This window comes from Lagenorhynchus albirostris, chromosome 13, assembly GCF_949774975.1.
Source record: "Lagenorhynchus albirostris chromosome 13, mLagAlb1.1, whole genome shotgun sequence".
NCBI classification, from domain to species: Eukaryota; Metazoa; Chordata; class Mammalia; order Artiodactyla; family Delphinidae; genus Lagenorhynchus; species Lagenorhynchus albirostris.
In genome coordinates, this window is record NC_083107.1 from 20,708,188 (window position 1) to 20,780,276 (window position 72,089).

At 38.4% G+C, this 72,089-nt stretch overlaps 2 protein-coding genes across 4 annotated transcripts; one reads left to right on the forward strand and one right to left on the reverse strand.

Moving 5' to 3' along the window:
- The first annotated feature begins 31,108 nt into the window (after window positions 1–31,108).
- On the forward strand, window positions 31,109–33,335 carry LOC132531487 (lithostathine-like). 2 transcript variants are annotated; one of them, XM_060169303.1, is made up of 5 exons: window positions 31,109–31,184; window positions 31,760–31,878; window positions 32,090–32,227; window positions 32,868–32,994; window positions 33,262–33,335. In XM_060169303.1, exons 1-5 carry the CDS (start codon window positions 31,109–31,111, stop codon window positions 33,327–33,329), a joined length of 528 nt encoding a protein of 175 aa, XP_060025286.1. In that variant the 3' UTR covers window positions 33,330–33,335. The 2 variants fall into 2 exon arrangements, with proteins under 2 accessions (XP_060025286.1, XP_060025287.1); XM_060169304.1 differs by lacking the exon at window positions 32,090–32,227.
- Window positions 33,336–38,917: 5,582 nt separating this feature from the next.
- On the reverse strand, window positions 38,918–41,144 carry LOC132531488 (lithostathine-like). 2 transcript variants are annotated; one of them, XM_060169305.1, is made up of 5 exons: window positions 41,069–41,144; window positions 40,375–40,493; window positions 40,026–40,163; window positions 39,259–39,385; window positions 38,918–38,991 (listed from the first exon to the last, which is right to left on the reverse strand). In XM_060169305.1, the coding sequence occupies exons 1-5, from the start codon at window positions 41,142–41,144 to the stop codon at window positions 38,924–38,926; spliced, it is 528 nt and encodes a 175-aa protein (XP_060025288.1). In that variant the 3' UTR covers window positions 38,918–38,923. The 2 variants fall into 2 exon arrangements, with proteins under 2 accessions (XP_060025288.1, XP_060025289.1); XM_060169306.1 differs by lacking the exon at window positions 40,026–40,163.
- Window positions 41,145–72,089: the final 30,945 nt, after the last annotated feature.

Genomic DNA, 72,089 nt, shown 5'->3' on the forward strand with positions numbered 1-72,089 from the left:
TAAGGAATCTTCAGATTCAACTTTTAATAGCCTTTTAGGGCCAGTAAGTCACACTAAAGATTTGCCATCAGGTTTGCCTGTAATACCTATAGATTTTGGCCAGTTCCTCTCCTCTTGAGATCCCCAAAATATCCTGAGGTTCCAGGTAAGGCTGCTGGGAATACTGTGAACAGGGTGTGAGGCTGTTTCTCTAAGGGGATATACTGGCTCCATAAAGTCAACCTTAGTTCCTTCAAGGTGTCTGGTCATATCTGTCGACGCGTGTCTCTCTCAAATATGACATTCCAGTCAAAGCCTTGGTAATACAATCAATGTTTCTTATTGTGTCCTGTTACAAAGGGAACAGATTCTTATTGAACTTATGCAAATAACTATATTGCCAAGAAAATAAGAATGCTCAATGAGAGCTTCTGAATTCTAGAAGGATTAAGTAGGGTGAAAAAGAGAACTGTTTCACTCCTGCATACAACAGTATAATGTACTAACTACTGTAAATCTTTTTTTAAATACATTTATATTTATTTACTTATTTATTTATTTATTGTTGACTGTGTTGGGTCTTCGTTGCTGTGTGTGGGCTTTCTCTAGTTGCGGAGAGTGGGGGCTACTCTTCCTTGCCATGCATGGACTTCTCATTGCCGTGGCTTCTCTTGTGGCAGAGCTTGGGCTTTAAGCACAAGGGCTTCAGTAGTTGTGGCATGTGGGCTCAGTAGTTGTGGCTCACGGGCTCTAGAGCGCAGGCTCAGTAGTTGTGGCACACGGACTTAGTTGCTCTGCGGCTTGTGGGATCTTCCTGGACCAAGGGCTCAAACCCATGTCCCCTGCATGGGCAGGCAAATTCTTAACCACTGTGCCACCAGGGAAGTCCTAACCTACTGTAAATCTTTAAAAAAGTTTCCTTGTATCTGGGAAACAAAAGATTAAAAAGTAAGTAGTATATTAGACAAAAAGTCATATAAAATTATAATCACATTCATCAGTTCATTCAATCCCATGTGATTAACTCTTGTTCTTTATTAGTCCACTTTTCCATTAGGCCTGTTGACCTTGCCTGATAATTGAGGGTGACAGAGACAGTGATAATCCCCAGAAGTTTGCAAGTTTGTTGTTAAGGCTCATAGAATTTGCCCAGTGAATTGAGTGCCTTGATCACTGGAGACTGTGGAAGGTAGGCCCCAAGGGGAAAACACATTTCCTTTTTAACAGTTTCTTTACTATTGTGGGTGCATTAGCTTTGAAGCAAAGGAAGGATTCAATCCATCCAGAAAACATAATACAATACCAAGAACATCTTGATGGCCCATATTAAGTTGTAGTTGAATGAACTAACAGTTGCAGGTATTCGAAGGGTCCGGAGAAAGGAGGTCTGAAGCCACTGAGGACAGAAATATTTTTTCCCAGGGTTATGAACCCAACAGGTAAGACATTTCAGGTAGACTGTTCTCACAATTTTATAGAAATTTTCCTGCCAATGTCTATTTATGACTTAAGTAATTGTAACTGCACTATGGTGGATGAAGAAGTACAAGAAAAAGTAAACAAAAAAATAAAAAATGAGGTTTGCTAGAAAGCCAGGAAGAGCCAAGTGGTTGTCTAGGTTTCCTATAGCCCTGGCTGTCTGATTAATTTACAGCTATTGTTTATCCATCTTACTGTCTTTGATTCAGGAGCAGACTTTTGCCATGTTACGAGCACATTAGGATGGCAAAAGTCTGGCAATAAGGGGTAATTTTTTTTTTTTCTTTCTCAGGAGGAGAATGGACTTCATCCACATTTGCCACAAAATTTACAGATTCTGCTGCTGCTGCTTTTTCATGAAAGTCAGTTAGGGCATTTCTCTGACACTAGGATACAGGAATTTTACATAATTTCTGAGTAGAGCTATAATACATATCTATACAGACACGACATAAAGAAGGCTTAATGTTACTTCTTATTTGACAATGCGTTCCATGTAATTTTACATATCAAATGTACTTAATTAGTTTGATATCTCTCTTTTCATAAAGAGAGAATGAACAAATTTTTTAGATATTTCAGTGACCCTCTAAAATATTTCATATCTCAGAGTTAGTTCTAAGTCACAAATACTTCATTTAGAATTAGATTTTTGAGAATTTTGTAAAAAATATAAAAAAATTAAAAATAGTCCAATAGGTGACTGTGAAACAAATCATAGTCATCTATTTAACCAAAATAAAAATTAAAGACCTCATAGGCAAATATAGAATATAATTCTAAGCAAAATTTAGCTCTTTTCATATTGAGAGGACTTACATGAGTAATCAAAGACCTGATAAAGATAACATATAACATAAGTGATTATTTTGACAAGACATAAGATTTTTTTTCTAGGTAAATATTTTAAGATAAAAAAAAAAACTTTCAGAATCTCTTATTATCAAGAGCAGACCAAAAACAAAACCAAAACGAAACAAAGCTCTGTCTTTTCAACAAAGAGAGAAAAGTAAATTCCAATTTTATATCAGCTTAATTTTGATATTAAAACTAATGTACTTAATTAAATTCATTCCAATCTTATCCAGTCCTGACCACACATAAAATTTCTTTCCAAATATTCGTTTATTTACAAATATTTTACAATTTTCTATATCCATGTTAGTTTGTTCCTGGTTTCCTTTCCCATTTAGAAATAACTAGCTTTGGGACAAATTCATTTACTTTTTTCTAAACAAAAAAATCTCTATATTTTAAACCTTTTCTTATCACCAAATGCATTCTTTCCCAATTATTATATCTGGTAGCTTTAAGCACATATATTGATTAGAATACTTAATTATTTGAAATCTTATTTTGTTCAGTGAAAATACAGAAGCAAGCAATTGTAAACTGCATTAACATTTTGTGGCTTGACTTAGACATATATAATATTTAGAAACATAAGCTACTTCAAAGTACAAACTTTCAATAAAGCACAAAATTTATTTACTAATAGATCCAAACATAGTTAGTTTCTCTGTACTAAGAGGTCAAACGCAGGTAGAAACTTCGACCTATTTAGCAATTAAAGTTTTAGTAATTTATCTCATTAGGAAAGGACATTCAATGAATTCCCAATATTTAATTTAACTTAGGAAAACTCTAAGAATGTAAATTACCAAAGAGATTTAGGAAACTACTCAAGTAGACATTTCTTTTTTTTTTCTATTTTTCTTTTTTAAATTTAAGTACAGTTGATTTACAATACTGTCTTAATTTCAGGTATACAGCAAAGTGATTCAGTTATGCGTATATGTGTCCTTTTTCAGGTTCTTTTCCATTATAGGTTACTGCAAGATATAGAACATAGTTCCCTGTGCTATAATGTTGTTTCTCTATTTCATATATAGTAGTGTGTATCTGTTAATCCCGAACTCCTAATTTATACCCCCTCCCAGCCCTTCCCTTTGCTAACCATAAGATTGTTTTCTATATCTGTGAGTCTGTTTCTGTTTTGTAAGTAAGTTCATTTGTATCATTATTTAGATTCTACAAATAAGTGGTATTCTGTGACATTTGTCTTTCTCTGTCTGAATTACTTCACTTAGTATGATAATCTCTAGGTCCATCCATATTGCTGAAAATGGCATCATTTCATTCTTTTTTATGGTGGACTAATATTCCATTGTATATATTACCACATCTTCTTTATCCAGTCATCTGTCAATGGACATTTAGGTTGCCTCCATGTCTTGGCTATCATGAATAGTGCTGCTATGAACATTGGGGTGCATGTATCTATTCAAATTAGAGTTTTCCTCTTTTCCAGATACATGCTGGGGTGTGGGATTGCTGGATCATATGATAACCCAATTTTTACATTTTTAAGGAACCTCCATACTGTTCCACATAGTGGCTGTACCTATTTACATTCCCACCCACAGTGTAGGAGGTTTCCCTTTTTCCCACACCCTTTCTAGCATTTATTAATTGTAGACTTTTTGATGATGGCTGTTCTGACAGGTGTGAGGTGTCATTGTAGCTTTGATTTGCATTTCTCTGATTGTTAGTGATGTTGAGCATCTTTTCATGTGCCTATTGGTTATATGTATGATATTCTTTGGAGAAATGTCTATGTAGGTCTTCTTCCCATTTTTTGATTGGGCAATTTCTTTTTCTGATATTGAGTTGTATGAGCTGTTTTTATAGTTTGCAAATTAAGCCCTTGTCAGGCACATCATTTGCAAATGTTTTCTCCCAGATCGTAAGTTGTATTTTTATTTAGTTTATGGTTTCCTTTGCTGTGAAAAAACTTATAAGTTTGATTAGATCCCATTTGTTGACTTTTGTTTTTATTTCTTTTGCCTTGGGAGACTGACCTAACAAAACATTGCTATGATTTACATCAGAGAATGTTTTGCCTATGTTCTCTTCTAACAGTTTTACAATGCCATGTCTTATATTAAGTCTTTAAGCCATTTTGAGTTTTTGTATGTAGTTTGAGGGAGTGTTCTAACTTCCAGCTTTCTCACTTCCACTTCCTGAAGAGACTCTCTTTTCTCCATTGTTTATTCTTGCCCCCTTTGTCAAAGATTAATTTACCGTAGGTTTGTGGGGTTTTTTCTGGGTTTGTTATACTGTTCCTTTGATCTATATGTCTATTTTTGTGCCAATACCACACTGTTTTGACTATAGCTATAGTGTTGTAGTATTGTCTGAAGCTTGGGACAGTTATGCCTCCAGCTTTAGTCTTTTTCCTCAGGATTGATTTGGCAATTCTGTGCCTTTTGTGGCTCCATATAAATTTTAGGTTTATTTGTTCTAGTTCTGTGGAAAAGGTCATGGGTAATTTTATAGGTATCCCATTAAATCTGTAGATCATTTTAGATAGCATGGCAATTTTAACAACATTAATTCTTCCAATCCAAAAGCATGAGATATCTTTCCATTTTTTGAATCATCTTCAATTTCCTCCATCAATGTTTTATAGCTCTAAGCATGTAAGTCTTTCTCTTCCTTGGTCAGGTTTATTCCTAAATATTTTTTGATACGTTTTAAAAGAGATTTTTTTTTTCTTTCTCTTCCTGGTATTTCACTGTGAGTGTAAAGAAATGAAACAGATTTCTGTATGTTAATCTTGTATCCTGCTACCTTTCTGAAGTTGTTTTTCAGTTCTAATTGTTTTGTGTGGAGTCTTTAGGGTTCTCTCTGTAAAGTATAATGTCATCTGCATAAAATGACAATTTTACCTCTTCCCTTTCAATTTGAATAACTTTTATTTCTTTTTCATGTCCGATTGCTGTGGCTAGTACTCCCAATACTATGTTGAATAGAAGTAGTGAGAACAGGCATTCTTGTATTGTTCCAGATTTTAGCAGGAAGGCTTTCAGCTTTTCACCAATGAATATTATGTTGGCTGTGTGTTTATCATAGATAGCTTTTTTTTTTTGGTGGTACGCAGGCCTCTCACTGTTGTGGCCTCTCCCATTGCGGAGCACAGCCTCTGGACATGCAAGCTCAGTGGCCATGGCTCACAGGCCTAGCTGCTCCGTGACATGTGGGATCTTCCCAGACCAGGGCACAAACCCGTGTCCCCTGCATCGGCAGGCGGACTCTAAACCACTGTGCCACCAGGGAAGCCCTATCATAGATAGTTTTTATTATGTTGAGATATGTTTCCTCTATACTCACTCTGGTGAAAGTTTGTATCATGAATGGATGTTGAATTTTATCAAATGCCTTTTCTGCATCTATCGAGATAATCATGTGTTTTTTGTCTATTCTTTTGTTGATGTGGTGTATATCAATGTTTGATTTGCCTATGTTGAAACAACCTTGTGACCCTGAGATGAATCCAATCTGATTATGGTTTACGATCCTTTTTATGTGTTTTTGGATTTGATTTGCAATATATTGTTGAGGATTTTTGCATCTATATTCATCAAAGATATTGCCCTATAATTTCCTTTATTGATAGTGTCTTTGTCTGGTTTTGGTATCAGGGTGATTGTGGCTTCATAGAATGACTTTGGGAGTGCTTCCTCCTCTTCAATCTTTTGGAAGAATTTGAGAAGGATCGGTGTAAGTTCTTCATTGTATGTTTGGTAGAGTTCCACAGTGAAATCATCTGGTACTGGACTTTTTTTTGCAGGGATTTTTTTTTTTCCATTAGAGATTATATTTCACTTCTAGTCATTGGTCTGTTCAACTTATTTATTTCTTCTTGATTCAGTTTTGGCGGGCTGTATGTTTCCCAAACTGTCCATTTCTTCTGATTGCCTTCCAGATCGACATTTCTAAGACAGTTATTTTTTAAAAGTTTACCTAAAAACTCTTATCTCTTACATCTATTTAATCTATTTGTTCTTAATAATTACACTTAACTTACTCATAAACATTTCTTGAGATATTAAAGAGATCAGTGATTATCTTGTTTTTTTGTTTGTTTTTCTGACAAACTTTGCACCAGAGACAAAATTAACCCCTCTGATAAGCAAACAAGGTAGAACAAAAGTTGTTTACTGACATTATATTTAATGCTAATTCTGAAGACATACCTGTATTTATTGAACCAAGAAGCTTAAAATTTGTTTTTATATACTAAAGATTGTCTTAGATCTTGTGACTTGAACAATATTTGGTTTAGTTTTTATTACATTTTTAAGATTTTTTATATAGGTGCTTGATTATTAAAGCCAATAATTAGAGCTCTTTGTCAAATTAATTTTGGCAATCCCACCCGAAGGTAACATACACTATAGAAATATAGACAGACACAACCAGAGATCTCATAATTTTCATTTTAAAACTTTAGTCATGAATTAGAGTAAAAATTCACTATTTATAAATCAAAGACTATTCACTCACATGGCTGAAGATTTTTATTATATGTGGACAAGACTTTTAAGATCTGTATTTGTCCTTGACAAGCAATTTTAAGAAGACTGTAATTTAATAAACTTTGGGCAAGAGAGACTTTTTGGCAGTTTGTGTTTTAAAGGCCTGTATTTGTCCTTGACAAGCAATTTTAAGAAGACTGTAATTTAATAAACTTTGGGCAAGAGAGACTTTTTGGCAGTTTGTGTTTTAAAGGCCTGTTTTCCTCTTTTTTTTTTTTTCTTTTCTTTTTCTAGTTAGTTTAGTGTTCTACACATTGAGTTAATCCAGGCCCAGTCTCAGGCTATGCAGGTTGTGTTTACATTTCAGATACATGGTAAGATTTATAACTTTAGGGAACACAGAAAATAATGGAATTTTTCTCCTGGGAATTTTAAGATATATTTGCATATGATCATAAGTCTTAAGGTAATTACTATTAACCTTTTCTTAAATACTGGGCAATATTTCTCCAGTATCGTGATGTTTTACAATATCTACAAACATTTTGAGAGGAATAGCTGAGGCTTGAGACTGGTAAAGATACGTGGGCCTTGACTTGTTTCAAGACTTGTAATCCTGGTGTGAAAAAGATTTGCAAGAAAATGACACTTGTTTCTGTGAGCACTTGAATATTGGTCTCCAGCAGATTTCTCTCTTGCTTATTTGTAGGAGGGCCTCGGGAATTGCTGAGGTGAAGGGGCGATTTTTAAGAAAGGGAATTTATGTTGAAGTTTTGTCGAATTTCTTTTATTTAATAAAGGATTCTTTAAGCCTAGTCATTAATGTTATTTTTCATAAGTACCAATATGACACCTGTTATGATGAGAGCTCTGAAAAATTTGTTTCCTTTTAAATATAGCCAATTTAAAGGATCCATACTCTGGTCATTGATGAGTAGGATCATATATTAATTTCAAATAGTGACTCAGATCAATAAGCATTTTATTATGGCTTAACCAAAGAAGCAGGAGAAGTCTCACAAGTTAGTGTATAGCCCTCCCAAGATCTAGAGAGTTCACTTCTAGTATTAGTCTAACAAGCAATGAAGGTTGAGATGATAAAGGCCCCATAAGGACTGAGAACACTTATGACAAACTTCCCTAATTGCTGGTACAGCCAGACAAATGGAGTACTGCTTATGACTTCATGATTTCATGTCTTGGAAACCCAGCCAATTCCTTTGGCCACCAGATGCATCCCAGTAAATGAACGTTCCTGAAGGCAGAGACCAGCGAGAATGTTTTCACTGGACAGAAAGTTAAGCTCTCAGGATATAAAAGAAAGAATGAAAAACTTCACCTGTTCATAAAGGACCCACAATAAAGTTTGTCTAAATGATGCCAGTTTGGTAAGAACCATTAACTCACCTTTCTGTGAGATTGGCTCCAAGGGCCGACTTAGAGGACCTATGCCTGTGTTCTGCCTTACGGTTCTTGCTCCTTATGGCAAACAACACAAGGGACAGAGACAAAGAAAAACTGTGACCATCTCTGGGAGGTTAAGGGTTCCCAAGAGCTGCTCATCCAAGGAACTAGCTCCAGTAATATCTTCTCCTGCTTATCTAAATTCGACAGAGATAAAATGGGCTCTTAACACTTTCCCTTCCAGCAGACTTGGCAGGCAGAGACCCAGGAGGCTGACATGGAAAGGAAGAACTCTTACCTTCTGCAGGCCTTCGTCAGATGTCCCAGGACCTCTCATCTGCAGAAGACTTAGGGAGGGAAACAGGGAACAGCCAGCCTCCTGCCTGTCTCACCAACTGTCTGGGAGGATGAAATTTCCTCTCAACTACTTTTGAGTTCTGTGGCTGGACTCAAAATAAAATTGACACAAGACAGATTAGCAGGAGAAAATGAAAGAAATTTTAATTCACGTACATGGAGGTCTCATAGAAATGGAAACTAAGAAGTAAACAAAGCAGACAGTTTTTATACTTTGAGAGAAAGGAGAAATGAATTTGTGAGGAATTGACAGAATAAAGAAACTTAGGCTTTGGGTACCTAATTAGTGAAGAATAGAGTTTGGGTCTGGAGTAGTAAATTAAGAAGTAACAAGGTTCATTTATATATGCTTATCAATCTGAATTCCCTGTCTTTGCCATAAGGTGTCCGTCTACCTCCAGATGCAAGGAGGGCACCTGTCACATGAAATGTATTTCCTGCTTTCAGGGAGAAAGAAAGGAAGGTCAGAGTGTCCCTCTTCCTTGGCCACTTCTTAAGTAACTTTAATTCAAAATAATCAGTATGTCACTGAGGCACATTTTAGGGTGTCCTACTCTGGGCCGCAATAGCACCAAGTATACTGGACACCACCCATCTGCATCTTTTGATAACTCTGGAGAATATGATCGAATCCCTTATTTATTGAAAAATAGAAGTATCTTTCCTTGGTTACTAACTCTGAAGAAAGCATAGCTATTTTTATTAAATGTAGAAAGAAATTATACTAATTAAACAAACACATATGAACCTACCATTCAGAAAAAAATTATTATCATTTCCATTCTTTGTTTACAATCTTCAGTCTCTATAAAAAGAAAAAAAACTCATTATAAATTCTCCAGGCAAATACTATGATAAGTTTCTCTATATTATCTCATTACTTTTTAAACTACATGGGAATCAATCAATACATAACATATAGTATTAATCTATGTCCTTTAGAAGCATATATACATTTTATCAAGGAGTTTGTATTGTTCCTGCAACTGGCATTTTATTTTTCATTCAAAATTATGTTAAGATTTAGATTACTTGATTGAACTGTTGTTTAATATTCCATTATATTTTATTTATCCATTTTTCTCGATACACACATTCCTCTTTCTGTGGACATTTGGTTCAATTTCGTTCTTCCTAAATTTTCATTCTGTATTCACTTGTGTTCTTTAGATTCCAAATGGATATTCCTCAGTTATGCTTATAAGTATTCAGTTTCACCACCACATCTCAGAGGCAATTGACCTCAAACCAACAACTTCAGTGACCCTAGAAAGACAGCCTCCTCTCCAGTTATTTTGATCTTCCTTAATTATCAGCTCCCTACAGTTCCCACCTGCTTGGATATTTTGAGTGATGGCAGCTACTTATGCTCAAACATATTAAACATTTTGAAATGTTTGGCTCCTGAAGTGGGTCTTGAGAGCTTACTGTGCCTGAAGAGAAATGGAAGAACCTCCTAAAGCCACCAGAAGTTGTGCTTAGTCATTTGGGTTTGGCCATCTCCTTACCACCCCTACCCATTTCTGACATCAAAGACAGGACTCCATATTTACAGAGAGTAGAAGGAAACCTACTAATTTACTATTGGAAGAAGGGGGGTAGATTAAGGAGGGAGACAACTTTGAATGAAATGTTAGCATCATCTTGGTCGAGGGCGCCACGTCCTGTGCCATAAGCAATGCATTGAATCACAAGCAACCAATCTTTGATAGAATTACCTTACCAAGATTCAGCTATTTTCTTTTTGTATAAACAACACGAATTGTGTGATTTATACTGAGGAATGCTGTTGGTGGTAAAGGCTTCTAAAATTCCCTCTGCAAATTCAGCCACCAACTTGAGAGTCATTTATTCTCACACTTTTCAAAGATATGTTGCCATCTATTAGAATGAAAACTGTGTTTCCTTCATGGGGGTCTCCTCCTGTGTGTGAAGAGGTCTTTGTAGAGGAATGCATGTGTTCATAGGTGCAGAAACACTGTGAGGCCATGCCTCAAACATGTTGGATGCAAACATCTGCAGTTTAATAGAGAGAAGTCTGAAACGGTGAGGTAAGCAGATGGTGAATTTTGTATCTGGAGTCCTTACAATTTTGTAATCTCCTAGACCTGGTCCAATACCCTGGAAGGAATGGACACACACTGAGGACTTTCTATGACTCTTCTACCTTGTTATATATACGGTATAGTATCCTATGGCAGCTTTAACAAATTTCCAAAAACCTGGCAATTTAAGGTGAGAGAAATTTATTCTGGAACCGTCTAGGGGCCAGAAATCTGACATTCATATCACTGGGACAAAATCAAGATGTTGGCAGAGCTGAGCTCTCTCCAGATGCTCTAGTGGAGCCGACTCTTGCATATTGTGTACACAATGGGATAGTAATATTACTTGCTTCATAAGGTTGGAAGGATGAAAAAATAAGTTAATATAAGTAGAACTATATAAAATTTCTGTAAGGTGAGCAACACCTAATATGTAGGTAATACCAATATTATTTGGATAAGGACAGTGTCCAATCTGAAGTAATATCCAAATGAATATGCTTTTCATTTACTGTCAAGTGTGTCCAAAGCCTAAAGCAATCCATGGGACATTCAGTTCCAAGGATAAGTGCCTCATAGCAAAACACAACTGTTGAGGCAGAACTTAAAAATTATGCCAGTTGTGCTCTGTCCACAGGAGAGGCCTCAGGATACTTTTTGTGAATAACTACCTGAATGGGTTTCTTTAGTCACATTTTCCCAAGAAATGTAATCACACACTGGGGAAGGAAGGAAGGAAAAATAAAAAGGAGGGGAGTAGACAAAATAACAATATTATAAGTTCTATGCATTCATTCATTTAACCAACTCTGGTCCTGAACGACAGAATTTAAGGGAGGACTTGGGCGAATATTTATTTAGGATTTGGGGACCTTCTGGAGGAGAGAGTCTCAAGACCCAGAAAGGTCTTGCCTGAGAGTGAATTGAAAATAGTTTGTTTGAAAGACCATCTGAAGGGCAGGCTCTGATGGTGGGTCACTCAGTAACCAGAGTAAGAGTTGATCCTTGGTGTCTCTGCTTTCCTAAAAGATGGGTTGCAGTAACACCTTTGGAAATCAGTGCTTTGAATCCTCTGGGTTCAGGTGAATTTTCTTGGGAAGCTTTCCTTTGCCTAAGCCACCCGCCAATTTCTTCCAGGCCTGCTCCCTCATGCCCGGACTCCTTTTGCCAGAGATAAGATTTTTTACTCTTATTCCAAGACAGGAAGGTTAAGCTGAAGCCTGTGATAGTGGGGGGCAGTAAAGTGATGGAACGAGAACAATGTCATGAAAACTCTGGAACCTTTATAGAACCATGAAGGGGCAAAGCAGCCAATGGCTTTTCTTCAGTAGAGGAACCAGTTTTCTAACCTGAGAGAATCTGCAGGTTTCCACAGATCTTAGAAACTTGGCAGCTGGATGTGGATACATTTAGATCTGGGAGAGAAAAGTCAGCCTGTGTTGAATTTGAAACACTTCCAATGGTTGCTTCTTCCCTGTCATAAGACAGCTTATTTGGAGCCTGATGGTGTGGGGAGCCGTCAGCCTGAAGCTGGCAAGAGTTAGCTACCAACTGTTTTCACTTCACACCAAGATCCGGAGAGTGGCTAGGATCTACTGAAAAGATTTCACACTTCTCTTTCTTGGTGAGCATTCCTCAGTTTCTCCTCAAGGGACAGCTGGCACTGCTGGGATGGAAAAACAGATTGTCTATGTGATGTGCAGAGCTCAGATGATGTTGGTGGGTGGGGGTGGAGGAGCGTCCCGGGTGCCAGGAGTCTAAGTGGTGACATGCCACATTTAGTAGGCTGCCAGCATGTGCATATTTTGTTTAATCAGCGGTTTTGTAAGTCACAGCATACGCTTTGTCACTTCTTGTTGTTTTATTGGTAAGCTACTATGTTTTTAGTGAAATCTTACGTCTTCTCTGAGTGAGATTTGCTTATCAGCAGCAGCTCAGCACCCATGTCATGCCCAGACTTTCCTGTACACGCCTCCCACCCCCTTGCTCCAGCACCTTGTCTCCTGCCATCCTGCAAATACAGATTCCTCTTTGAGCTTCCCTATGGGAATGGAGTAGGGGAATGGGCCAGAGAAACTCAGGGACCAAGAGTGAAAAACATTTGTCCAGAATCAGGGATGCAGCCTGTTAAATTCTGGTAAGAAAGGCAGTGGAAGCCAGAAGCTCACAATGGAGTGGGTAACAAAGACTTAGCAAAATCTGGGGGCAGAATCTAGACAGAGATAGAGAAGAGACCAAGGATGTCACCAGCAAGAATAGCACCTGAGGCTGAATTGAAAAGTTTCTGAGTAGGGGTCCTTGTCTGTGCTCCTAGGTTGTCGGGTCCCCAGAAGTATTTGACCACCAAATGAGGTGACACTGCCCAGTTCACCAAAATTAGCTGTCATCCCACTTGACTCTTTGGAACCCAAGTTTTTATGAAGCTCCCTACTTGGCTTATTCTGGGAATTCCCAAGAGGATGCCCGCATGTGCCCCAGGAGGGGTCTCCTGGATCTTCAAAAATATTCCAACCAATGTAAAACTTTATGAAAGTCAGAGCTATAAGTAAGGGTTTCGTGCTTTTTTCTCTTCTGAAAAATTTAGTCTAAGATGATACTGTGGCTTTCTCAAAGGGAGGAACATAAATGAAGAGGCAGAAGCTTGTCCTTTTTCTAACCTTCACTACAATCAAGATACTTAACTGTGTCACAAGTCTCTCTCTTGATATCCCTAAAAAAACTCTCCTTCTCTTCTCCCTCATCCTTAAACCTTTGCTATCACTAATCTGTTCTCTATCACTATAATTGGGTTATTTCATGAATGATTTATAAATAGAATCAACTAGTATGTACCTTTTGATATTGGATTTTTCACTTGCATTATTTCCTAGAGGTTTTCCAAATTCCTGTCTTTATCAATGTTTGCTCCCTTTTCTTGCTGAATAGTGCTTGTGGTGTGGACAAAAGGTAGTTTGTTAAACCATTCACATACTAAAGGGCATTTGGGTGGTATCCAGTTTTGTGCTATTACAAATAAACCTGCAATAAACTTTTCTTTACAAGTTTCTATGTGAAAATATATTTTTTTAAATTTCTCTTAGATATTTGTTTAGCAGTGCTCAGAGTGGAATCTACAGCATTAAATAGCTACATTAGAGAAGAAGATAGATCTCAAATCAACAATCAAGGTTGTTACCAAAAATCTAAACTAAACACAATAGCCGGAGAATAAAGGAGATAATCCAGATAAGAGCAAAATTCAGTAATTAACGTTCTGATAGAAATGCAGCTTAAAAGATTTTATAAACTCCTACACCTCTCAAGAGAGGAATACACATTCTTTTCAAGTGCACATACACATGTACCAATATCAACCATATTCTGAACCATAAAACAAATCTCGATAAATTTAAGTATTCGAATCATACAAAATATGTTTTCGCACCTTAGCTGCAAGCAGAACAGTAATTGAAGCCATCCAACCCAAAGATAACTCTTTAAGATGGTCCATAAGATTGACAAAACCTCTGCCCTAACTGAAGAAAAAGAGTGATATCCCAATGGCTAATACCAATAATGGGAACAGAGACATCACTACAAATCCAAGAGACCTTGAAAGGCACTGGAAATGTTATAGGTAACTTCACATCAACAAATATGGCAATTCACATGAAATAGACAAGTTCCTTGAAAGACACAAACCTAAAAGCTCATTCAAGCCTTCCCATAAAGAAAACTTTGCAAAGAAATTACTTTACTAGTGAATGCTACCAGATATCTCAGGAAGAATTAATGCCAATTCTATGTAAATTCTTTCAATAAATAGAAGATAAAAGAACATTTTCCAGCACATTTTATAAACTCAGAATTATCCTGAAATGAACACCAGAAAAAATACATGAAAAACTAAGCAAAAATACTCATCATGAACAGAACTATAAAATGTCCTACAAAATTTTTAATATATTGAATAAAGAAATATATTAAAGAATAAACCATGACCAAGGATTATTTACCTCGGAAATCTGGGTTGTTTTATCACTCAAAAGCATCAGTATAATTCACCATACTAATAGAATATAAAAGAAAATTACGTCTGGATATTATCATTTTAAAGGAGCAAATACTCCAACTGTAATCCAGAATTACAAGGTTCTCTCTAGAATTCCTCCTTATCTTATTTGTAATTACATTCTCCCACAGAGAGAAAACTGGTTCTGATTACCTACAGTATATTTACTTATGTATTTACCCAACTCCAGTATTTATATAGAATATTTTCAGATTGTTATTCTAGATCTTTGTGAGAAACAAACTTACCTACTAGAGTACAGTGTGTGCAGTTCTTTTTTGTCATTAGTGTGTATAAGTATCTGGCCAAAATATTATTTTCCAAAGTCACTTAAACCAGCTCATTTTCCCTACCCTCCTACTATGGTTATTTTGTTTATTGTAAAGGAAGTTAGGTCCATTCGCTTTCATCTGCATTCTATCTTGGGTTCCTTACAATTTTATCAAAACATCATGTTGTATATCTTAAATGTATAACATTGTTATTTGTCAAATATATGTCAATAAAACTAAGGGAAAAAACAACGGAAAAGAGGTCATTCAATGGGTAGTCTTTTGAGAAATAGTGTGAGAAACAATTTGATGTCCACACACAAAATAAATTAAGTCTGACCAAAACTCACATCTTATTCAAAAATGAACTCAAAATGGATTTCAGACCTAAACACAAAGTATAAAATTATAATAATTGAAAAAGAAAATATAGGAGATAATCTTGTAAGTTAAGCAAAGATTGAAAAAATAATACAAACTACATAAGGACAGAAATAGATAAGTTGTACTTGATAAAATGAAAAGCTTTTGCTCTTCATGAGACCCTGTTTAGAATATGAAAGCCAAGCTACCAGCTGGGAGAAACTATTTCAAAAACATATATCCACAAAGTAATTTTATCTAGAATATATAAAGAACTCTTACGACTTGATAATAAGACAAACAACCCAGTACAAAATGGGCAAAAGATTTAAACAATTATTTACGCGAAAAGATATGTAGATGAAAAATTAGCACATGAAAACTTTCTCAACATCATTCATTATTAAGATAGGCAGATTAAATCACAATGAGAAGTAATTATGTGCTTATAAGAATGGCTAAAATTAGAAAGCCTGACCATACTGAGAATGCTAAATATCTGGAACTCTCAAACACTGCTGGTGGTGATGTAGATAATATTATGACTTCAGAAAATGTGTGGCAGGTTTTAAAACATTAGCCATATGCCTGTTGTGCAGCACAGGTATTCCACTCCTAGCTATATACCCAGGATAGATGAAAGCATTTGTCTCTACATAAATTTGTACACTAACATTCACAGCAGCTCTATTTATAATACACAAAACTGAAAATCACCCAACTATCAATAGAAGACTAAATTATGCCATACCCACACAATAGAATTTACTCAACAATGAAAATAAATGAAGTGTTGAAACAAACAATAATATGAGTGAATCTTGAAATAAAATTGCTTAGTATACGAAACCAGGGAGGAAAGCATGCCATGTATTATTCTACTTATATACAATTGAAGAAAATGCAAGTTAAACTTATCTATAGTGCCTGAAAACAGATCAGTGGTTACCGTGGATTGGGGGGATTGGAGAAGTTAAGGGTGAGAAGTAGGGGTGGGAGAGGAAACCTTCATGGTGATGGCTGTATTTATTATAGAGGTTATTTTGATGGTGTCATTGGGTGTATCTGTAAGTCAAGACATCAATATTTAAATGCACTTTAAATATGTACCCTTGACTGCACTTCAGATATACCTTGAAATAGCTGAAAAGTAAAAACAAACAAAACATAAAAGTTATTCATTGGATCAAAGTTTCACTGGGAGGCTGGAGCACCAGGTCCGGACAGCAAGAAAGGAACCAGGAAAGTCTGGCGGCTAAATGCAAAATCATGTAGTTAGAGCAAGTTGATGGTGAAGCTCCCTGTGAGCCACAACCATTGAACCCTCACTACCAGCACTACAGGGACCCCAGCTCCATACACACTGGGAATGATCTCTAATTGCTTCTTCCTCTTTGTGCCACCACCTGGCTGGGCGTCTCATTGTCATGCCTCCATCACAATGGAGGATATCCTAGCCTCCAGACAACTGGAAGGTGGAGGATATCTGTCACCTTTGCTTCTGTACTGGGAGTTTTGACCCTGCCTCTCGCCATGACCCACACCAAGGGGTGTCCCTCGACACAAAGGACGCACTCTCATTCTGAGTAGCCAAGAGGGGAAAAAGACAAATTTCTCCCTGAGCATTCACATCAGTCATCGTTTCTGAAGGATTAGGAGCCCTCGAATCCCAGATGTCTCTCTGATTCACTCCTGTGTATACAGCATTCTGCATCATGCAAGCCTTCCTCTCTACTTGCTTAGGGACACAGCTCAGCTACCCAGTTCTGACCCTTGTGTTATTACAACCCTGCATTTTCATTTGCAAGATGTGTTTCCTCTGTCCCCTGTGATGTGCAACTGTGGCAGACATTTAATCTTAGAGGATGCTGGAGTAGATTAAACTTTATTTTTTCTCCTGATGCCTTTGTCTAACCCACTCTCTATTTAGAAGCAGCTTGCTCCTGCTTCTAATTTTCCCCAGCACTAAACTGTGTGCTCAGCCAGCTCACACCCTAGTGGTAGTTTGTTTAATACTCCCGTAGTTACCTAAAAGCCTATTCTTTCGAACAGTGGGTTTTTGTTTGTTTGCTTTCTTTTCTTTTGTTTGTTGTTTTTGATGTTGTTGTTGTAGAGTCTCTAGTTTATTATGAAAGGGTTCTTCCAGTATGCACACAGGAACCAAACTTACCAGTTTATCCTTCCCACTCTGACTCTTAAAGCCATACCAGCAACAACAGAGTTCCTTCATGTTGCCTAGAAGAACCGCAAAACTTTTGGGGTAAAACGTTATCTTTGCACCCTGTGTTTATGACTTTATACATACTCTGGGGCAGTGTGATAAAGCTCTCAACACAGCAGTCTATCCAGGTAAGGTCATCAACCAAATGCATTTTCCCAGGGCTAAGAGAGAATCTCACTACACATGAGGGTACTGAGACCCAAACTCCAAAAGCCAGAGCTAGGGTCCAGGGCACTGGTTCTGCTACGGCACCAGCGGGACACATCAGAAGGACTGGGAGGCTTTCAACACTACACCTATAGGACCTCACTCGGAGTCAGAGGGTTTGAGGACACCTGGGCAGTCAGACGGCTCTGCCCCGTGATCACGTGCAGAAGAATGAGTGCTCAGAGAGCAGGGACACAGGAGGTCGTTGTCATTCCTTGTCTTCCTTTTTTCCCAGTTATATATAACCAGATATATACGAAAACACACAGTTCGCTTTTATTTATAATCAAATGGGTTCTATACTTTCAAGTGCCTAATTCCCACTTTAAAACTTCGTACTGGATGCTGGTGGCAAGCCGAGATATTAGTTTTCTCTGCATTAAATCCCACACTGGGCTTCAGGAGATAGATTATAAGAGAAAATAAGTCACTATCATCCCCCTTTGCCATGAGACCAGTAGCTCTGGTCTGCCAAGTATTGATAAAATAAGAGAAGGCAGCAAATCCATGGGGCAAAATCTTATGGGAGAGATGCCTGGCTGAAATACCAGCGCACACCCAGAGGACGACTGGCGATCTTCAAAATTTTGGCTGCTATTTACAATAAGAAATATATGTTATATTTCAACATTTTTCATTCGTATGAATGCTGAAAATCAAAATTAAAATGTCACTAAACACTATTTACTTGCTTTATGTAATATACTGTGGAGTCTTCTATTCTATTCTCCTTGTGTTTACAAAGAATATGTTAGTTATTACCCACTAACTTGATTTAATAATTTCAGACACCAGTAAGTTGCAAGCCATGATTTGAAAAGCGGTGCTTTCAATGATTAATAAAACTGAATTAACGTAGTGATCTATTAACAGGTATTTCTCCCAAGTAGGAATACACAAACATGCCCACAAAAACCTATGACCAAATGCCTGATGAGCTGCAAAACCTTTTACTTTCCTTCATTTTGTTGCATTTGCACACAGAGTCAGAGAACAGCCCTGCAGTAAAGAAACTTGCTTAACTTTGCATAACAGTGTTTCCTGAACTTAACCATGGAACAAGCATTTCCAAAATATTTGCAGACAGCAAAGTGAAACAAATCTAGGACTAGCTCTTGAAAGAGTGTTTGAAGGAATGAGATTCGGGGAAATTTTGCCTTAAACGTGAAGTAGAAATCCATAAATAAATGCAAGTGCCAAACATGCTCATAATTGTAGCACAGACCTATGCAGCTGGGGTGCAATGGTTCCCCCAAGGTGCACTCTAAAAACTACTTGGGAAGGGTAGAAAAATATGGTTTGGTGGTGTCACCGGGTAGACGTGCGTTGTAACAAAATAGCTTCAACGGAGGAGGTCAAAGGAAGACCCGGACCAGCAATCTCAGTCCCACCTTAGTAAGCAAAGAATCGCCAACTACCACTTTAAGCTTAAGCACATAGCAAAGTTTATTTAAGCATAGGTACACTGTAAAAGAGGGAGTGAGAGAAAGAGAGAGAGAGCGCGAGAGCGGGCTGTTTCTGCGAATTGAAAGCAGCATTCTTGTACAGGTTTAAGGGTGCTTTTAGGGAGCATTCTGCAGGGAGGCGGGGGTGAGTGACAGGGGATCATTATTTGATTGAAGGTCTTGATCCATGTAACAGGTTTACCGTTGTGCATGCTCTCAGCCTTAAATTGCTAAGAAATGCCCACGGGGTGTGGGGTAGGGCAAAACCACATGGAGATTTTATTATAATGATGGTATAATGAGTTTGGGTTTACTATAGGTCATACACCTGTCTGGTCTGGGCAGGCGCAGCCCAGAGAAGTTCCCTTCTGTTACAGTGCCCCTCTAAATGAGGATAAGCTGACCACCACACGACCCTAGTTTTGTCTGTTCTGGGCAGGGTCAGGGGAGAGTCACCGGATGGTTGGGTGCGACTCGATGACTTCTTGTCTTTCTTGCCGCTGCTACCTCCTTGCTGCTAATGACTGACTGACTACCTAACATTGGTAGGAGATTTGGAGGTGGAGAGAGAAGAACACTGTTAAAAGTAAAATGGGTGAATCACTAAGGTACATTCAGGGATATTAGGATACTAGAGTCACTTGGTTTACAGGTCTCTTATCCAGATGTTCTCTGTGTCTGCGATTGCTATCAAATTCTTTTGTCTCCTGAACACTAGATGGAAAGTAAAATCAATGACAGAGGCACCACCAGAGACACAGGAACCTGTGGGGGTGTACTGATCCAACTGGAGAAAAGGTTTTGTTCTCTTCTTTGGATCCCAGTGACTGGCATCTATCAGAACAGGTTAAATCCTGATCAGGACAAGTTAAATACATCATTCTTGACGCAGAGGAGGGCTGAATACATACCATAAGAGTAGTGAATACAACAGCCAGCTGGACAACTCCTGCAAGTCTGGAGGCAGTCCAAGGTCAGAAGCAGATGTGGTGTGTGGGGCAACATCCAAGGAAGGAATCTAGGTCTGAAAACAAGACAAGGTCAAAACAAGAGGCTGAGACAATGAAGTCTTGTTTGCTGCAGTAAACTTCTGTTGGGGTGCCTTTCTGGCTCCCTCCTCTAAGAACTAGGTCTCATCCACAGGTCCTACTTAAGTGGTGAGTGAAGTTCCCATAATAACACCAAGTGACTCAAATTCCTTGCCCCAGTTGATTGGCCTGGTGTGAATAACCAGGCCTAGCTAGATGAAACAGATATTCTCCTGAAAATGAATTTGTTCACCATGAATATAGTTAATCTTTTGAGTCTCTGCAGTGAAGGTTTGGAAGAACTCTAATGAGTTAACCATGTTTGATCATGCTGCATGTACCCAAAAGGCAAGGAAACTGACTGGATCAAAGAGAATGACCCAAACCCAGTGAATTAAAGAAAGAAAATGAAGGAGAGCATATCTTCACTTTCTGACATTTTTCTTCCTTTTTCTAGGCCTTCATGAGACTTGGTTGTGCCCTAAAGTTGGGTGCATTGAGATAAGGCCATATCCTTCTAAAAACATCCCCTTTTGTTTGAGTGAGTAATAATGTATGGCAGCATCTTATATGTGACTAGCCTAAACTTATATGCAAAGAAGCCCACCTAACTAAGCCTGTGCCCTATCTCAGTCAAGGCCCCTTTGAGCTATTAGTGACCCAATAGAGTATGAACTGTGGAAGAGGAAATTGCAGAGAACTCAGGTATTGGATATGACACAAAGTTTCTCATACAAGTTTCATGCATTGGGGGATCATACACAAATTGGAGAACCCCCACTTTATTATACCCAAACTGAGGTGGACTAATTTCTAGAGAGAGAAAATAAGAGCTAACAATTACTAGCAGGGAGCGACATTTTTATCAAGTGTTTCAGGAGAAGAAGAGCTCTGGACAGCCTGAAAGGCACTAAATTATGGAGGGTTCAGTGGGGTAGAATGGAAGCAGGGGGAGGAAAGTTACAAACAGCTTTCGTAGTTCTGTTCTAGACTTCTAGATGGAAAGCTTCATGAGAGTTTACCAGGGGAAGAAAATTTATGATGTGGTTCAGGACACAAACTGGTCAGCCATAAAGATTATGAATTTAGCAAATGATCCCCTGTGATCAGTATCTCGGGAACTTAAGTATGACCGTAGGTACAGTAGACAATGTTGATTGACTTGACAACAGCTATTCTTATATATAGTGTTGTATATCTATTAATCCCATATGCCTAATTTATCCCTCCACCCCCTTTAGTAACCAAAAGTGTGTTTTCTGTGAATCTGTTTCTGTTTTGTAAATAAATTGATTTGTATTTTTTTTAGATTCCACATATAAATGATATATGTCTTTCTCTGCCTACTTGACTTGGTATGATAATCTCTTGATCTATCCATGTTGTTACAAATGGCAATATTTCATTCTTTTTTATGGATGATTAATATTCCACTGTGCATGTGTGTGTGTGTGTATTTATAAATATGTGTGTGTGTGTGTGTATATATATATATATATATATATATATGACATCTTCCTTATTCATTCATCTCTTTTTGGACGCTTAGGTTGCTTCTACATGTTGGCTATTGTAAATAGTGCTGCTATGAACATTGGTGTGCATGTGTCTTTTCATATTAGAGTTTTTGTCTTTCCAGACAGATGCCCAAGAGTAGGATTGCTAGATCATATGGTAACTCTATTTTTAGTTTTCTAAAGACCTCTATATTGTTCTACATAGTGGCTGCACCAATTTACATTCCTATCAACAGTGTAGGAGGGTTCCCTTTTCTCCACACCTTCTCCAGCATTTATAATTTATAAACTCTTTAATGACAGCCATTCTGACCTGTGTGAGGCACTACTTCATTGTAGTATTGATTTGCTTTTCTCTAATAATTAGCGATGGTGATCCTCTTTTCACGTGCTTATTGGCCATCTGAATGTCTTCTTTGGAGAAATGTCTATGTAGATCTTCTGCCCATTTTTTATTGGTTTGTTTGGTTTTTGTTATTCAGTTGACTGTGCTGTTCATATATTTTGGAAATTAAGCCCTTGTGGGTCACATCATTTGCAAATGTGTCTCCTAGTCCATAGGTTGCTTTTTCATTTTGTTGATGGTATCCTTTGTTGTGCAAAAGATTATAAGTTTGATTAGGTCCAATTTGTTTATTTTTGCTTTTATTTATTTATTTTTTTTGCCTTGTGAGAATGACCTAAGAAAACATTGCTAAGATTCATGTCAGAGAATGTTTTACCTAACTTCTCTTCTAGCAGTTTTCTGGTGTCATAACTTATATTTAAGGCTTTAAGCCATTTTGAGTTTACTTTTGTGTATGGTTTGAGGGAGTGTTCTAACTTCATTGATACATAAGGCTGTCCAGCTTTCCCAGCACCACTTGCTGAAGACACTGTCTTTTCTCCATTGTACATTCTTGCATCCTGTGTTGAAGATTAATTGACCGTAGGTGTGTGGGTATATTTCTGGGCTCTCTATTTTGATCCTTTGATCTATATGCCTATTTTTGTGCCAGTACTACACTGTTTTGATTGCTATAGCTTTGTAGTATTGTCTGAAGTCTGGAGGGTTATGCCTCCAGCTTTGTTCTCTTTCCTCAGGATTGCTTTGACAATTCTGGTTATTTTGTGGTTCCATGCAAATTTTAAGGTTATGTGTTCTAGTTCTGTGGAAAATGTCATGGGTAATTTTACAGGTATTCCATTAAATCTGTAGATTGCTTTGGATAGTATGGTCATTGTAACAATATTAATTCTTCCAATCCAAGAGCATGGAATATCTTTCCACTCTGAGTCATCTTCAGTTTCCTTTATCAATGTTTTATAGTTCTCAGCGTACAAGTCTTTCACCTCCTTGGTCACATTTATTCCTAAGTATTTTTTTGATGCGTATTAATAGGAATTGTTTCTTTTCTTATTCTTTCTGATATTTCATTGTTATTGTAAGGAAATGAAACACAGTCCTGTATGCTAATCATGTATGCTGCTACCTTGCCAAATTCATTTATCAGTTCTAATAGTTTTTGGCTGGAGTCTTTTGTGTTTTCTATGTAGAGTATCATGTCATCTGCATTTAATGACAATTTTACATTTACCCTTCCGATTTGGATACCTTTTATTTATTTCTTCTTGTCTAATTGCTGTTGCTAGTACTTCCAATACTATACTGGATAGAATTGGTAAGAGTGGTCATCCTTGTCTTCTTCCAGATTTTAGAAGGAAAGTTTTCCACTTCTCGTCATTGAGTATTATGTTGGCTGTGGGTTTATCATAAATAGCTTTTATTATGTTGAGATGTGCTCCCTCTATACACACTTTGTTTAGAGTTTTTTATCATAAGTGAATGCTGAATAAGTTTTTTTAACGTTTTTATTGGAGTATAACTGACTTACAATGTTGTGTTAGTTTCTGCTGTATAACAAAGTGAATCAGCTATACGTATACATATATCCCCATATCTCCTCCCTCTTGCATCTCCCTTCCACCCTCCCTATCCCACCCCTCTAGGTGGTCACAAAGCATGGAGCTGATCTCCCTGTGCTATATGGCTGCTTCCCAATAGCTATCTATTTTACATTTGGTAGTGCATATATGTCAATGCCACTCTCTCACTTCATCCCAGCTTACCCTTCCCCCTCCCCATATCCTCAAGTCCATTCTCTATGTCTGTGTCTTTATTCCTGTCCAGTCCCTAGATTCTTCAGAAACATGGGGCTTTTTTTTTTTTTTTAGATTCCATAGGGATGCTGAATTTTGTCACATGCTTTTTCTGCATCTATTGAAGCAATCATGTGTTACTTGGCCCCTCTTTGCTTGATATTGTGTATCACATTGATTGACTTGCCTATATTGAAACATCCTTGTGATCCTGGGATGAATTCAACTTGATCATGGTATATGATCTTTTTTATGTGTTCTTGGATTTGGTTTGCTAATATTTTGTTGAGAAGTTTTGCATGTATATTCATGAAAGATATTGGCTTGTAGTTTCCTTTCTTGGTAGTGTCTTTGTCAGGTTTTGGTATCAGGGTGGGCGATTCTCTCTTTTTTTTAATTTATAAGGTGTAGGTTGTTACTTCTCCTCTTTTGTCTCTTATTTTGTTAATTTAGATCCTCTCTCTTTTCTTCATGTTGAGACTGGGCCAAGATTTGTTAATTTTGTTTACCCTTTCAAAGAAGCTACTCTTGGTTTTATTGATTTTTTCCTTTTTTTGTCTCTATTATATTTATTTCATCTCTAATCTTATTATTTTCTTCCTTCTGCTGAATTTAGGCTTTTTTTGTTCTTCTTTTTCTAATTCTTTTAGATGGTAGGGTAGGTTGTTTATTTGAGATTTTTCTTGTTTTTTGAGGAAAGCCTGTAGCGCTAGGAACCTCCCTCTAACAACTGCTTCATCTGCATTTCATAGATTTGGTATGACTGTGTTTTCATTGTCATTTGTCTCAAGCTATTTTTTAATTTCCTCTTTGACATCATAGTTGAGCCATTTGTATCCTAGTAGCATGTTGTTTAGTCTCCATGTAATCATTTTTTTCCTCATTTCTCTTTATGTGCTTGATTTCTATTTTCATGCTGTTGTGATCAAAAAAGAGGCTTGAAATAATTTCTAACTTCTTAAATTTGCTGATGATTGTTTTGTTTCCTAGTGTGTGGTCTATCCTAGAGAATGTTCCATGTGCACCTGAAAAGAATGTGTATACTGTGTGGGTTTGGATTTAATATCCTGAAAAGATAAGTCTAACTGTTCTGTTTTTGTCATTTAGGATCTCTGTTTCCTTATTGATTTTCCATCTGGAAGATCTGTCCATCAGTGTGAGTGGGGTGTTAAATTCTTCGACTATCATGGTATTCCCATCAATTTCTCCCTTTACATCTGTTAGTAGTTATTTTATGTACTTAGGTGCTCCTATATTGGGTGCATATATGTTAACAAATGTAATATCCTCTTCTTGTATTGATCCTTCTATCATTATATAGTGTCCTTCTTTGTCTTTCTTTATGGTCTTTTTATTAAAGTCTATTTTGTCTGTTAGGAGTATTGCTACCCCTGCTTTCTTGTCATTTCCATTTGCATGAATTTTTTCCCACCACTTCAGTTTCAATCTATATGTATCATTTGCCCTAAAGTGGTTGTCTTGTAGACAGCAAACTGTAGGTTCTTGTTTTATTAGCCAAACTGCCACTCTATGTCTTTTGATTGGAGCATTTAGTCCATTGACATTTAAGTTAATTATTGTTAAGTATGATTTTATTGTCATTTTAAACCTTGTTTTCCAGTTGATTTTGTATTTCTTCTTTGGTCCTTTCCTTTTCTTTTTGTTTCTCATTTTGTGATTTGATGCTTTTATTTTGTATTATATGTGTGTTCTCTTCTTTTTTCTTTTTTGTTTTTGTGAACCTATTGTATGTTTTTCATTTGTGGTTACCCTGTTTTTCAAGTGTATTAACCCATTACTATGTCTACTTGCTTTAGACTTGTAGTCATATAGACTCAAAAATATTCTTTAAAAATAATCTACATTTTCTTCCCCCCCACACCATTTTATGATTTGGATGTCCTCTTTCACAGCTTCATGTTTATCCCTTTGCGGTTCATTGTTTTTATCATTGTTTTCACAAATTTTTTCTTATTTTTTTTAAATCTGTGTACTGGCTTAATTAAGTGATTTACTTTACAATTTTGATATTCTCTTTCCCCTAGATTCTTGCTTCTTTTTTATAAAGAAAGACCTCTCAATATTTCTTTTAGGAATATTTAGTTCAGTATTGCTGTATTATTTTAGTTTTTGCTTTTCTGAGAAATCGTTTATCTCTCCTATACTGAAAAATTTTCTTTATGGGTAGAGTATCCTAGGTTTCAGGTTTTCCCTTTCTGGATTTCAAGTACATCTTGCCACTTTCTTCTTGCCTACAACGTTTTTGTAGAGAAATGAATTGATAGCCTTATGTGGGTTCCCTTATAATTAATTATTTATTTTTCTCTGCTGCCTTCAGAATCCTCTCTTTATCTTTAAATTTTGTCATTTTAAGTAGAATATGTTTTGATGTAGATCTATTATGTTCATATTGTTTAGGACCCTCTGTGCATCCTGTACCTGGATATCTGTTTGCTTTTCTAGCTTTGGGAATTTTTCATCCATACTTTCTTCAAATATATTTTCAATCCCCTTTTCTCATTCTTCTCCTTTTGGGATCCCTATTATGCTAGATTGGCGTGCTTTACATTATATCATAGGTCTCATATACGGCTTTCATTCTTTTTTTTTTTTTTCTTTCATTTGTCTATTTGTCTGCTGTTGTGATTCGGTGATTTCCGTTATTCTATTTTCCAGGTCACTCATTCATTCTCGCATTATTTATTTTTCTAATTATGCCTTTAGCTCAGCTTGGTCTTGGCAAGTGAGTTTCCTAATTTTAAGTGGTTCATCTTTAAGTTTCTAGTTCCTTTTTACAGTGGTCTCCCTTTAGACTGATTGCTTTTCTTAATTCCTTTAGTGTTTTTATTACCTCCTTCGTGAACTCAAGATCTAGTAGAATGGAAAGGTCCCGTTCACTGTTTGTTCTTTCAGGACTTCTCTTGTTCTTCTAATTGGGAGTGGTTCCTCTCCTTCTTCATTTTACTTATATTTACTTATATTTCTCTGACTCTCTGTGGTCTTGAAGGGCTAATGTTAAGTGGGAGCAACACTGTGTAGCCTGCATGAGTCTCATATTTTTGGTGCAAGGGTTGTTTGTTTTATATGGATGCCTCCATATCTTTCCTCAGTGTGTGCTGGGCAGATCACCTAGATAAGGGGTGTGATTGTGGTTGTGGTGACCAGAGCCTGCACTTGACATTGAGCAGGTCTCCTCTTTGCTCTGTGGTTGTCACAGCCCTGTTGGGACATGGTCTGCTCCCCAGTTGTTGGATAGAAACCCCCATATCCATTTCCAGGCTTTGGTGTGAGGTAGGCAGGACTGGAGCACTCCTGCTGGGAGAGGAGTCACTTAGTATTCCTCTGCAGGAGCTGTCCACTGGGAAGTGTGGTCTGTGGTGTCACCTGTCACCCTTGGTGTGGCCTCACAAAAGACTGTTGATGGCATTGCCCTTGGCCCAGCCTCAACCACGGGAATGCAGGCAATCATCCTGGGTGTGCCTCAGGGCTTGTGCTCACAAAGCTACCAGCGCAGATCCACAGGCGCACATCCACTGAAATCTGGCTCTGGGACCACAGGAGTCACATCTGAAACCAAAAGGCATGGTGCTCCAAATACTGCTTAAAGACTTCTGGTGGACTACTAATTCTGCTTAACTGAGCAAATAAGTGTAGGGTCATTTGTGGTATAGTCTGATGGTACTAGACGAATAATTACACAGTTAAATACTTCCTGACTCTGTAATTCAGAATGTTAATGATAAATGCTTTGCCAAATACTTTTTGCTTTATGTCATGTATTATAGAGTGTTAGAGCTAAGTGTCATTATAGATCATTTAATCCCAATGGGAAATCACGTAAAACAGATACCAGGAAGAGAGTTCAAGGGTTTAGCTCACAGCAAAGATTTTGGGGCTAGTGGAAAATAGGAATGAAGTATTAATAAAGCTAAAGGTAGAAAAACATAGATAGGGGGAATTGTTTTCAATAACTGCCAGTATTTGCAAATCACCTTTCTGGGCTGTAAAGGGCATTGATAGGCTGTCTCTCTTAAAAAACGAGGGGCAGCATAGACACATAGCTAAGAAGAGGTATAGCAGAAATTAAAATCCAGTTTACCAACTTCCAGTCCATTTCCTTTTCCACTTTATACCCATTGTTGAGCTAAAGCTGTACAAAGGATGGTAAAGGTCATAAATCGGTGAGTTACAAAATCAGACCAACCCTGGAAAGACCCCAAGGCTTCCCACATCAACCTGCTGATGTGATCAAAATCCCATCTGCTTGAGAACTTAAATCCTCTTGAAGCTGAAAGCCAAGAGTTTTCCCTCATGCTCAAGTCATTCAGCCCTCCTGGTAACACAGTGCTGAGATACGGAAAAGTACCTTATTTTCTTAAGGGACTGTTATTTTTTCTTGTTAAATCATTGATTCCATCTTGTGGTTCTTATGGGGAAAGATTGTTTACATTTTGTGTTTGATTTTTCGTTTCTGTCTTTTCGGAACTTTTGATAGAAAAATGGCACAAAGGACACTTCCCTAGAGGGGACAATGTTTACCTGTCTGCCTTTCTGTCTTCCGACTCTCCCATGAGAGTGACCCTCCCCTAGGGAATGTTATCACTTTTAATTTAGTTACAAGTAGTCAAATTGATAGTAGTTTGGGATTTTTTCCTCTTTTCTTAGCTTAGGAAAAATATGTGCCCTTCCCTGGTGGCGCAGTGGTGGAGAGTCCGCCTGCTGATGCAGGGGATGTGGGTTCGTGCCCTGGTCCGGGAAGATCCCACATGCCGCAGAGCGGCTGGGCCCATGAGACATGGCCACTGAACCTGCACATCCGGAGCCTGTGCTCCGCAATGGGAGAGACCACAAGAGTGAGAGGCCATGTACCACACACACACAAAAAAAGTAAATTTTTGAAAAATAGGTCAAAAATTCAGCAATGCCCTCTTCTCATTCCTTCTACCCCATGAATCCAGCCCTCTCCACCAATGTGAGTGACTTTAAAGACAATGGCTAATGAATACGTGGTTTTGCTCTGAGAGAGGAAGAAGGAGCAGTGCATTTATTGACTATGGATCAGGCTGGGGCTGCTGCCATTGCCTTCATTCATCAAATTGGGATGAAATGCTACAGAACTGCCTTCACTCATTTAGTTTTCCAGGATTGGGGAATATGGTCACTGACACAGCCCAGAGCCTTGGGTGAGCTCTTATATTCCTTTGCAAGACACACCCATATTTAGAGCGAAGAGACAGATGGACGTTTCAGTCACCCACCTTAAGGTGTTGGAGGGCAGGATGTCTGTCAATTTAACTATGACAGTTTTACCACAAGAAGGAAATGTGAAAATTCTGTCATTATCAAAAGTGAGTTCATATTTCACAATTGTCCTCCAAAGGCATACTTTATTAATCAAGATCCTATTACAATTTACTCACTAGGATAGATTGTTATATCTTTTCAGAGTCTTTTAATCTAAATGGTATCTTTTCCCACAACACTGTGTTTCTCAGGAATTCAAGAAGCATGAGCCATTCTGTGTTTCTGATTGTTATTATTTACTTTTTCTCAAATAATTGTTTTACTGTAGCAAGATTACTTCTCAACTTATGCTATCTATATTTCCATGAAATATTGGTTTTTCACACTTGAATTTCCACTGAGCTCTAAATATAGTTATGGCTTTGCATTTAAATATTTTTCGTGAACTAAGTTCTTTTTCCTTTGTAACAAAAGAATCTGTTGTTTGTCCTATCCTTCCTGTTAGATTATTTGTGTGTTCTACTGACTTTTGGATTCTGAGGACATGAATCAATTACAAGCTCAGTTGCATTGACTTCATCTCACACAAGCTGGCCTATAAAAACCACTTGAGAGTCAGGGTCTGCAGAGAATTCCAGCTTAACATATTCCCAGGCTGACCAAAATAAACCTGAGCCACTTAGCATGTATCTCATCCTTGCCAAAATTGCCAACTCAGAAGTAAACATGACTAAGGAATTTTTCTCAGTATCCCCACATGAAGCTGATCACCCTTCCAAGTAGAATGCAAAAATAAGTGACCCTTCTTCTACAGCTAAATGACAGTTTGTGAGGCAGTTGTCAGTAGCCCAGGGGAGTGAGCACCTTGATGAAGTAGAGATCTAACTTACATGCAATGTAGGATCAGGTCTACAATTTCATCCATCTCTTGCTCTTACCCTTGCTTAACCCTCTCTCATTCTTCCTTTGATTCTGCATCATTTGACTCTAGTCCTCCTAGGCTTGAAATTCCTCCATTGCCTCTTATTATATCACGTTATTATTATCCATCAAGGAAGTTCCATCTCTCAGAAGATCAGCAAGGCAAGTTTCCACATTTCATTTTCCTTAAGATTTTGGCTCATCTATTGAGTTGTGAGATGATTATGAAGTTGCTTTAAACCTAGCTACCATGTAGAAGAGGCAACACTGAACCACCGTCTCCTCTTACTTTCATTTCCTTCTCTGACCTCACTTATCTGTGACACTTGTCATCCCCATACTCACCTCCACTTATCATCCAACATTTATTTAATTCTACTGAACAATTTAAAAGAAATACATGTGTATGCCTGCAGGAGTGAGCACTTGAGACATCAACCAGAAGAAATACTCCAGTAGATGTGCCCCTTAAAAGTTAAAACCACATTTTGTGCCACAGTTGCCTATCAGGGAAGAGTCGGGGAAAGAATAAACTTCACCTGTTCCTGGAAAAAGTGCTGACCTGTTAATGAGAAACAGGCAATATCTGTGGCAATTCCCAGGCTTTGCTGGGAAGAGACTCCTCCCCATGGCGGGAATCTCCTTGAACCAAAGCCAGGCCCTTCCCATGACCCTGTCCTGGCTCCCCGATCCTGTTATTCATTTCAGTGCCACTCCCTCAAATCCTCTTATAAAAACCCAGTCTTTTCTGCCCTGAAAAACCAGTGCTGATCCCTTGCAAGAAAAGTAAGTAGGTGCTGAGACAAGATGACACCCCTGACAGGGGTTTCACCTCACATATTTCAGGGAAGGTATACAAGGATCCCTGTCCTCAGAGAATGCAGGAGCTCTGAGAGCAGGCAAAGGCAGTCCTGGGAGGCCTCAGGTGTAGTAGGATATATAGATTTTCAGATTCTTTCCAGAACTATGGAAGGGGATGGAAGCCATCAAGATGGATTTATTCCTAGGGAACTAGACAGAGGAAAAGACAAGAGGTACAACAGGGGGTTTCTCATAGTCTCTCTCTGACCACCCTTTTTTTAGTTCTCTGGTTGTCTCCGCACATCACAGACAAAATGATGCCTTCCATGGGCGTCCCCAGCCTGTCCTGGATGCTGTTCTCCTGCCTGATGCTCCTGTCTCAAGTCCAAGGTGAGACTTTTCTGCCTCTAGCACTGGGTTCCCAGTGTTTGCTCAGGGCCAAGAAGAGGAGGAAAGCTCCTGTGTGCCTCCCGTGGTAATGGCACATCCCCACACAACAACACTGCCTGCAATTCCTGCATCATCACCCTTCCTTCAGGGTAACTAGTGGTGGGAGGTACCTCAGTGGTCCAGTAACAGTGGGATGAGATGATTCTCAATTTTCAGTAGTGTCTAATTTATGTGGGCATATTAAGGAGGGAAAGCATAGAGTGTCAGTAATGAGATGAGTAGAAGGAGAATGACTGGAGGATCCAGTGTAGAAACAGTCAGCCAAGACGAGGAGAAGGCTTGGACTTTTGAATAAGGCAGATGAATAAAAAGAAAACAGACCATCTCCCAATTACTAGGTCTACCTTATGATTAAGAAAAACTCCTGGAAATATTGGCACTGGTGACAGGCAGTCAGGAGTTTGGTGTCACTGCCTCAAGCTGTGGCACCACAGATATTCCTCAAGGTCACCTCCCCACTCCAATCCCCTCTCTCCATTTTGCCCCATCCCTCTCCTTTATTTCTTCCTCGCCAGGGGAAGATTCCCAGAAGAAACTGCCCTCTGCACGGATCAGCTGTCCGAGAGGTTCCATGGCCTATGCGTCCTACTGCTATGCCTTGTTTACAACACCTAAAACCTGGATGAATGCAAACGTGAGTGCTGGGATTTGCAGTTCGGGCTGGTAAGGAGAAGCAAATTAGAGACAGGGTTTGGGGGCTGGGAGTTCCATTCTCTAGAGTTTCTTGAGGGTGAGAATGAGCACCTCATCTTTTGCAAACACAATCCCTTCTCACCTACCTTGTCCCTGCCCTTCCCTCAGTGAGGGTCTCAAGCTCCTCCCCAGTCTCTCCCTTCTCCACACAGATGGCTTGCCAGAAGAGATCCTCAGGACAACTTGTGTCTGTGCTCAGTGGGGCTGAGGGATCCTTCGTGGCCGCCCTGGTCAAGAACAACTTGAAAACTGTCTCAGACGTCTGGATTGGGCTCCATGACCCCACAGAGGTACACTTACATCCTCTCTAGTCTGTTACCTCCCAGGATGCTATGGCCACCCAGGCCTGCTCGCTGTCCCCTGTGCCTGCCTAGGAAATAACGTAGAGATCCCTAGAGCTTGGAGGTCAAGGGGGTAATTGGAGAATGGAGGGCCTTGAGACCAGCTGCAGAGCTGAGTTCTGTGCAGGTCTCCAGTCTCCAGCTAAGGTTAATCTGCCTCTTGTCAAGCTTTTACACAGTTCACACACCACGTCTTGATTCAGTTTGCTGTGCATCCCTGAGTCTGTACATGCTGCCCTTAGCAAGTGCTAAATGAGTATTTAGAATTGATGCATTTTTCCCTTATAAAACATATGTTGTCTTGGAGGTTCAGAGGGTAATCACAAATGTACCACCAAATGTAGTTCACACAGTGTCAAGTTACTCTGAGGGCTTCTATTCGTCTTTGTGATTATTGACTTTTGAATTTGCCAATAGAAGCAAAGAGTTAGGGATTGTTTCCCAGAGGAGAGCTGTTGGGCCTCACCTGGTAGACCAGAACTAATTCCACGATGCTGGGGAGGGTAGCAGGTGTTCCAGCTGAGGGAATCGTGCCAGGAGACCTCTAAAGGCCTTTCCACTTCACCTGACTCCATCCTCTGCTCTATAGGGCTCTGAGCCCAATGGCAGTGGATGGGAGTGGAGTAGCACTGATGTGCTCAATTACGTTGCCTGGGAGAAAGATCCCTCCACCAGCTCATCCCCTGGTTATTGTGGGAGCCTGTCCAGAAACTCAGGTAGGAAACAGAGGAGGTCACTTCTTTCCAGCCTTTTCCATCCCCTCATCCCCTATTTCTGGGTCTGGTCTTCAGAGAATCCCCCTGGGATGGAACTGCTCATCTGTTCCCATCCCCTCTCACCTCTCCTTTCTTTCTCTCTCTTTCCCCTGGAGTGGGACCCTGGTGAATTTGAGGGAGAGCCTTTGAGTCCTAGGCCAGAAGCTGGGATGTGTCCCCATTGGTTTCTCACCAGCTCCATTCACTTGAGCTCTTCTGTCTCTTCAGGCTATCTGAAGTGGAGACATTATAACTGTTCTGTGAACTTACCCTATGTCTGCAAGTTCAAGGGCTAAGTCGGATGGGAAGTCACTAGCCTGAGTCTGGTGTGCAGCTCATCATGGACTTGGAACCAAGAGTGAAGACCTATCCCAGAAAGGGGAATCCTCCCCACACCCCCAACCTGACCCCCTCATTCTGGCCTTCCCTGTCTCTCAGCCTCATTTCAGGCATTTGTGTGTGTGTGTGTGTGTGTGTGTGTGTGTGTGTGTGTGTGTGTGTGTGTGTATGCATAGCATGGCCTGAGGTCTTGTAGAACAGTAATAAATATCTTATTCCAAACTTACCTGCTTTTGTGCTCTTGTCTTATAACAAGACTCTGAGGAAGAAGTTTGTATGGGAAGAATCTAGGGGTGGCCTCTGTCAAGTTTCATCCAATTTCCTTGGAAAATGACTGAATGTACATTCCCACCAGTGTATTTGTGATGAGTATGTAGGTCCTGTTCCCTTAGGAATTGGGTTGTGTTATACAAAGGCATTGCTTCCCCACACACTATACTGCCCATTCCTCCTGATGGTATGATACAAGCAGCCTTCGTGTGGTCCCATGCTATTTATTATAGAATGCACTTCTGAAATCATTTGCTGTGAAGGATCATGAAGGATCTATTCCTTTTCTTTAATGTGAAATCCACCTTGGATCATGACTTTTATAAAATATAGTCAAGAATAAATTACTTGGACTGACATGCAGATCATTGGCAGTTGTCACTGTTTTAAGAAAGAAGCAAACTGTAGGTATGGCACTCCATGATCCCAAACTTTACTACAAAGCAACGGTAATGAAAAGAATATTGTACTCAAAAAAAACATACATATAGGTCCATTGAATAGAATAGACAGCCTTAAACTAAACCCATACTTATATGGTCAATTAATCTTCAACAATGAAGTCCAGAATATACAGTGGACAAAAGACAGTGTCTTCAACACTGGTGTTGGAAAACTGACAGCTTCATGCAAAAGAATCAAACAGGACTGCTTTCTCACACATATACAAAATTGAAATCAATATGGATAAAAAACTTGCATTTAATACCTGAAACACTAAAACTGCTAGTAGAAAAACATAGGGAGTATAGTCTGTGACATCCTTCTTTTTTTTTTTTAGAGGAATTTTGCCTTAAAAAATATATATATGTATATATATATATTTATTTACATATGGCTGTGTTGGCTCTTCATTTTTGTGCAAAGGCTTTCTATAGTTGCAGCAAGTGGGGGCCACTCCTCATTGCGGTGTGCGGGCCTCTCACTATCGCGGCCTCTCTTGTTGTGGAGCACAGGCTCCAGATGCACAGGCTCAGTAATTGTGGCTTAGGGGCTAGTTGCTCTGTGGCATGTGGGATCTTCCCAGACCACCACTCGAACCCCTGTCCCCTGCATTGGCAGGCAGATTCTCAACCACCGCACCACCAGGGAAGTCCTGTGACATCCTTCTTAACAATATATTTATGGATCTGTCTCCTCATACAAGTGAAACAAAAGCAAAAATAATCAAATGCGACTAAGACAAAATAAAAAGCTTTTCCACAGTGAAGGAAACTATCAACAAAACAGAAAAACGCCTTCTAACTGCGAGAAAATATTTGCAATAGGGGGTCAATGTCCAACATACTCGAAGAACTTATACAACTCAACATCAACAAAAATCAAGTACTCTGATTAAAAAATGGGCAGAGGATCTGAGTAGATATTTTTCCAAAGAAGACAGCCAATAGGCATATGAAAAGATGCTTAGCATCACTAACCATCATGGAAATGCAAATCAAAACCACAATAAGGCACCACCTCACACCTGGCATAATGGGTATCATCAAAAAGACAACAAATTACAAGTGTTGGTGAGGAGGTGGAGAAAAGAGCGCTCATGCACAGTTGGTGGGTAATTGGTACAGCCACTATGGAAAACATTATTTCACAAAATTAAAACTAGGACTGCCAGGTAATCCAGCAAATTCACCTCTGGGTGTTTACCTGAAGAAAAGAAAAACACTAATTTGAAAAGATAGGTACACTCCAATGTTCATTGCTGCATTATTTACAATGGCTAATGCACAGAATAAACCTAACTATTCATCAACATATTAATGGATAAAGAAGATGAGGAATATATATTTTATATGTATAAAATTTATATAATAGAATATTACTTAGACACAAAAAAAACTGAAAGATTTTGTGACAATATGTATAAATCTAGAGGGTTTTGTGCCAAGTGAATTAAATCAGAGAAAGACAAATACAATATAACCTTACTTATATGTGAATTCTAAAATATAAAACAAACAAATGAAAAGAAATAAAAGTATTCATAGATACAGAGAACAAACAGGAAGTTGCCAGTGGTAAGGGGTGTGAAATATGGGAAGGGGATTAAGAGGTGCAAACCTCCAGTTATAAAATAAATAAGCCATGGGGATGCAATATAGGAATATGGTCAATAATATTATAATAACTTTGTATGGGGACAGATGATTACTAGACTTATCATGCTGATCATTTTATAATGTATGCAAATATCCAATCATTATGTAGTACAGCTGAAACTAATGTAATATTGTATGTCAATAATATTTCAATTAGAATTATCAGTAATACTGTATCAGTATGGTTCATCAGTTGTATCAAGTGGTAAGTCCCTGTATTACCATTTCAACAATTCCATACATCTAAAACTATTCTAAGAATTAAAGCCTTTTTAAAAATGAATTACTAAAATTGAAATATAAAAAAGAGTTACATATGCTAAGAAACCATTTATAAAATTTTAGATTTCATAGACAAAACTAATCTGCCAAATTGCTATAAAAACTTCTAAAATTTTACCCTGGATTTCTGTAGTTATCTTGCACAGGTATGGCAACAAACAGTTTGAGGATGAGCAGCATTTCATGGACCACACAATTAGTTCCTTATCCCTATAGTTGCTGAATGGTATCACTTTCCTGAGTACTTGCAAGAAATGCCCAGTAGGTTTTCTGTCCTGTGTCCTGGAAACATGCTCTGGCCTCAGTCGGGACTAGAGTTGGGAAGGCTTAATATCCTGTGGGGTCTCTACTCATATTTTTTGAATAAATAAAAAAAGTGAATAAATGATGATTTATTTGAAAAGAACCACTTACATGAGTGAAGACGGTTGAAATTTTCATTGAACCTAAATATTTTTAGACCATTATACTACTCACTACCTCATTTCCGACACATCTTGTGTAAAAATATTTGGCCAATTGCCCCATCTGAAATGGGGATGTCACCTTGGTCAAAATCTTCTATGTGGGCCAAGAGCCACTCAGCATTGCTACATAGGTATATTTGCCAGATAAAATAGAGGACTCCTAGCTAAATTTGAATTTCAGATAAGCCACAAATAGTTTCTTGGTATTAGTGTATATCGAATATTTCATCTTTGCTCAATTTGACAGATATTGCATATTTGCCAAATCTGGTGATACTACATATGGAGGTTTTCATTCTTAAATAAATAGATCAGATGAATTGACAGTGTCTACTTTCCTTAATTGACATTTAGCAAGTTTCCTATACGCTTTTAAGATAGGCAATCTTTCTTCAAAGAGAGAATCACCCATTACATCTGAAACTAGGTAAAAGTGTATCTTTTCCTTTCCGTAAGGAATTTTTTCTATTATTATCTGTCAGAGTTAGGAAGTATTTTCCCTTTATTCTCTACAAGCCTGTATATAATATTTAAAATATGTGTTTTGGGGTAGTTTGGTAGGACTCTTCCAAAAACACTCTAGACCTAAACTTTTCTTTGTAAGAATGTATTTTTAATATAGATTAATTTTTTAAGATAGATATAGTAGATTTTAAGATTTTCTTGATTTCCTCTAGAAGAATTCAGAATTTTTCAACCTAGATATTGAAAGAAAAAAAAAAAAAGCTCATTTAGGGATGGCATGATTAAAAAAAACCAATAATGACAATGATTCCAGGCACTCTGTATTAAATCCAGCATCTCGGCAGTAGTGGTGCTCCATAGTTCCTTGATTGTGTTCCACTTTTATTACAGCTTATTGAGGAATAGTTGGTAAATACAGATATCTGCACATAATGTATATAACTTGGATAATTTGGACATATGTATACATATGTGTTACCATCACTGCAAACAAGGTAGTAAATATATCCATCACCTTTGAAAGTTTCCTTGTGTCCCGCTTCTTGGTTTGTTTCTTTGTTTCTGTGGTAACAACACTTAACATGAGAACTACACTCCTAATAGTTTCTTTTTTTTTAAACAGTTTTTTAAGTGCACAATATCTTATTGCTAACTATAGCCACTGTGTTGTACCACAGATTCCGTAAGCTTTTTCTATATCTATTGATGATTGTGTGCTATTTACCCTTTATTCTATTAATGTGATGTACACTGTTGATTGATTTGCATATGTTGAACCATACTTGCATCCGAGGAATAAGAACCACTTGTTCAGAGTGTATTATACATTCAATGTTCTGTTGAATTCGAGTTGCTAATACTTTGTTGAGGATATTTTCAACCATGTATATCAAGAATATTGACCTGAAGAGTTCCTTATTTATGGTGTCGTTATCTGAACATATTTCAGAATGGTTACTTATCTCTTCACCATAAGAATCTGGTGGGTTCCCAGAAAGAAAAAGCCATGAGAGAGTGGAGACTCCCTAGACAGGGGCCTCCAGGAGTCTCTCACTCATAAAGCCGTTCCACACTCAGCATCCAACAAGTTGTCCAAATAGTAATTTCATGTTTCTAAAAGTTTATAGACCTAGCAGTTCTGATCCAAGTAAGCAGAAATGAGAAGGTATCTATGTAATGGGGTGCCTCGACAGATTGCCCAAGAAAAGGAGATTACCCCAGGAAAAGTTGTTGGTGCTAAAATTATTCAGATTTTTTCCTGTTTTAATAAAGAGAGTGACAACTGCCAATGATCTGCATGTCAGTCCAAGTAATTTATTCTTGACTATATTTTATAAAAGTCATGATCCAAGGTGGATTTCACATTAAAGAAAAGGAATAGATCCTTCATGATCCTTCACAGCAAATGATTTCAGAAGTGCATTCTATAATAAATAGCATGGGACCACACGAAGGCTGCTTGTATCATACCATCAGGAGGAATGGGCAGTATAGTGTGTGGGGAAGCAATGCCTTTGTATAACACAACCCAATTCCTAAGGGAACAGGACCTACATACTCATCACAAATACACTGGTGGGAATGTACATTCAGTCATTTTCCAAGGAAATTGGATGAAACTTGACAGAGGCCACCCCTAGATTCTTCCCATACAAACTTCTTCCTCAGAGTCTTGTTATAAGACAAGAGCACAAAAGCAGGTAAGTTTGGAATAAGATATTTATTACTGTTCTACAAGACCTCAGGCCATGCTATGCATACACACACACACACACACACACACACACACACACACACACACACACACACAAATGCCTGAAATGAGGCTGAGAGACAGGGAAGGCCAGAATGAGGGGGTCAGGTTGGGGGTGTGGGGAGGATTCCCCTTTCTGGGATAGGTCTTCACTCTTGGTTCCAAGTCCATGATGAGCTGCACACCAGACTCAGGCTAGTGACTTCCCATCCGACTTAGCCCTTGAACTTGCAGACATAGGGTAAGTTCACAGAACAGTTATAATGTCTCCACTTCAGATAGCCTGAAGAGACAGAAGAGCTCAAGTGAATGGAGCTGGTGAGAAACCAATGGGGACACATCCCAGCTTCTGGCCTAGGACTCAAAGGCTCTCCCTCAAATTCACCAGGGTCCCACTCCAGGGGAAAGAGAGAGAAAGAAAGGAGAGGTGAGAGGGGATGGGAACAGATGAGCAGTTCCATCCCAGGGGGATTCTCTGAAGACCAGACCCAGAAATAGGGGATGAGGGGATGGAAAAGGCTGGAAAGAAGTGACCTCCTCTGTTTCCTACCTGAGTTTCTGGACAGGCTCCCACAATAACCAGGGGATGAGCTGGTGGAGGGATCTTTCTCCCAGGCAACGTAATTGAGCACATCAGTGCTACTCCACTCCCATCCACTGCCATTGGGCTCAGAGCCCTATAGAGCAGAGGATGGAGTCAGGTGAAGTGGAAAGGCCTTTAGAGGTCTCCTGGCACGATTCCCTCAGCTGGAACACCTGCTACCCTCCCCAGCATCGTGGAATTAGTTCTGGTCTACCAGGTGAGGCCCAACAGCTCTCCTCTGGGAAACAATCCCTAACTCTTTGCTTCTATTGGCAAATTCAAAAGTCAATAATCACAAAGACGAATAGAAGCCCTCAGAGTAACTTGACACTGTGTGAACTACATTTGGTGGTACATTTGTGATTACCCTCTGAACCTCCAAGACAACATATGTTTTATAAGGGAAAAATGCATCAATTCTAAATACTCATTTAGCACTTGCTAAGGGCAGCATGTACAGACTCAGGGATGCACAGCAAACTGAATCAAGACGTGGTGTGTGAACTGTGTAAAAGCTTGACAAGAGGCAGATTAACCTTAGCTGGAGACTGGAGACCTGCACAGAACTCAGCTCTGCAGCTGGTCTCAAGGCCCTCCATTCTCCAATTACCCCCTTGACCTCCAAGCTCTAGGGATCTCTACGTTATTTCCTAGGCAGGCACAGGGGACAGCGAGCAGGCCTGGGTGGCCATAGCATCCTGGGAGGTAACAGACTAGAGAGGATGTAAGTGTACCTCTGTGGGGTCATGGAGCCCAATCCAGACGTCTGAGACAGTTTTCAAGTTGTTCTTGACCAGGGCGGCCACGAAGGATCCCTCAGCCCCACTGAGCACAGACACAAGTTGTCCTGAGGATCTCTTCTGGCAAGCCATCTGTGTGGAGAAGGGAGAGACTGGGGAGGAGCTTGAGACCCTCACTGAGGGAAGGGCAGGGACAAGGTAGGTGAGAAGGGATTGTGTTTGCAAAAGATGAGGTGCTCATTCTCACCCTCAAGAAACTCTAGAGAATGGAACTCCCAGCCCCCAAACCCTGTCTCTAATTTGCTTCTCCTTACCAGCCCGAACTGCAAATCCCAGCACTCACGTTTGCATTCATCCAGGTTTTAGGTGTTGTAAACAAGGCATAGCAGTAGGACGCATAGGCCATGGAACCTCTCGGACAGCTGATCCGTGCAGAGGGCAGTTTCTTCTGGGAATCTTCCCCTGGCGAGGAAGAAATAAAGGAGAGGGATGGGGCAAAATGGAGAGAGGGGATTGGAGTGGGGAGGTGACCTTGAGGAATATCTGTGGTGCCACAGCTTGAGGCAGTGACACCAAACTCCTGACTGCCTGTCACCAGTGCCAATATTTCCAGGAGTTTTTCTTAATCATAAGGTAGACCTAGTAATTGGGAGATGGTCTGTTTTCTTTTTATTCATCTGCCTTATTCAAAAGTCCAAGCCTTCTCCTCGTCTTGGCTGACTGTTTCTACACTGGATCCTCCAGTCATTCTCCTTCTACTCATCTCATTACTGACACTCTATGCTTTCCCTCCTTAATATGCCCACATAAATTAGACACTACTGAAAATTGAGAATCATCTCATCCCACTGTTACTGGACCACTGAGGTACCTCCCACCACTAGTTACCCTGAAGGAAGGGTGATGATGCAGGAATTGCAGGCAGTGTTGTTGTGTGGGGATGTGCCATTACCACGGGAGGCACACAGGAGCTTTCCTCCTCTTCTTGGCCCTGAGCAAACACTGGGAACCCAGTGCTAGAGGCAGAAAAGTCTCACCTTGGACTTGAGACAGGAGCATCAGGCAGGAGAACAGCATCCAGGACAGGCTGGGGACGCCCATGGAAGGCATCATTTTGTCTGTGATGTGCGGAGACAACCAGAGAACTAAAAAAAGGGTGGTCAGAGAGAGACTATGAGAAACCCCCTGTTGTACCTCTTGTCTTTTCCTCTGTCTAGTTCCCTAGGAATAAATCCATCTTGATGGCTTCCATCCCCTTCCATAGTTCTGGAAAGAATCTGAAAATCTATATATCCTACTACACCTGAGGCCTCCCAGGACTGCCTTTGCCTGCTCTCAGAGCTCCTGCATTCTCTGAGGACAGGGATCCTTGTATACCTTCCCTGAAATATGTGAGGTGAAACCCCTGTCAGGGGTGTCATCTTGTCTCAGCACCTACTTACTTTTCTTGCAAGGGATCAGCACTGGTTTTTCAGGGCAGAAAAGACTGGGTTTTTATAAGAGGATTTGAGGGAGTGGCACTGAAATGAATAACAGGATCGGGGAGCCAGGACAGGGTCATGGGAAGGGCCTGGCTTTGGTTCAAGGAGATTCCCGCCATGGGGAGGAGTCTCTTCCCAGCAAAGCCTGGGAATTGCCACAGATATTGCCTGTTTCTCATTAACAGGTCAGCACTTTTTCCAGGAACAGGTGAAGTTTATTCTTTCCCCGACTCTTCCCTGATAGGCAACTGTGGCACAAAATGTGGTTTTAACTTTTAAGGGGCACATCTACTGGAGTATTTCTTCTGGTTGATGTCTCAAGTGCTCACTCCTGCAGGCATACACATGTATTTCTTTTAAATTGTTCAGTAGAATTAAATAAATGTTGGATGATAAGTGGAGGTGAGTATGGGGATGACAAGTGTCACAGATAAGTGAGGTCAGAGAAGGAAATGAAAGTAAGAGGAGACGGTGGTTCAGTGTTGCCTCTTCTACATGGTAGCTAGGTTTAAAGCAACTTCATAATCATCTCACAACTCAATAGATGAGCCAAAATCTTAAGGAAAATGAAATGTGGAAACTTGCCTTGCTGATCTTCTGAGAGATGGAACTTCCTTGATGGATAATAATAACGTGATATAATAAGAGGCAATGGAGGAATTTCAAGCCTAGGAGGACTAGAGTCAAATGATGCAGAATCAAAGGAAGAATGAGAGAGGGTTAAGCAAGGGTAAGAGCAAGAGATGGATGAAATTGTAGACCTGATCCTACATTGCATGTAAGTTAGATCTCTACTTCATCAAGGTGCTCACTCCCCTGGGCTACTGACAACTGCCTCACAAACTGTCATTTAGCTGTAGAAGAAGGGTCACTTATTTTTGCATTCTACTTGGAAGGGTGATCAGCTTCATGTGGGGATACTGAGAAAAATTCCTTAGTCATGTTTACTTCTGAGTTGGCAATTTTGGCAAGGATGAGATACATGCTAAGTGGCTCAGGTTTATTTTGGTCAGCCTGGGAATATGTTAAGCTGGAATTCTCTGCAGACCCTGACTCTCAAGTGGTTTTTATAGGCCAGCTTGTGTGAGATGAAGTCAATGCAACTGAGCTTGTAATTGATTCATGTCCTCAGAATCCAAAAGTCAGTAGAACACACAAATAATCTAACAGGAAGGATAGGACAAACAACAGATTCTTTTGTTACAAAGGAAAAAGAACTTAGTTCACGAAAAATATTTAAATGCAAAGCCATAACTATATTTAGAGCTCAGTGGAAATTCAAGTGTGAAAAACCAATATTTCATGGAAATATAGATAGCATAAGTTGAGAAGTAATCTTGCTACAGTAAAACAATTATTTGAGAAAAAGTAAATAATAACAATCAGAAACACAGAATGGCTCATGCTTCTTGAATTCCTGAGAAACACAGTGTTGTGGGAAAAGATACCATTTAGATTAAAAGACTCTGAAAAGATATAACAATCTATCCTAGTGAGTAAATTGTAATAGGATCTTGATTAATAAAGTATGCCTTTGGAGGACAATTGTGAAATATGAACTCACTTTTGATAATGACAGAATTTTCACATTTCCTTCTTGTGGTAAAACTGTCATAGTTAAATTGACAGACATCCTGCCCTCCAACACCTTAAGGTGGGTGACTGAAACGTCCATCTGTCTCTTCGCTCTAAATATGGGTGTGTCTTGCAAAGGAATATAAGAGCTCACCCAAGGCTCTGGGCTGTGTCAGTGACCATATTCCCCAATCCTGGAAAACTAAATGAGTGAAGGCAGTTCTGTAGCATTTCATCCCAATTTGATGAATGAAGGCAATGGCAGCAGCCCCAGCCTGATCCATAGTCAATAAATGCACTGCTCCTTCTTCCTCTCTCAGAGCAAAACCACGTATTCATTAGCCATTGTCTTTAAAGTCACTCACATTGGTGGAGAGGGCTGGATTCATGGGGTAGAAGGAATGAGAAGAGGGCATTGCTGAATTTTTGACCTATTTTTCAAAAATTTACTTTTTTTGTGTGTGTGTGGTACATGGCCTCTCACTCTTGTGGTCTCTCCCATTGCGGAGCACAGGCTCCGGATGTGCAGGTTCAGTGGCCATGTCTCATGGGCCCAGCCGCTCTGCGGCATGTGGGATCTTCCCGGACCAGGGCACGAACCCACATCCCCTGCATCAGCAGGCGGACTCTCCACCACTGCGCCACCAGGGAAGGGCACATATTTTTCCTAAGCTAAGAAAAGAGGAAAAAATCCCAAACTACTATCAATTTGACTACTTGTAACTAAATTAAAAGTGATAACATTCCCTAGGGGAGGGTCACTCTCATGGGAGAGTCGGAAGACAGAAAGGCAGACAGGTAAACATTGTCCCCTCTAGGGAAGTGTCCTTTGTGCCATTTTTCTATCAAAAGTTCCGAAAAGACAGAAACGAAAAATCAAACACAAAATGTAAACAATCTTTCCCCATAAGAACCACAAGATGGAATCAATGATTTAACAAGAAAAAATAACAGTCCCTTAAGAAAATAAGGTACTTTTCCGTATCTCAGCACTGTGTTACCAGGAGGGCTGAATGACTTGAGCATGAGGGAAAACTCTTGGCTTTCAGCTTCAAGAGGATTTAAGTTCTCAAGCAGATGGGATTTTGATCACATCAGCAGGTTGATGTGGGAAGCCTTGGGGTCTTTCCAGGGTTGGTCTGATTTTGTAACTCACCGATTTATGACCTTTACCATCCTTTGTACAGCTTTAGCTCAACAATGGGTATAAAGTGGAAAAGGAAATGGACTGGAAGTTGGTAAACTGGATTTTAATTTCTGCTATACCTCTTCTTAGCTATGTGTCTATGCTGCCCCTCGTTTTTTAAGAGAGACAGCCTATCAATGCCCTTTACAGCCCAGAAAGGTGATTTGCAAATACTGGCAGTTATTGAAAACAATTCCCCCTATCTATGTTTTTCTACCTTTAGCTTTATTAATACTTCATTCCTATTTTCCACTAGCCCCAAAATCTTTGCTGTGAGCTAAACCCTTGAACTCTCTTCCTGGTATCTGTTTTACGTGATTTCCCATTGGGATTAAATGATCTATAATGACACTTAGCTCTAACACTCTATAATACATGACATAAAGCAAAAAGTATTTGGCAAAGCATTTATCATTAACATTCTGAATTACAGAGTCAGGAAGTATTTAACTGTGTAATTATTCGTCTAGTACCATCAGACTATACCACAAATGACCCTACACTTATTTGCTCAGTTAAGCAGAATTAGTAGTCCACCAGAAGTCTTTAAGCAGTATTTGGAGCACCATGCCTTTTGGTTTCAGATGTGACTCCTGTGGTCCCAGAGCCAGATTTCAGTGGATGTGCGCCTGTGGATCTGCGCTGGTAGCTTTGTGAGCACAAGCCCTGAGGCACACCCAGGATGATTGCCTGCATTCCCGTGGTTGAGGCTGGGCCAAGGGCAATGCCATCAACAGTCTTTTGTGAGGCCACACCAAGGGTGACAGGTGACACCACAGACCACACTTCCCAGTGGACAGCTCCTGCAGAGGAATACTAAGTGACTCCTCTCCCAGCAGGAGTGCTCCAGTCCTGCCTACCTCACACCAAAGCCTGGAAATGGATATGGGGGTTTCTATCCAACAACTGGGGAGCAGACCATGTCCCAACAGGGCTGTGACAACCACAGAGCAAAGAGGAGACCTGCTCAATGTCAAGTGCAGGCTCTGGTCACCACAACCACAATCACACCCCTTATCTAGGTGATCTGCCCAGCACACACTGAGGAAAGATATGGAGGCATCCATATAAAACAAACAACCCTTGCACCAAAAATATGAGACTCATGCAGGCTACACAGTGTTGCTCCCACTTAACATTAGCCCTTCAAGACCACAGAGAGTCAGAGAAATATAAGTAAATATAAGTAAAATGAAGAAGGAGAGGAACCACTCCCAATTAGAAGAACAAGAGAAGTCCTGAAAGAACAAACAGTGAACGGGACCTTTCCATTCTACTAGATCTTGAGTTCACGAAGGAGGTAATAAAAACACTAAAGGAATTAAGAAAAGCAATCAGTCTAAAGGGAGACCACTGTAAAAAGGAACTAGAAACTTAAAGATGAACCACTTAAAATTAGGAAACTCACTTGCCAAGACCAAGCTGAGCTAAAGGCATAATTAGAAAAATAAATAATGCGAGAATGAATGAGTGACCTGGAAAATAGAATAACGGAAATCACCGAATCACAACAGCAGACAAATAGACAAATGAAAGAAAAAAAAAAAAAAGAATGAAAGCCGTATATGAGACCTATGATATAATGTAAAGCACGCCAATCTAGCATAATAGGGATCCCAAAAGGAGAAGAATGAGAAAAGGGGATTGAAAATATATTTGAAGAAAGTATGGATGAAAAATTCCCAAAGCTAGAAAAGCAAACAGATATCCAGGTACAGGATGCACAGAGGGTCCTAAACAATATGAACATAATAGATCTACATCAAAACATATTCTACTTAAAATGACAAAATTTAAAGATAAAGAGAGGATTCTGAAGGCAGCAGAGAAAAATAAATAATTAATTATAAGGGAACCCACATAAGGCTATCAATTCATTTCTCTACAAAAACGTTGTAGGCAAGAAGAAAGTGGCAAGATGTACTTGAAATCCAGAAAGGGAAAACCTGAAACCTAGGATACTCTACCCATAAAGAAAATTTTTCAGTATAGGAGAGATAAACGATTTCTCAGAAAAGCAAAAACTAAAATAATACAGCAATACTGAACTAAATATTCCTAAAAGAAATATTGAGAGGTCTTTCTTTATAAAAAAGAAGCAAGAATCTAGGGGAAAGAGAATATCAAAATTGTAAAGTAAATCACTTAATTAAGCCAGTACACAGATTTAAAAAAAATAAGAAAAAATTTGTGAAAACAATGATAAAAACAATGAACCGCAAAGGGATAAACATGAAGCTGTGAAAGAGGACATCCAAATCATAAAATGGTGTGGGGGGGAAGAAAATGTAGATTATTTTTAAAGAATATTTTTGAGTCTATATGACTACAAGTCTAAAGCAAGTAGACATAGTAATGGGTTAATACACTTGAAAAACAGGGTAACCACAAATGAAAAACATACAATAGGTTCACAAAAACAAAAAAGAAAAAAGAAGAGAACACACATATAATACAAAATAAAAGCATCAAATCACAAAATGAGAAACAAAAAGAAAAGGAAAGGACCAAAGAAGAAATACAAAATCAACTGGAAAACAAGGTTTAAAATGACAATAAAATCATACTTAACAATAATTAACTTAAATGTCAATGGACTAAATGCTCCAATCAAAAGACATAGAGTGGCAGTTTGGCTAATAAAACAAGAACCTACAGTTTGCTGTCTACAAGACAACCACTTTAGGGCAAATGATACATATAGATTGAAACTGAAGTGGTGGGAAAAAATTCATGCAAATGGAAATGACAAGAAAGCAGGGGTAGCAATACTCCTAACAGACAAAATAGACTTTAATAAAAAGACCATAAAGAAAGACAAAGAAGGACACTATATAATGATAGAAGGATCAATACAAGAAGAGGATATTACATTTGTTAACATATATGCACCCAATATAGGAGCACCTAAGTACATAAAATAACTACTAACAGATGTAAAGGGAGAAATTGATGGGAATACCATGATAGTCGAAGAATTTAACACCCCACTCACACTGATGGACAGATCTTCCAGATGGAAAATCAATAAGGAAACAGAGATCCTAAATGACAAAAACAGAACAGTTAGACTTATCTTTTCAGGATATTAAATCCAAACCCACACAGTATACACATTCTTTTCAGGTGCACATGGAACATTCTCTAGGATAGACCACACACTAGGAAACAAAACAATCATCAGCAAATTTAAGAAGTTAGAAATTATTTCAAGCCTCTTTTTTGATCACAACAGCATGAAAATAGAAATCAAGCACATAAAGAGAAATGAGGAAAAAAATGATTACATGGAGACTAAACAACATGCTACTAGGATACAAATGGCTCAACTATGATGTCAAAGAGGAAATTAAAAAATAGCTTGAGACAAATGACAATGAAAACACAGTCATACCAAATCTATGAAATGCAGATGAAGCAGTTGTTAGAGGGAGGTTCCTAGCGCTACAGGCTTTCCTCAAAAAACAAGAAAAATCTCAAATAAACAACCTACCCTACCATCTAAAAGAATTAGAAAAAGAAGAACAAAAAAAGCCTAAATTCAGCAGAAGGAAGAAAATAATAAGATTAGAGATGAAATAAATATAATAGAGACAAAAAAAGGAAAAAATCAATAAAACCAAGAGTAGCTTCTTTGAAAGGGTAAACAAAATTAACAAATCTTGGCCCAGTCTCAACATGAAGAAAAGAGAGAGGATCTAAATTAACAAAATAAGAGACAAAAGAGGAGAAGTAACAACCTACACCTTATAAATTAAAAAAAAGAGAGAATCGCCCACCCTGATACCAAAACCTGACAAAGACACTACCAAGAAAGGAAACTACAAGCCAATATCTTTCATGAATATACATGCAAAACTTCTCAACAAAATATTAGCAAACCAAATCCAAGAACACATAAAAAAGATCATATACCATGATCAAGTTGAATTCATCCCAGGATCACAAGGATGTTTCAATATAGGCAAGTCAATCAATGTGATACACAATATCAAGCAAAGAGGGGCCAAGTAACACATGATTGCTTCAATAGATGCAGAAAAAGCATGTGACAAAATTCAGCATCCCTATGGAATCTAAAAAAAAAAAAAAAGCCCCATGTTTCTGAAGAATCTAGGGACTGGACAGGAATAAAGACACAGACATAGAGAATGGACTTGAGGATATGGGGAGGGGGAAGGGTAAGCTGGGATGAAGTGAGAGAGTGGCATTGACATATATGCACTACCAAATGTAAAATAGATAGCTATTGGGAAGCAGCCATATAGCACAGGGAGATCAGCTCCATGCTTTGTGACCACCTAGAGGGGTGGGATAGGGAGGGTGGAAGGGAGATGCAAGAGGGAGGAGATATGGGGATATATGTATACGTATAGCTGATTCACTTTGTTATACAGCAGAAACTAACACAACATTGTAAGTCAGTTATACTCCAATAAAAACGTTAAAAAAACTTATTCAGCATTCACTTATGATAAAAAACTCTAAACAAAGTGTGTATAGAGGGAGCACATCTCAACATAATAAAAGCTATTTATGATAAACCCACAGCCAACATAATACTCAATGACGAGAAGTGGAAAACTTTCCTTCTAAAATCTGGAAGAAGACAAGGATGACCACTCTTACCAATTCTATCCAGTATAGTATTGGAAGTACTAGCAACAGCAATTAGACAAGAAGAAATAAATAAAAGGTATCCAAATCGGAAGGGTAAATGTAAAATTGTCATTAAATGCAGATGACATGATACTCTACATAGAAAACACAAAAGACTCCAGCCAAAAACTATTAGAACTGATAAATGAATTTGGCAAGGTAGCAGCATACATGATTAGCATACAGGACTGTGTTTCATTTCCTTACAATAACAATGAAATATCAGAAAGAATAAGAAAAGAAACAATTCCTATTAATACGCATCAAAAAAATACTTAGGAATAAATGTGACCAAGGAGGTGAAAGACTTGTACGCTGAGAACTATAAAACATTGATAAAGGAAACTGAAGATGACTCAGAGTGGAAAGATATTCCATGCTCTTGGATTGGAAGAATTAATATTGTTACAATGACCATACTATCCAAAGCAATCTACAGATTTAATGGAATACCTGTAAAATTACCCATGACATTTTCCACAGAACTAGAACACATAACCTTAAAATTTGCATGGAACCACAAAATAACCAGAATTGTCAAAGCAATCCTGAGGAAAGAGAACAAAGCTGGAGGCATAACCCTCCAGACTTCAGACAATACTACAAAGCTATAGCAATCAAAACAGTGTAGTACTGGCACAAAAATAGGCATATAGATCAAAGGATCAAAATAGAGAGCCCAGAAATATACCCACACACCTACGGTCAATTAATCTTCAACACAGGATGCAAGAATGTACAATGGAGAAAAGACAGTGTCTTCAGCAAGTGGTGCTGGGAAAGCTGGACAGCCTTATGTATCAATGAAGTTAGAACACTCCCTCAAACCATACACAAAAGTAAACTCAAAATGGCTTAAAGCCTTAAATATAAGTTATGACACCAGAAAACTGCTAGAAGAGAAGTTAGGTAAAACATTCTCTGACATGAATCTTAGCAATGTTTTCTTAGGTCATTCTCACAAGGCAAAAAAAATAAATAAATAAAAGCAAAAATAAACAAATTGGACCTAATCAAACTTATAATCTTTTGCACAACAAAGGATACCATCAACAAAATGAAAAAGCAACCTATGGACTAGGAGACACATTTGCAAATGATGTGACCCACAAGGGCTTAATTTCCAAAATATATGAACAGCACAGTCAACTGAATAACAAAAACCAAACAAACCAATAAAAAATGGGCAGAAGATCTACATAGACATTTCTCCAAAGAAGACATTCAGATGGCCAATAAGCACGTGAAAAGAGGATCACCATCGCTAATTATTAGAGAAAAGCAAATCAATACTACAATGAAGTAGTGCCTCACACAGGTCAGAATGGCTGTCATTAAAGAGTTTATAAATTATAAATGCTGGAGAAGGTGTGGAGAAAAGGGAACCCTCCTACACTGTTGATAGGAATGTAAATTGGTGCAGCCACTATGTAGAACAATATAGAGGTCTTTAGAAAACTAAAAATAGAGTTACCATATGATCTAGCAATCCTACTCTTGGGCATCTGTCTGGAAAGACAAAAACTCTAATATGAAAAGACACATGCACACCAATGTTCATAGCAGCACTATTTACAATAGCCAACATGTAGAAGCAACCTAAGCGTCCAAAAAGAGATGAATGAATAAGGAAGATGTCATATATATATATATATATATATATATACACACACACACACACATATTTATAAATACACACACACACACATGCACAGTGGAATATTAATCATCCATAAAAAAGAATGAAATATTGCCATTTGTAACAACATGGATAGATCAAGAGATTATCATACCAAGTCAAGTAGGCAGAGAAAGACATATATCATTTATATGTGGAATCTAAAAAAAATACAAATCAATTTATTTACAAAACAGAAACAGATTCACAGAAAACACACTTTTGGTTACTAAAGGGGGTGGAGGGATAAATTAGGCATATGGGATTAATAGATATACAACACTATATATAAGAATAGCTGTTGTCAAGTCAATCAACATTGTCTACTGTACCTACGGTCATACTTAAGTTCCCGAGATACTGATCACAGGGGATCATTTGCTAAATTCATAATCTTTATGGCTGACCAGTTTGTGTCCTGAACCACATCATAAATTTTCTTCCCCTGGTAAACTCTCATGAAGCTTTCCATCTAGAAGTCTAGAACAGAACTACGAAAGCTGTTTGTAACTTTCCTCCCCCTGCTTCCATTCTACCCCACTGAACCCTCCATAATTTAGTGCCTTTCAGGCTGTCCAGAGCTCTTCTTCTCCTGAAACACTTGATAAAAATGTCGCTCCCTGCTAGTAATTGTTAGCTCTTATTTTCTCTCTCTAGAAATTAGTCCACCTCAGTTTGGGTATAATAAAGTGGGGGTTCTCCAATTTGTGTATGATCCCCCAATGCATGAAACTTGTATGAGAAACTTTGTGTCATATCCAATACCTGAGTTCTCTGCAATTTCCTCTTCCACAGTTCATACTCTATTGGGTCACTAATAGCTCAAAGGGGCCTTGACTGAGATAGGGCACAGGCTTAGTTAGGTGGGCTTCTTTGCATATAAGTTTAGGCTAGTCACATATAAGATGCTGCCATACATTATTACTCACTCAAACAAAAGGGGATGTTTTTAGAAGGATATGGCCTTATCTCAATGCACCCAACTTTAGGGCACAACCAAGTCTCATGAAGGCCTAGAAAAAGGAAGAAAAATGTCAGAAAGTGAAGATATGCTCTCCTTCATTTTCTTTCTTTAATTCACTGGGTTTGGGTCATTCTCTTTGATCCAGTCAGTTTCCTTGCCTTTTGGGTACATGCAGCATGATCAAACATGGTTAACTCATTAGAGTTCTTCCAAACCTTCACTGCAGAGACTCAAAAGATTAACTATATTCATGGTGAACAAATTCATTTTCAGGAGAATATCTGTTTCATCTAGCTAGGCCTGGTTATTCACACCAGGCCAATCAACTGGGGCAAGGAATTTGAGTCACTTGGTGTTATTATGGGAACTTCACTCACCACTTAAGTAGGACCTGTGGATGAGACCTAGTTCTTAGAGGAGGGAGCCAGAAAGGCACCCCAACAGAAGTTTACTGCAGCAAACAAGACTTCATTGTCTCAGCCTCTTGTTTTGACCTTGTCTTGTTTTCAGACCTAGATTCCTTCCTTGGATGTTGCCCCACACACCACATCTGCTTCTGACCTTGGACTGCCTCCAGACTTGCAGGAGTTGTCCAGCTGGCTGTTGTATTCACTACTCTTATGGTATGTATTCAGCCCTCCTCTGCGTCAAGAATGATGTATTTAACTTGTCCTGATCAGGATTTAACCTGTTCTGATAGATGCCAGTCACTGGGATCCAAAGAAGAGAACAAAACCTTTTCTCCAGTTGGATCAGTACACCCCCACAGGTTCCTGTGTCTCTGGTGGTGCCTCTGTCATTGATTTTACTTTCCATCTAGTGTTCAGGAGACAAAAGAATTTGATAGCAATCGCAGACACAGAGAACATCTGGATAAGAGACCTGTAAACCAAGTGACTCTAGTATCCTAATATCCCTGAATGTACCTTAGTGATTCACCCATTTTACTTTTAACAGTGTTCTTCTCTCTCCACCTCCAAATCTCCTACCAATGTTAGGTAGTCAGTCAGTCATTAGCAGCAAGGAGGTAGCAGCGGCAAGAAAGACAAGAAGTCATCGAGTCGCACCCAACCATCCGGTGACTCTCCCCTGACCCTGCCCAGAACAGACAAAACTAGGGTCGTGTGGTGGTCAGCTTATCCTCATTTAGAGGGGCACTGTAACAGAAGGGAACTTCTCTGGGCTGCGCCTGCCCAGACCAGACAGGTGTATGACCTATAGTAAACCCAAACTCATTATACCATCATTATAATAAAATCTCCATGTGGTTTTGCCCTACCCCACACCCCGTGGGCATTTCTTAGCAATTTAAGGCTGAGAGCATGCACAACGGTAAACCTGTTACATGGATCAAGACCTTCAATCAAATAATGATCCCCTGTCACTCACCCCCGCCTCCCTGCAGAATGCTCCCTAAAAGCACCCTTAAACCTGTACAAGAATGCTGCTTTCAATTCGCAGAAACAGCCCGCTCTCGCGCTCTCTCTCTCTTTCTCTCACTCCCTCTTTTACAGTGTACCTATGCTTAAATAAACTTTGCTATGTGCTTAAGCTTAAAGTGGTAGTTGGCGATTCTTTGCTTACTAAGGTGGGACTGAGATTGCTGGTCCGGGTCTTCCTTTGACCTCCTCCGTTGAAGCTATTTTGTTACAACGCACGTCTACCCGGTGACACCACCAAACCATATTTTTCTACCCTTCCCAAGTAGTTTTTAGAGTGCACCTTGGGGGAACCATTGCACCCCAGCTGCATAGGTCTGTGCTACAATTATGAGCATGTTTGGCACTTGCATTTATTTATGGATTTCTACTTCACGTTTAAGGCAAAATTTCCCCGAATCTCATTCCTTCAAACACTCTTTCAAGAGCTAGTCCTAGATTTGTTTCACTTTGCTGTCTGCAAATATTTTGGAAATGCTTGTTCCATGGTTAAGTTCAGGAAACACTGTTATGCAAAGTTAAGCAAGTTTCTTTACTGCAGGGCTGTTCTCTGACTCTGTGTGCAAATGCAACAAAATGAAGGAAAGTAAAAGGTTTTGCAGCTCATCAGGCATTTGGTCATAGGTTTTTGTGGGCATGTTTGTGTATTCCTACTTGGGAGAAATACCTGTTAATAGATCACTACGTTAATTCAGTTTTATTAATCATTGAAAGCACCGCTTTTCAAATCATGGCTTGCAACTTACTGGTGTCTGAAATTATTAAATCAAGTTAGTGGGTAATAACTAACATATTCTTTGTAAACACAAGGAGAATAGAATAGAAGACTCCACAGTATATTACATAAAGCAAGTAAATAGTGTTTAGTGACATTTTAATTTTGATTTTCAGCATTCATACGAATGAAAAATGTTGAAATATAACATATATTTCTTATTGTAAATAGCAGCCAAAATTTTGAAGATCGCCAGTCGTCCTCTGGGTGTGCGCTGGTATTTCAGCCAGGCATCTCTCCCATAAGATTTTGCCCCATGGATTTGCTGCCTTCTCTTATTTTATCAATACTTGGCAGACCAGAGCTACTGGTCTCATGGCAAAGGGGGATGATAGTGACTTATTTTCTCTTATAATCTATCTCCTGAAGCCCAGTGTGGGATTTAATGCAGAGAAAACTAATATCTCGGCTTGCCACCAGCATCCAGTACGAAGTTTTAAAGTGGGAATTAGGCACTTGAAAGTATAGAACCCATTTGATTATAAATAAAAGCGAACTGTGTGTTTTCGTATATATCTGGTTATATATAACTGGGAAAAAAGGAAGACAAGGAATGACAACGACCTCCTGTGTCCCTGCTCTCTGAGCACTCATTCTTCTGCACGTGATCACGGGGCAGAGCCGTCTGACTGCCCAGGTGTCCTCAAACCCTCTGACTCCGAGTGAGGTCCTATAGGTGTAGTGTTGAAAGCCTCCCAGTCCTTCTGATGTGTCCCGCTGGTGCCGTAGCAGAACCAGTGCCCTGGACCCTAGCTCTGGCTTTTGGAGTTTGGGTCTCAGTACCCTCATGTGTAGTGAGATTCTCTCTTAGCCCTGGGAAAATGCATTTGGTTGATGACCTTACCTGGATAGACTGCTGTGTTGAGAGCTTTATCACACTGCCCCAGAGTATGTATAAAGTCATAAACACAGGGTGCAAAGATAACGTTTTACCCCAAAAGTTTTGCGGTTCTTCTAGGCAACATGAAGGAACTCTGTTGTTGCTGGTATGGCTTTAAGAGTCAGAGTGGGAAGGATAAACTGGTAAGTTTGGTTCCTGTGTGCATACTGGAAGAACCCTTTCATAATAAACTAGAGACTCTACAACAACAACATCAAAAACAACAAACAAAAGAAAAGAAAGCAAACAAACAAAAACCCACTGTTCGAAAGAATAGGCTTTTAGGTAACTACGGGAGTATTAAACAAACTACCACTAGGGTGTGAGCTGGCTGAGCACACAGTTTAGTGCTGGGGAAAATTAGAAGCAGGAGCAAGCTGCTTCTAAATAGAGAGTGGGTTAGACAAAGGCATCAGGAGAAAAAATAAAGTTTAATCTACTCCAGCATCCTCTAAGATTAAATGTCTGCCACAGTTGCACATCACAGGGGACAGAGGAAACACATCTTGCAAATGAAAATGCAGGGTTGTAATAACACAAGGGTCAGAACTGGGTAGCTGAGCTGTGTCCCTAAGCAAGTAGAGAGGAAGGCTTGCATGATGCAGAATGCTGTATACACAGGAGTGAATCAGAGAGACATCTGGGATTCGAGGGCTCCTAATCCTTCAGAAACGATGACTGATGTGAATGCTCAGGGAGAAATTTGTCTTTTTCCCCTCTTGGCTACTCAGAATGAGAGTGCGTCCTTTGTGTCGAGGGACACCCCTTGGTGTGGGTCATGGCGAGAGGCAGTGTCAAAACTCCCAGTACAGAAGCAAAGGTGACAGATATCCTCCACCTTCCAGTTGTCTGGAGGCTAGGATATCCTCCATTGTGATGGAGGCATGACAATGAGACGCCCAGCCAGGTGGTGGCACAAAGAGGAAGAAGCAATTAGAGATCATTCCCAGTGTGTATGGAGCTGGGGTCCCTGTAGTGCTGGTAGTGAGGGTTCAATGGTTGTGGCTCACAGGGAGCTTCACCATCAACTTGCTCTAACTACATGATTTTGCATTTAGCCGCCAGACTTTCCTGGTTCCTTTCTTGCTGTCCGGACCTGGTGCTCCAGCCTCCCAGTGAAACTTTGATCCAATGAATAACTTTTATGTTTTGTTTGTTTTTACTTTTCAGCTATTTCAAGGTATATCTGAAGTGCAGTCAAGGGTACATATTTAAAGTGCATTTAAATATTGATGTCTTGACTTACAGATACACCCAATGACACCATCAAAATAACCTCTATAATAAATACAGCCATCACCATGAAGGTTTCCTCTCCCACCCCTACTTCTCACCCTTAACTTCTCCAATCCCCCCAATCCACGGTAACCACTGATCTGTTTTCAGGCACTATAGATAAGTTTAACTTGCATTTTCTTCAATTGTATATAAGTAGAATAATACATGGCATGCTTTCCTCCCTGGTTTCGTATACTAAGCAATTTTATTTCAAGATTCACTCATATTATTGTTTGTTTCAACACTTCATTTATTTTCATTGTTGAGTAAATTCTATTGTGTGGGTATGGCATAATTTAGTCTTCTATTGATAGTTGGGTGATTTTCAGTTTTGTGTATTATAAATAGAGCTGCTGTGAATGTTAGTGTACAAATTTATGTAGAGACAAATGCTTTCATCTATCCTGGGTATATAGCTAGGAGTGGAATACCTGTGCTGCACAACAGGCATATGGCTAATGTTTTAAAACCTGCCACACATTTTCTGAAGTCATAATATTATCTACATCACCACCAGCAGTGTTTGAGAGTTCCAGATATTTAGCATTCTCAGTATGGTCAGGCTTTCTAATTTTAGCCATTCTTATAAGCACATAATTACTTCTCATTGTGATTTAATCTGCCTATCTTAATAATGAATGATGTTGAGAAAGTTTTCATGTGCTAATTTTTCATCTACATATCTTTTCGCGTAAATAATTGTTTAAATCTTTTGCCCATTTTGTACTGGGTTGTTTGTCTTATTATCAAGTCGTAAGAGTTCTTTATATATTCTAGATAAAATTACTTTGTGGATATATGTTTTTGAAATAGTTTCTCCCAGCTGGTAGCTTGGCTTTCATATTCTAAACAGGGTCTCATGAAGAGCAAAAGCTTTTCATTTTATCAAGTACAACTTATCTATTTCTGTCCTTATGTAGTTTGTATTATTTTTTCAATCTTTGCTTAACTTACAAGATTATCTCCTATATTTTCTTTTTCAATTATTATAATTTTATACTTTGTGTTTAGGTCTGAAATCCATTTTGAGTTCATTTTTGAATAAGATGTGAGTTTTGGTCAGACTTAATTTATTTTGTGTGTGGACATCAAATTGTTTCTCACACTATTTCTCAAAAGACTACCCATTGAATGACCTCTTTTCCGTTGTTTTTTCCCTTAGTTTTATTGACATATATTTGACAAATAACAATGTTATACATTTAAGATATACAACATGATGTTTTGATAAAATTGTAAGGAACCCAAGATAGAATGCAGATGAAAGCGAATGGACCTAACTTCCTTTACAATAAACAAAATAACCATAGTAGGAGGGTAGGGAAAATGAGCTGGTTTAAGTGACTTTGGAAAATAATATTTTGGCCAGATACTTATACACACTAATGACAAAAAAGAACTGCACACACTGTACTCTAGTAGGTAAGTTTGTTTCTCACAAAGATCTAGAATAACAATCTGAAAATATTCTATATAAATACTGGAGTTGGGTAAATACATAAGTAAATATACTGTAGGTAATCAGAACCAGTTTTCTCTCTGTGGGAGAATGTAATTACAAATAAGATAAGGAGGAATTCTAGAGAGAACCTTGTAATTCTGGATTACAGTTGGAGTATTTGCTCCTTTAAAATGATAATATCCAGACGTAATTTTCTTTTATATTCTATTAGTATGGTGAATTATACTGATGCTTTTGAGTGATAAAACAACCCAGATTTCCGAGGTAAATAATCCTTGGTCATGGTTTATTCTTTAATATATTTCTTTATTCAATATATTAAAAATTTTGTAGGACATTTTATAGTTCTGTTCATGATGAGTATTTTTGCTTAGTTTTTCATGTATTTTTTCTGGTGTTCATTTCAGGATAATTCTGAGTTTATAAAATGTGCTGGAAAATGTTCTTTTATCTTCTATTTATTGAAAGAATTTACATAGAATTGGCATTAATTCTTCCTGAGATATCTGGTAGCATTCACTAGTAAAGTAATTTCTTTGCAAAGTTTTCTTTATGGGAAGGCTTGAATGAGCTTTTAGGTTTGTGTCTTTCAAGGAACTTGTCTATTTCATGTGAATTGCCATATTTGTTGATGTGAAGTTACCTATAACATTTCCAGTGCCTTTCAAGGTCTCTTGGATTTGTAGTGATGTCTCTGTTCCCATTATTGGTATTAGCCATTGGGATATCACTCTTTTTCTTCAGTTAGGGCAGAGGTTTTGTCAATCTTATGGACCATCTTAAAGAGTTATCTTTGGGTTGGATGGCTTCAATTACTGTTCTGCTTGCAGCTAAGGTGCGAAAACATATTTTGTATGATTCGAATACTTAAATTTATCGAGATTTGTTTTATGGTTCAGAATATGGTTGATATTGGTACATGTGTATGTGCACTTGAAAAGAATGTGTATTCCTCTCTTGAGAGGTGTAGGAGTTTATAAAATCTTTTAAGCTGCATTTCTATCAGAACGTTAATTACTGAATTTTGCTCTTATCTGGATTATCTCCTTTATTCTCCGGCTATTGTGTTTAGTTTAGATTTTTGGTAACAACCTTGATTGTTGATTTGAGATCTATCTTCTTCTCTAATGTAGCTATTTAATGCTGTAGATTCCACTCTGAGCACTGCTAAACAAATATCTAAGAGAAATTTAAAAAAATATATTTTCACATAGAAACTTGTAAAGAAAAGTTTATTGCAGGTTTATTTGTAATAGCACAAAACTGGATACCACCCAAATGCCCTTTAGTATGTGAATGGTTTAACAAACTACCTTTTGTCCACACCACAAGCACTATTCAGCAAGAAAAGGGAGCAAACATTGATAAAGACAGGAATTTGGAAAACCTCTAGGAAATAATGCAAGTGAAAAATCCAATATCAAAAGGTACATACTAGTTGATTCTATTTATAAATCATTCATGAAATAACCCAATTATAGTGATAGAGAACAGATTAGTGATAGCAAAGGTTTAAGGATGAGGGAGAAGAGAAGGAGAGTTTTTTTAGGGATATCAAGAGAGAGACTTGTGACACAGTTAAGTATCTTGATTGTAGTGAAGGTTAGAAAAAGGACAAGCTTCTGCCTCTTCATTTATGTTCCTCCCTTTGAGAAAGCCACAGTATCATCTTAGACTAAATTTTTCAGAAGAGAAAAAAGCACGAAACCCTTACTTATAGCTCTGACTTTCATAAAGTTTTACATTGGTTGGAATATTTTTGAAGATCCAGGAGACCCCTCCTGGGGCACATGCGGGCATCCTCTTGGGAATTCCCAGAATAAGCCAAGTAGGGAGCTTCATAAAAACTTGGGTTCCAAAGAGTCAAGTGGGATGACAGCTAATTTTGGTGAACTGGGCAGTGTCACCTCATTTGGTGGTCAAATACTTCTGGGGACCCGACAACCTAGGAGCACAGACAAGGACCCCTACTCAGAAACTTTTCAATTCAGCCTCAGGTGCTATTCTTGCTGGTGACATCCTTGGTCTCTTCTCTATCTCTGTCTAGATTCTGCCCCCAGATTTTGCTAAGTCTTTGTTACCCACTCCATTGTGAGCTTCTGGCTTCCACTGCCTTTCTTACCAGAATTTAACAGGCTGCATCCCTGATTCTGGACAAATGTTTTTCACTCTTGGTCCCTGAGTTTCTCTGGCCCATTCCCCTACTCCATTCCCATAGGGAAGCTCAAAGAGGAATCTGTATTTGCAGGATGGCAGGAGACAAGGTGCTGGAGCAAGGGGGTGGGAGGCGTGTACAGGAAAGTCTGGGCATGACATGGGTGCTGAGCTGCTGCTGATAAGCAAATCTCACTCAGAGAAGACGTAAGATTTCACTAAAAACATAGTAGCTTACCAATAAAACAACAAGAAGTGACAAAGCGTATGCTGTGACTTACAAAACCGCTGATTAAACAAAATATGCACATGCTGGCAGCCTACTAAATGTGGCATGTCACCACTTAGACTCCTGGCACCCGGGACGCTCCTCCACCCCCACCCACCAACATCATCTGAGCTCTGCACATCACATAGACAATCTGTTTTTCCATCCCAGCAGTGCCAGCTGTCCCTTGAGGAGAAACTGAGGAATGCTCACCAAGAAAGAGAAGTGTGAAATCTTTTCAGTAGATCCTAGCCACTCTCCGGATCTTGGTGTGAAGTGAAAACAGTTGGTAGCTAACTCTTGCCAGCTTCAGGCTGACGGCTCCCCACACCATCAGGCTCCAAATAAGCTGTCTTATGACAGGGAAGAAGCAACCATTGGAAGTGTTTCAAATTCAACACAGGCTGACTTTTCTCTCCCAGATCTAAATGTATCCACATCCAGCTGCCAAGTTTCTAAGATCTGTGGAAACCTGCAGATTCTCTCAGGTTAGAAAACTGGTTCCTCTACTGAAGAAAAGCCATTGGCTGCTTTGCCCCTTCATGGTTCTATAAAGGTTCCAGAGTTTTCATGACATTGTTCTCGTTCCATCACTTTACTGCCCCCCACTATCACAGGCTTCAGCTTAACCTTCCTGTCTTGGAATAAGAGTAAAAAATCTTATCTCTGGCAAAAGGAGTCCGGGCATGAGGGAGCAGGCCTGGAAGAAATTGGCGGGTGGCTTAGGCAAAGGAAAGCTTCCCAAGAAAATTCACCTGAACCCAGAGGATTCAAAGCACTGATTTCCAAAGGTGTTACTGCAACCCATCTTTTAGGAAAGCAGAGACACCAAGGATCAACTCTTACTCTGGTTACTGAGTGACCCACCATCAGAGCCTGCCCTTCAGATGGTCTTTCAAACAAACTATTTTCAATTCACTCTCAGGCAAGACCTTTCTGGGTCTTGAGACTCTCTCCTCCAGAAGGTCCCCAAATCCTAAATAAATATTCGCCCAAGTCCTCCCTTAAATTCTGTCGTTCAGGACCAGAGTTGGTTAAATGAATGAATGCATAGAACTTATAATATTGTTATTTTGTCTACTCCCCTCCTTTTTATTTTTCCTTCCTTCCTTCCCCAGTGTGTGATTACATTTCTTGGGAAAATGTGACTAAAGAAACCCATTCAGGTAGTTATTCACAAAAAGTATCCTGAGGCCTCTCCTGTGGACAGAGCACAACTGGCATAATTTTTAAGTTCTGCCTCAACAGTTGTGTTTTGCTATGAGGCACTTATCCTTGGAACTGAATGTCCCATGGATTGCTTTAGGCTTTGGACACACTTGACAGTAAATGAAAAGCATATTCATTTGGATATTACTTCAGATTGGACACTGTCCTTATCCAAATAATATTGGTATTACCTACATATTAGGTGTTGCTCACCTTACAGAAATTTTATATAGTTCTACTTATATTAACTTATTTTTTCATCCTTCCAACCTTATGAAGCAAGTAATATTACTATCCCATTGTGTACACAATATGCAAGAGTCGGCTCCACTAGAGCATCTGGAGAGAGCTCAGCTCTGCCAACATCTTGATTTTGTCCCAGTGATATGAATGTCAGATTTCTGGCCCCTAGACGGTTCCAGAATAAATTTCTCTCACCTTAAATTGCCAGGTTTTTGGAAATTTGTTAAAGCTGCCATAGGATACTATACCGTATATATAACAAGGTAGAAGAGTCATAGAAAGTCCTCAGTGTGTGTCCATTCCTTCCAGGGTATTGGACCAGGTCTAGGAGATTACAAAATTGTAAGGACTCCAGATACAAAATTCACCATCTGCTTACCTCACCGTTTCAGACTTCTCTCTATTAAACTGCAGATGTTTGCATCCAACATGTTTGAGGCATGGCCTCACAGTGTTTCTGCACCTATGAACACATGCATTCCTCTACAAAGACCTCTTCACACACAGGAGGAGACCCCCATGAAGGAAACACAGTTTTCATTCTAATAGATGGCAACATATCTTTGAAAAGTGTGAGAATAAATGACTCTCAAGTTGGTGGCTGAATTTGCAGAGGGAATTTTAGAAGCCTTTACCACCAACAGCATTCCTCAGTATAAATCACACAATTCGTGTTGTTTATACAAAAAGAAAATAGCTGAATCTTGGTAAGGTAATTCTATCAAAGATTGGTTGCTTGTGATTCAATGCATTGCTTATGGCACAGGACGTGGCGCCCTCGACCAAGATGATGCTAACATTTCATTCAAAGTTGTCTCCCTCCTTAATCTACCCCCCTTCTTCCAATAGTAAATTAGTAGGTTTCCTTCTACTCTCTGTAAATATGGAGTCCTGTCTTTGATGTCAGAAATGGGTAGGGGTGGTAAGGAGATGGCCAAACCCAAATGACTAAGCACAACTTCTGGTGGCTTTAGGAGGTTCTTCCATTTCTCTTCAGGCACAGTAAGCTCTCAAGACCCACTTCAGGAGCCAAACATTTCAAAATGTTTAATATGTTTGAGCATAAGTAGCTGCCATCACTCAAAATATCCAAGCAGGTGGGAACTGTAGGGAGCTGATAATTAAGGAAGATCAAAATAACTGGAGAGGAGGCTGTCTTTCTAGGGTCACTGAAGTTGTTGGTTTGAGGTCAATTGCCTCTGAGATGTGGTGGTGAAACTGAATACTTATAAGCATAACTGAGGAATATCCATTTGGAATCTAAAGAACACAAGTGAATACAGAATGAAAATTTAGGAAGAACGAAATTGAACCAAATGTCCACAGAAAGAGGAATGTGTGTATCGAGAAAAATGGATAAATAAAATATAATGGAATATTAAACAACAGTTCAATCAAGTAATCTAAATCTTAACATAATTTTGAATGAAAAATAAAATGCCAGTTGCAGGAACAATACAAACTCCTTGATAAAATGTATATATGCTTCTAAAGGACATAGATTAATACTATATGTTATGTATTGATTGATTCCCATGTAGTTTAAAAAGTAATGAGATAATATAGAGAAACTTATCATAGTATTTGCCTGGAGAATTTATAATGAGTTTTTTTTCTTTTTATAGAGACTGAAGATTGTAAACAAAGAATGGAAATGATAATAATTTTTTTCTGAATGGTAGGTTCATATGTGTTTGTTTAATTAGTATAATTTCTTTCTACATTTAATAAAAATAGCTATGCTTTCTTCAGAGTTAGTAACCAAGGAAAGATACTTCTATTTTTCAATAAATAAGGGATTCGATCATATTCTCCAGAGTTATCAAAAGATGCAGATGGGTGGTGTCCAGTATACTTGGTGCTATTGCGGCCCAGAGTAGGACACCCTAAAATGTGCCTCAGTGACATACTGATTATTTTGAATTAAAGTTACTTAAGAAGTGGCCAAGGAAGAGGGACACTCTGACCTTCCTTTCTTTCTCCCTGAAAGCAGGAAATACATTTCATGTGACAGGTGCCCTCCTTGCATCTGGAGGTAGACGGACACCTTATGGCAAAGACAGGGAATTCAGATTGATAAGCATATATAAATGAACCTTGTTACTTCTTAATTTACTACTCCAGACCCAAACTCTATTCTTCACTAATTAGGTACCCAAAGCCTAAGTTTCTTTATTCTGTCAATTCCTCACAAATTCATTTCTCCTTTCTCTCAAAGTATAAAAACTGTCTGCTTTGTTTACTTCTTAGTTTCCATTTCTATGAGACCTCCATGTACGTGAATTAAAATTTCTTTCATTTTCTCCTGCTAATCTGTCTTGTGTCAATTTTATTTTGAGTCCAGCCACAGAACTCAAAAGTAGTTGAGAGGAAATTTCATCCTCCCAGACAGTTGGTGAGACAGGCAGGAGGCTGGCTGTTCCCTGTTTCCCTCCCTAAGTCTTCTGCAGATGAGAGGTCCTGGGACATCTGACGAAGGCCTGCAGAAGGTAAGAGTTCTTCCTTTCCATGTCAGCCTCCTGGGTCTCTGCCTGCCAAGTCTGCTGGAAGGGAAAGTGTTAAGAGCCCATTTTATCTCTGTCGAATTTAGATAAGCAGGAGAAGATATTACTGGAGCTAGTTCCTTGGATGAGCAGCTCTTGGGAACCCTTAACCTCCCAGAGATGGTCACAGTTTTTCTTTGTCTCTGTCCCTTGTGTTGTTTGCCATAAGGAGCAAGAACCGTAAGGCAGAACACAGGCATAGGTCCTCTAAGTCGGCCCTTGGAGCCAATCTCACAGAAAGGTGAGTTAATGGTTCTTACCAAACTGGCATCATTTAGACAAACTTTATTGTGGGTCCTTTATGAACAGGTGAAGTTTTTCATTCTTTCTTTTATATCCTGAGAGCTTAACTTTCTGTCCAGTGAAAACATTCTCGCTGGTCTCTGCCTTCAGGAACGTTCATTTACTGGGATGCATCTGGTGGCCAAAGGAATTGGCTGGGTTTCCAAGACATGAAATCATGAAGTCATAAGCAGTACTCCATTTGTCTGGCTGTACCAGCAATTAGGGAAGTTTGTCATAAGTGTTCTCAGTCCTTATGGGGCCTTTATCATCTCAACCTTCATTGCTTGTTAGACTAATACTAGAAGTGAACTCTCTAGATCTTGGGAGGGCTATACACTAACTTGTGAGACTTCTCCTGCTTCTTTGGTTAAGCCATAATAAAATGCTTATTGATCTGAGTCACTATTTGAAATTAATATATGATCCTACTCATCAATGACCAGAGTATGGATCCTTTAAATTGGCTATATTTAAAAGGAAACAAATTTTTCAGAGCTCTCATCATAACAGGTGTCATATTGGTACTTATGAAAAATAACATTAATGACTAGGCTTAAAGAATCCTTTATTAAATAAAAGAAATTCGACAAAACTTCAACATAAATTCCCTTTCTTAAAAATCGCCCCTTCACCTCAGCAATTCCCGAGGCCCTCCTACAAATAAGCAAGAGAGAAATCTGCTGGAGACCAATATTCAAGTGCTCACAGAAACAAGTGTCATTTTCTTGCAAATCTTTTTCACACCAGGATTACAAGTCTTGAAACAAGTCAAGGCCCACGTATCTTTACCAGTCTCAAGCCTCAGCTATTCCTCTCAAAATGTTTGTAGATATTGTAAAACATCACGATACTGGAGAAATATTGCCCAGTATTTAAGAAAAGGTTAATAGTAATTACCTTAAGACTTATGATCATATGCAAATATATCTTAAAATTCCCAGGAGAAAAATTCCATTATTTTCTGTGTTCCCTAAAGTTATAAATCTTACCATGTATCTGAAATGTAAACACAACCTGCATAGCCTGAGACTGGGCCTGGATTAACTCAATGTGTAGAACACTAAACTAACTAGAAAAAGAAAAGAAAAAAAAAAAAAGAGGAAAACAGGCCTTTAAAACACAAACTGCCAAAAAGTCTCTCTTGCCCAAAGTTTATTAAATTACAGTCTTCTTAAAATTGCTTGTCAAGGACAAATACAGGCCTTTAAAACACAAACTGCCAAAAAGTCTCTCTTGCCCAAAGTTTATTAAATTACAGTCTTCTTAAAATTGCTTGTCAAGGACAAATACAGATCTTAAAAGTCTTGTCCACATATAATAAAAATCTTCAGCCATGTGAGTGAATAGTCTTTGATTTATAAATAGTGAATTTTTACTCTAATTCATGACTAAAGTTTTAAAATGAAAATTATGAGATCTCTGGTTGTGTCTGTCTATATTTCTATAGTGTATGTTACCTTCGGGTGGGATTGCCAAAATTAATTTGACAAAGAGCTCTAATTATTGGCTTTAATAATCAAGCACCTATATAAAAAATCTTAAAAATGTAATAAAAACTAAACCAAATATTGTTCAAGTCACAAGATCTAAGACAATCTTTAGTATATAAAAACAAATTTTAAGCTTCTTGGTTCAATAAATACAGGTATGTCTTCAGAATTAGCATTAAATATAATGTCAGTAAACAACTTTTGTTCTACCTTGTTTGCTTATCAGAGGGGTTAATTTTGTCTCTGGTGCAAAGTTTGTCAGAAAAACAAACAAAAAAACAAGATAATCACTGATCTCTTTAATATCTCAAGAAATGTTTATGAGTAAGTTAAGTGTAATTATTAAGAACAAATAGATTAAATAGATGTAAGAGATAAGAGTTTTTAGGTAAACTTTTAAAAAATAACTGTCTTAGAAATGTCGATCTGGAAGGCAATCAGAAGAAATGGACAGTTTGGGAAACATACAGCCCGCCAAAACTGAATCAAGAAGAAATAAATAAGTTGAACAGACCAATGACTAGAAGTGAAATATAATCTCTAATGGAAAAAAAAAAATCCCTGCAAAAAAAAGTCCAGTACCAGATGATTTCACTGTGGAACTCTACCAAACATACAATGAAGAACTTACACCGATCCTTCTCAAATTCTTCCAAAAGATTGAAGAGGAGGAAGCACTCCCAAAGTCATTCTATGAAGCCACAATCACCCTGATACCAAAACCAGACAAAGACACTATCAATAAAGGAAATTATAGGGCAATATCTTTGATGAATATAGATGCAAAAATCCTCAACAATATATTGCAAATCAAATCCAAAAACACATAAAAAGGATCGTAAACCATAATCAGATTGGATTCATCTCAGGGTCACAAGGTTGTTTCAACATAGGCAAATCAAACATTGATATACACCACATCAACAAAAGAATAGACAAAAAACACATGATTATCTCGATAGATGCAGAAAAGGCATTTGATAAAATTCAACATCCATTCATGATACAAACTTTCACCAGAGTGAGTATAGAGGAAACATATCTCAACATAATAAAAACTATCTATGATAGGGCTTCCCTGGTGGCACAGTGGTTTAGAGTCCGCCTGCCGATGCAGGGGACACGGGTTTGTGCCCTGGTCTGGGAAGATCCCACATGTCACGGAGCAGCTAGGCCTGTGAGCCATGGCCACTGAGCTTGCATGTCCAGAGGCTGTGCTCCGCAATGGGAGAGGCCACAACAGTGAGAGGCCTGCGTACCACCAAAAAAAAAAAGCTATCTATGATAAACACACAGCCAACATAATATTCATTGGTGAAAAGCTGAAAGCCTTCCTGCTAAAATCTGGAACAATACAAGAATGCCTGTTCTCACTACTTCTATTCAACATAGTATTGGGAGTACTAGCCACAGCAATCGGACATGAAAAAGAAATAAAAGTTATTCAAATTGAAAGGGAAGAGGTAAAATTGTCATTTTATGCAGATGACATTATACTTTACAGAGAGAACCCTAAAGACTCCACACAAAACAATTAGAACTGAAAAACAACTTCAGAAAGGTAGCAGGATACAAGATTAACATACAGAAATCTGTTTCATTTCTTTACACTCACAGTGAAATACCAGGAAGAGAAAGAAAAAAAAAATCTCTTTTAAAACGTATCAAAAAATATTTAGGAATAAACCTGACCAAGGAAGAGAAAGACTTACATGCTTAGAGCTATAAAACATTGATGGAGGAAATTGAAGATGATTCAAAAAATGGAAAGATATCTCATGCTTTTGGATTGGAAGAATTAATGTTGTTAAAATTGCCATGCTATCTAAAATGATCTACAGATTTAATGGGATACCTATAAAATTACCCATGACCTTTTCCACAGAACTAGAACAAATAAACCTAAAATTTATATGGAGCCACAAAAGGCACAGAATTGCCAAATCAATCCTGAGGAAAAAGACTAAAGCTGGAGGCATAACTGTCCCAAGCTTCAGACAATACTACAACACTATAGCTATAGTCAAAACAGTGTGGTATTGGCACAAAAATAGACATATAGATCAAAGGAACAGTATAACAAACCCAGAAAAAACCCCACAAACCTACGGTAAATTAATCTTTGACAAAGGGGGCAAGAATAAACAATGGAGAAAAGAGAGTCTCTTCAGGAAGTGGAAGTGAGAAAGCTGGAAGTTAGAACACTCCCTCAAACTACATACAAAAACTCAAAATGGCTTAAAGACTTAATATAAGACATGGCATTGTAAAACTGTTAGAAGAGAACATAGGCAAAACATTCTCTGATGTAAATCATAGCAATGTTTTGTTAGGTCAGTCTCCCAAGGCAAAAGAAATAAAAACAAAAGTCAACAAATGGGATCTAATCAAACTTATAAGTTTTTTCACAGCAAAGGAAACCATAAACTAAATAAAAATACAACTTACGATCTGGGAGAAAACATTTGCAAATGATGTGCCTGACAAGGGCTTAATTTGCAAACTATAAAAACAGCTCATACAACTCAATATCAGAAAAAGAAATTGCCCAATCAAAAAATGGGAAGAAGACCTACATAGACATTTCTCCAAAGAATATCATACATATAACCAATAGGCACATGAAAAGATGCTCAACATCACTAACAATCAGAGAAATGCAAATCAAAGCTACAATGACACCTCACACCTGTCAGAACAGCCATCATCAAAAAGTCTACAATTAATAAATGCTAGAAAGGGTGTGGGAAAAAGGGAAACCTCCTACACTGTGGGTGGGAATGTAAATAGGTACAGCCACTATGTGGAACAGTATGGAGGTTCCTTAAAAATGTAAAAATTGGGTTATCATATGATCCAGCAATCCCACACCCCAGCATGTATCTGGAAAAGAGGAAAACTCTAATTTGAATAGATACATGCACCCCAATGTTCATAGCAGCACTATTCATGATAGCCAAGACATGGAGGCAACCTAAATGTCCATTGACAGATGACTGGATAAAGAAGATGTGGTAATATATACAATGGAATATTAGTCCACCATAAAAAAGAATGAAATGATGCCATTTTCAGCAATATGGATGGACCTAGAGATTATCATACTAAGTGAAGTAATTCAGACAGAGAAAGACAAATGTCACAGAATACCACTTATTTGTAGAATCTAAATAATGATACAAATGAACTTACTTACAAAACAGAAACAGACTCACAGATATAGAAAACAATCTTATGGTTAGCAAAGGGAAGGGCTGGGAGGGGGTATAAATTAGGAGTTCGGGATTAACAGATACACACTACTATATATGAAATAGAGAAACAACATTATAGCACAGGGAACTATGTTCTATATCTTGCAGTAACCTATAATGGAAAAGAACCTGAAAAAGGACACATATACGCATAACTGAATCACTTTGCTGTATACCTGAAATTAAGACAGTATTGTAAATCAACTGTACTTAAATTTAAAAAAGAAAAATAGAAAAAAAAAAGAAATGTCTACTTGAGTAGTTTCCTAAATCTCTTTGGTAATTTACATTCTTAGAGTTTTCCTAAGTTAAATTAAATATTGGGAATTCATTGAATGTCCTTTCCTAATGAGATAAATTACTAAAACTTTAATTGCTAAATAGGTCGAAGTTTCTACCTGCGTTTGACCTCTTAGTACAGAGAAACTAACTATGTTTGGATCTATTAGTAAATAAATTTTGTGCTTTATTGAAAGTTTGTACTTTGAAGTAGCTTATGTTTCTAAATATTATATATGTCTAAGTCAAGCCACAAAATGTTAATGCAGTTTACAATTGCTTGCTTCTGTATTTTCACTGAACAAAATAAGATTTCAAATAATTAAGTATTCTAATCAATATATGTGCTTAAAGCTACCAGATATAATAATTGGGAAAGAATGCATTTGGTGATAAGAAAAGGTTTAAAATATAGAGATTTTTTTGTTTAGAAAAAAGTAAATGAATTTGTCCCAAAGCTAGTTATTTCTAAATGGGAAAGGAAACCAGGAACAAACTAACATGGATATAGAAAATTGTAAAATATTTGTAAATAAACGAATATTTGGAAAGAAATTTTATGTGTGGTCAGGACTGGATAAGATTGGAATGAATTTAATTAAGTACATTAGTTTTAATATCAAAATTAAGCTGATATAAAATTGGAATTTACTTTTCTCTCTTTGTTGAAAAGACAGAGCTTTGTTTCGTTTTGGTTTTGTTTTTGGTCTGCTCTTGATAATAAGAGATTCTGAAAGTTTTTTTTTTTATCTTAAAATATTTACCTAGAAAAAAAATCTTATGTCTTGTCAAAATAATCACTTATGTTATATGTTATCTTTATCAGGTCTTTGATTACTCATGTAAGTCCTCTCAATATGAAAAGAGCTAAATTTTGCTTAGAATTATATTCTATATTTGCCTATGAGGTCTTTAATTTTTATTTTGGTTAAATAGATGACTATGATTTGTTTCACAGTCACCTATTGGACTATTTTTAATTTTTTTATATTTTTTACAAAATTCTCAAAAATCTAATTCTAAATGAAGTATTTGTGACTTAGAACTAACTCTGAGATATGAAATATTTTAGAGGGTCACTGAAATATCTAAAAAATTTGTTCATTCTCTCTTTATGAAAAGAGAGATATCAAACTAATTAAGTACATTTGATATGTAAAATTACATGGAACGCATTGTCAAATAAGAAGTAACATTAAGCCTTCTTTATGTCGTGTCTGTATAGATATGTATTATAGCTCTACTCAGAAATTATGTAAAATTCCTGTATCCTAGTGTCAGAGAAATGCCCTAACTGACTTTCATGAAAAAGCAGCAGCAGCAGAATCTGTAAATTTTGTGGCAAATGTGGATGAAGTCCATTCTCCTCCTGAGAAAGAAAAAAAAAAAATTACCCCTTATTGCCAGACTTTTGCCATCCTAATGTGCTCGTAACATGGCAAAAGTCTGCTCCTGAATCAAAGACAGTAAGATGGATAAACAATAGCTGTAAATTAATCAGACAGCCAGGGCTATAGGAAACCTAGACAACCACTTGGCTCTTCCTGGCTTTCTAGCAAACCTCATTTTTTATTTTTTTGTTTACTTTTTCTTGTACTTCTTCATCCACCATAGTGCAGTTACAATTACTTAAGTCATAAATAGACATTGGCAGGAAAATTTCTATAAAATTGTGAGAACAGTCTACCTGAAATGTCTTACCTGTTGGGTTCATAACCCTGGGAAAAAATATTTCTGTCCTCAGTGGCTTCAGACCTCCTTTCTCCGGACCCTTCGAATACCTGCAACTGTTAGTTCATTCAACTACAACTTAATATGGGCCATCAAGATGTTCTTGGTATTGTATTATGTTTTCTGGATGGATTGAATCCTTCCTTTGCTTCAAAGCTAATGCACCCACAATAGTAAAGAAACTGTTAAAAAGGAAATGTGTTTTCCCCTTGGGGCCTACCTTCCACAGTCTCCAGTGATCAAGGCACTCAATTCACTGGGCAAATTCTATGAGCCTTAACAACAAACTTGCAAACTTCTGGGGATTATCACTGTCTCTGTCACCCTCAATTATCAGGCAAGGTCAACAGGCCTAATGGAAAAGTGGACTAATAAAGAACAAGAGTTAATCACATGGGATTGAATGAACTGATGAATGTGATTATAATTTTATATGACTTTTTGTCTAATATACTACTTACTTTTTAATCTTTTGTTTCCCAGATACAAGGAAACTTTTTTAAAGATTTACAGTAGGTTAGGACTTCCCTGGTGGCACAGTGGTTAAGAATTTGCCTGCCCATGCAGGGGACATGGGTTTGAGCCCTTGGTCCAGGAAGATCCCACAAGCCGCAGAGCAACTAAGTCCGTGTGCCACAACTACTGAGCCTGCGCTCTAGAGCCCGTGAGCCACAACTACTGAGCCCACATGCCACAACTACTGAAGCCCTTGTGCTTAAAGCCCAAGCTCTGCCACAAGAGAAGCCACGGCAATGAGAAGTCCATGCATGGCAAGGAAGAGTAGCCCCCACTCTCCGCAACTAGAGAAAGCCCACACACAGCAACGAAGACCCAACACAGTCAACAATAAATAAATAAATAAGTAAATAAATATAAATGTATTTAAAAAAAGATTTACAGTAGTTAGTACATTATACTGTTGTATGCAGGAGTGAAACAGTTCTCTTTTTCACCCTACTTAATCCTTCTAGAATTCAGAAGCTCTCATTGAGCATTCTTATTTTCTTGGCAATATAGTTATTTGCATAAGTTCAATAAGAATCTGTTCCCTTTGTAACAGGACACAATAAGAAACATTGATTGTATTACCAAGGCTTTGACTGGAATGTCATATTTGAGAGAGACACGCGTCGACAGATATGACCAGACACCTTGAAGGAACTAAGGTTGACTTTATGGAGCCAGTATATCCCCTTAGAGAAACAGCCTCACACCCTGTTCACAG

Bases quoted from the DNA above. Each gene is read 5' to 3' on its own strand.
- LOC132531488 (XM_060169305.1), bottom strand. From the start codon at position 41,144: ATGATGCCTTCCATGGGCGTCCCCAGCCTGTCCTGGATGCTGTTCTCC. The intron at 40,494-41,068 runs GTGAGACTTTTC...CTTCCTCGCCAG, and splicing joins GCTCCTGTCTCAAGTCCAAG to GGGAAGATTCCCAGAAGAAA. The intron at 40,164-40,374 runs GTGAGTGCTGGG...TTCTCCACACAG, and splicing joins AAACCTGGATGAATGCAAAC to ATGGCTTGCCAGAAGAGATC.
- LOC132531487 (XM_060169303.1), top strand. From the start codon at position 31,109: ATGATGCCTTCCATGGGCGTCCCCAGCCTGTCCTGGATGCTGTTCTCC. The intron at 31,879-32,089 runs GTGAGTGCTGGG...TTCTCCACACAG, and splicing joins AAACCTGGATGAATGCAAAC to ATGGCTTGCCAGAAGAGATC. The intron at 32,228-32,867 runs GTACACTTACAT...TCTGCTCTATAG, and splicing joins GGCTCCATGACCCCACAGAG to GGCTCTGAGCCCAATGGCAG.